We start from the raw sequence: 61,318 nt of genomic DNA on the forward strand, positions 1-61,318 counted from the left end.
TCAAATTTATCCGCCAAATGAATCGATATCCCCCGGGAAAATCGTAATTTCCAAATCGTAAGATAAGTTAATATCTGGAGCCTATCGGAACAAAATTCGTGACAGCAGTGTCGTCACTCATCGCGTCATTAAAATTCAAACATTGCCAGAGTAATCTGGCACGCAGCAAAAGTATTCCTATGGGGAATTTCAAATAAATTCTCGTCAGATGATATGGCTTCAAAGCCTTTTCATATCGGCAGTGCCTTTGACAGTATCGTGTTGCGTTTAAAAATACCGCAAGCTTTAACTATGTACGAGTTCAAGGAAATGTTTGTTGATTGCAATGTTACTTGATAACTCAATATTTACTCAATACTCAATTATTTAAAAAAATTGTCCAAATGATTTTAAGGATAAGTAAGTATATGCTACGGTCAATGTGATAAATGTGAAAATTATGAATAATCACCGGTTATTATGAATAATTACCTCATGGTTTGGTAAATGTGATTAATATGAGGTCATTTATGTGTGTATAAAACTAAATAGGCGGCTTAGGGGTGGCCGAAGGGCCACCCCCGCCGCACCTTAACCTATTTTTCACTTTAAATCAAAACATTATGTTATGGACATCATGGAAAAGTAATATTATGCAAAAACATTCCAAACTCATTATGCCAAATTATATTAATATTTGATATCAAAACGTTCAAAAATTTTGGCTGTACAAGAGCACGTACACAAGATGTTGTTCTCTTTTATGATATTTGTTAGTACTAAGGTTGAATTATTAAATAATCACTGTTAAATGTTATTAATTTATCACTTTTACCGCAACTGTCGGTAATTATTCATAATAACCGGTTATTGTTCATAATTTTCAATTTATCACATTAACCGTAACATATACATATTTTTCGGTCGGCATCAATATTCTCTATCCCTACAACAAATACTTTTGGTATAATTTATTTCACCCTTCTAGTATGAATCAAAAATTACTTGCCAACTTTTACGAAGCCCGTGTAGTTTTCCTGATTGTATCTGAAACAAAGACAGAAGTTTTAGTCTATTTCTTACGTAAGTCTTTACATTTGAGTTGTACTCCAGAATATTAAACTATACCAGAAATAGGACTACTTCTTTATTTCTAAATGTACGATTCTGAGAATTGGGGTTACGGACAAGGGCTGGTGCTCTATAATACGAGTAAATTACAAAATGTTAGTAATTAAATTATCCTGCTGACATTTCCAAATTTATTGCCAAAGTTTGACCAGATACAAGCTTAAGCAGATATTCTGGTACATGTTGCGACCACACGGGGCGCCTTTACAACTTTAATGAACTGGCCGAAAGCGGCCGCGCAGAATCGACTCTGTCCGATAATACAGTAATTTATTAGCCCATATTTCACGCAGCATGCCCCAATGGGGACCCTTATGACGATCCAGGAACGAGAAACTTTGCCGCAGTGTAGATACACGCAGCTGATACGGAGTCCATTTTGGCACTTGTGTTTGTACGCGAACGGTTGTTTATTTTAAGATGTTTTACTATTTTTTAAGGACACGTCATTCCAAATCCATATTACCAGTGAACACCGTTTATAAGTAGTGGTAAGAATGAAAATATAATATGTAATTTCAGCTATACAAACTTATCGTCTAGGTGGGGGTATTCCTCTATGCGGCAGAGTTATTAGTAACTTTTAGATTTTTTACGCAAGTACCTCCCTAGTAGTTTACGCAAGTAAATAAACTGAGTGGAACATCTGTATCTATATCCTAAGATGTGAATATCATGCATGTACTTCAGAATAGATTTTATCACATCACTCAACTAAGATTGATACAATCATCGCTCATCATGAAATGTGGACAGACATAAATAAGTCTCCAATGAAATGGAACCTTCTAATAAAGTGAACGTGTAAAAAAGTATGTTAACGTTTTTATTGCTAGGATGTTTTGCTTTGTGAGAGAATAGAGGTAGTAGGTATTAAATTGTAATAAATCGATAGTGGAAGTATCAATTAATGTAAGGGACATTTTGGCCAAAATGAGTTATATATACCAACGCATTCAGAATTTTCGGCTCTATCGATTGGTATACTTGAAATGTTGATATCTTTAAAAAAATGTCCCTTACCTTAAACATTTTTAGTCGTCTGAATACGACTTTTGGGGAAACAAATGATTTAAAGGACGTAAATTCCTTTTAATAATACAATTCAGCCCTTACCCTAAACTGTTGGTTTTAACTTTTAAACTCATTGAACCTTACTTCATTTAAAACTAGTGATATGCATTTAATGCCTCCCACTCCTACTACACTTATGAACACTAAGTTGTCTTGTTTCTATCTTTTTTCTGTTCATTTTTACGCAGTTGGGTTTTTGACCGAGGGGCTGAAGGCTCTTCAGAAGCTGTTCAATTCCGTCATCCTCGAAGGAAAAACGCCTACGGTATGGCACAGAAGTGTGGTGACACTCTTCTTCAAAAAAGGCGACAAAACCTTGTTGAAGAATTATAGACCCATCTCACTTCCGAGCCATGTCTACAAGCTGTTTTCGAGAGTCATTACGAATCGTCTCGCTCGTAAGCTCGATGACTTCCAGCCTCTCAATCTCTCAATCGCTTTAGTACACCACATACATACGCCACGGCAGATTATACAGAAGACCGAGGAGTATAGTCAGTCACTTTGCCTGGCGTTTGTGGACTATGAGAAAGCTTCGATCGAGACCTGGGCAGTACCTACTACAGTTTCTCCAACGGTGTCAAATTGACTACCTATATCGATACATCGAAATGTTGAAAGGCTTGTACGAAAACGCCACAATGTCGTTCCGTCTCCAGGATCAAGACTCGAAACCAGTTGCAGCAGCAGACAGGGGGAACTGAAAACTCCGAAACTGTTTCTGGACTGGAACGGATTCGGCATAAATATCAACGGTGAGTAAATAACCCACCTTCGATTCGCAAACGATATCATAGCCATGGCTGAGACCGTGGAAGATCTAGGCACAATGCACAATGGCCTGAGTCGAGCCTCTCAACAAGGGGGTCTTAAAATGAAACATGGACAAGACAAAATCATGTCAAATGTCCGTGTTGCACCCACTCCTCTAAAGGTTGGATACTCTACACTCGGCAGTTGTTGACACTTATATGTACCTAGTACAAACAGTCCAGTTAGGCTGGTTATAGTGTCACGCGGACCGTCCAGTGCGGATCCGCTTCACACAGCCGATCTGTAAACTTCGAGGAAGCGTTTTAGAGTAATGCGGTCCGCAGGAATCGCTCGCTCCCTATCAGTTCATACAGATTGGCTGTGCGGAGCGATCCGCACTGACGGTCTGCGTGACAATGCATCGTTATCGAGATATCGATCGATAAAGTCAAAAATTTTGGACACAAATTATTTCGGAATAATTAAATAATTAACGTCAGATACGTACAACATAACTTCGAAGGAAAGGTTGCAATCATATTCGACGGTTATCCGACTGATATGACACTCGCTGGAACGAAAACTTCGGAAAGAGTACGACGTTCGAGAAAAAACCAATCGCCGGAGTTCACATTCGATGAGACAACTACTCCAAAAGTTAGCCAGGAGAAGTTTCTCACAAGGGATCAAAACAAGAACCAACTAATACAAATGCTTTGCCGTTACTTAAAAAAAAGTAATTAAAAAGTAATTAAAAGTAATTAAATTTTACTTTTTACTTTTTAATTAATTATTTAATTATTTCGGAATTTTTCATATTTATTAAGACCCAAAGAAAAAAAAAGAAAAAAACAAAAATTGTGTCCAAAATTTTTGACTTTATCGATCGATATCTCGATAACGATGCATGATACGCTAAAAATGGTTCGGGCGTTATTGTAGAGCACAAAGAAAGCTACAAAAAGTGTCCTACAAAAATTTTCGAATCTCATCGGATAGCCGAGTTATTGCCGAAAAACAAATTTTAAGCGTTTTCCAAGATGGCGGCGAAAGCTCCTAGGAAAGCTTGGTCGACAATCTCAAGTTAAGCTTTTCTAGGTATCCCCTACAACATATTAAAAAATTAGAAGCGCAAATTCATTTTCTTTTATTTGCCTTTTTTTCGGACGAAATGACTGGACTAGGTATAGTTATTGGAAAAATATGTAACAAACGAAACGAAAAAGTTGAAAACGACAGGTAAATCCTATTTGGGGAATATGAATCAATGTTTTAAACCAATGTCGGTCGTTCCTAATCCAAATCACAAAAAGGGAAAACGCTGAGATATTCAGCGTTTTTCAAGAACATCGAAAAAGAAATAATGTAATTGAAAATTTACAATAATTGCTTATGGACGCGGAAGAATTGCAAATCTCGAGGTAGGTAATAAGAAAACATTTGAATATTGGTGATTGTTCGGTGATTGATCGTTATTTTTGTATGAGTATGGGAAAACCTAAATGGAAATTGAAATAATGGTAATACTCGTAGTACTTCTACGAGTATTATCATTATTATATTACTGAGAACTGTGAGAGAGTTTTAATATTGTCACAACTTAGCCTCACAGATTTTCATAAATAACTAGTATTAGTATTTTAAATGTCACTTTAAACAAGTAATAAAACTATCACCATACTATTCAAACAAGAAATAAAATCTATAATTACGCTATTAATTGAGTAGATAATCCAACGGTTGATAATCCAATGGGCAGGGCACATAGTACGCAGAACTGACGGCCGATGGGGCAGAAAGGTTCTGGAATGGAGGCCGCGTACCGGAAAACGCAGCGTGGGACGTCCACCTACAAGGTGGACCGACGACATCGTAAAGGTAGCAGGGAAGCGCTGGACGCAGGCCGCTACCAATCGATCAACATGGAAAGCATTGGGGGAGGCCTATGTTCAGCAGTGGACGTCCTGTGGCTGAAATGATGATGATGATGATGAATCCAACGGTTACAAATTTCAGAAAACCAAAGCCCCATAAATTCAAATAAAATGTTATCTGAACAGCAAATTAAAAGTCGAGTCCAACGCCATTTTGAAAGTATCATCAAGCAGGCAAATTGAGAGTATTCTCGTCTAATATTAAAGTGCGCAGCTTGGTCTGATGAGTGCAATAACAAGACAATTATGGCTCCTACTCGGAGACAACTTTACTTAATAGATGCCACACCTTTTATTAAATTGCTATTTACAGAAAATTGCTTTGATTTGACTGTTTGAAAGTGCGAAACGATCATCAGAGGAAGTTTCAAGGTCGCGCTTATAGCAAAAAAAAACTCAAGAAGGGCGCCTACGATGGTTCGGTCATGGTCAATGGTCATGAGACGCCCCGAAGACCATGTCCTAAAACAGGTTTTAGCACTGCCAAAAATAGTAAGAGTAGAGGAAGCCCACAGGCTGCAAGGTGGTCCAAGGTGGCCAAGCTTGCCCAAACAAATGTTTCGACAACCCAGGACAAACTATCCTGTGTGCCTACCATGAGTTGACGTTTGGTGAGCTCGCTAGCGAATACGTCAAAAAATTCTATGAAGATTTTATTTCTTGAAAGTAGCCGCTAGGGGCGCTGCACAATATGTCATACATTTAAATGTCATTTTTTTACGCAGTCGCTAGCGAGCACACCTAACGTAAACTCATGGTAGGCACACTGATCTAAAAGATAATAGATGAGAAAGAATTTTATACATAGAGGCAGCTTGGTGTATTTTGCAAGAAAGGATTTTTTCCTGGCGGCTTGGTGACTGGGATTGAACCGCCACCGGTGCAGACTGAGACGATGGTGAATTGTCTGCACGTGAAAAAGAGGTTGTCCGGCTTGCAGAAATTTATATAAGTACCGTTCCTTGTGTGAAATTAAAAAATTTAAATAAAACAGCTCCCTCTCAATTGACACAATTTATTTTTATCTCGGTAGCTTGAATACAGTGGACAATTACGATATTATAACTACTGTAATAGATAGTGCCAATCTCAAGGGATTCAGGGTCGTTAATTAGGTTCGGTTTGGTGAATATTATTGCCACTACAAATTTCTTAAAACTCAGCCTAAATATTTAAAGACTCTAATAGTTAAGATAACTGCGCGATGTCAGGTCGGAAAGACTCCTACTTGAAGGATGGAAAAGTGGGTACCTTGGAAGCCATGCGGTTATAAGCCGTTACCCTGAACGTTCCTCTCTTCTTCCGGGGTCCAACGGGTCTCGCACACTTTTAGGCGGAAAGACTCCTACTTGAAGGATGGAAAAGTGGGTACCTTGGAAGCCATGCGGTTACAAGCCGTTACCCTGAACGTTCCTCTCTTCTTCCGGGGTCCAACGGGTCTCGCACACTTTTAGGCTACAAGCAGCGTCCTCCACGGCCTCAAGCGCACAGTGCCAGATGAAACTCTTGCATCTCCTCGACAGGAAAGCGTTCACACTCTTGCAGAGACAGAGGTTTGATGACAAGGAGGAAATGTGAAGAGATCAGCAGTTCAGAAAGGAGTAATAATTATAGAAATCAATATGAAATATTGAAATATCTAAAATATGAAATGTAAAATCGTAAAATGTGAAATATCAAAATGTAAAATATGAAATTTATGAAATCCCGCATCTGAAACGAAAAATACAAGTGTCAACATCACATGTGGAACGTGGCATTAGGTTATGAAAAAAAACCGCAATGGGAAAGAAATACTTACGAAGACTGTTCGCTAATTTAAGCTTCACTCGCAGTCTTCAGCAACCCAATACCCTCATCCGAATANCGCATGAAATCCCACGTACTGGAATACGAAAAATATCAATCACGAAAAATAAATAAATTCTCCGACGGGAACTTACCTCATGTGTGATTATTTTTAAATTATATTAATAAATTATCGTGGATGCATTCTGCATCACACGATTTGAAACATAGGGAACTACATCCCAGAAAACAATAAAATTGCGGTTGCGCAAGATCGACCAAAATTCCAAAGTGATTTGACAGCTCAACTGACAGCCGCGATTCATAGAGATGTCGCGAGACGTTCCGTTTCGCCGCCCATTAAAAAAAGCAAATACTAATAAAAACCATGATGAAAACAATCTCCTGAACACTGAAAATATTCTATTAAAAAATAGAATAATCACAATAAAAACATTAGGAAATGTTTCATCAAAGTATATTTCAATTAACTGAGCAAAAAGCGCCATCTATTGCAAATTAATTCTAAATCACGCCAATAGATGTCGCTAGTGGTATCCAAAATCAGAATATTGAGAAGAAATATTAATTTGTGAAAAAACAGCAAAAATTGCAACGTTACAATTTAGAAAAAAGTATCGTTAAGTAGGTCTCAGCTTGGCTTTTTGAGAATACGTAGCGTAGATGTAAATACTATTTGATTGACGATATAGGGATATAATAAGTACATACACTGCATCTGGCCTTTAGACTAAGGGATATGACTTTTGTATAAATAATAAAAAATATGTTATTCTTTTGTACATTCTCCAAAGTATAGTCTGTACAACACAGAAAGGGGAGCCACTTTATGGCGATAGCGTGTCATTCGTTCATTTAAGGTGGATGTTACGTGTCACGTTCTTACAATGTTCTTCTAAAGGAATTTTGTATAATGTGGTGTCTATTAAACTTGTTTTTCTGTGGCCCAGCTGCCTGATGGCCAGCTTATGAACTGACTTTATGTAGCCCTGAAAGTTTTAACATTACATCAACCATCCTTCTTTGATGTTAATTGTTTATAATGAGGTTTTTTCTTGTTATGAAAATGTCTACGAGTAAATTGATTACCTACTAAAGAACTAATTACAGGTAGCAGAAACGATTAGTTAACTCTCAATATTAAATACAGTGCCTACATTTTGTAGTTATATTTCCCAAAGTAAGAACTTGAATATTTTTCAAACAAAGACAGTTAATTATCATTTTAGTATGATAATGCATAATTAAAGCTACATATCGGATAACACGTTCTCATCTTAGTGTGAATTACACTTATGACCTTGGCAAATAACGAAGAAGGGCAACGTGGCTTGAACGAAATGCAACTATGTCAAATACTTAAAAGTATCTCCAGTTCAATGTCATACTGGCTGTGTGCCAGATTATTAAGGCATTAATTAAAGATGTGGCTGAAGCAGATAATGACAAGTTCGTTAAGACCTCATTAACGAAACTGCAAAATAATGACAGGACAGTTGCGTGATCATTAGTGGTACCTACACATAGTTCAATATATTTGGTTTTCAAGCTCTCACAACAAGCCGGCGTGGTGACAGGAATCCATATTGATAACCTCAACATCCTATACAGAATACGGTAACATCATATACGTCGCGGTTCGATTGTTAATTTAGATAATTTCTGAAACGTCTCTCAAAAACATTTGCTCGAATATTTTTTGAGATTTTATGGAATTTTTGCGTTGTTCTAAATACTTGTAAATAACTATAAATGTAATCAGACTTTCTTTTGTAATATAAAGTAGCAATAAATAGTTTAGAGTTTGTCCATATTTGGCACATTTAGTATAAGCAAATTACATTACGTTGGTGCCGAAACTTTGGCTGCCGGACCGCCAGTTAAGATTAACAGACCAGACTAGACGCAACGATGTTAAGTTAAAGACCTCGTTTATTAAATTCAGATTAGCTTAGTTAATAAGGTAAGGTACAATGTGAAACATAATAATATTCTCGACGAAAAATAGTGATAGACAACTGGGACAAGTTGGTCGAACATAGGTAAGTATATTACATACTCATGCCTCAAGACATTTGCGTGCAGTATCAAAGATCGGAAGTGCTGAAGTAAATTTAAATAAGACAGTAAGTATCGGAAGACATTTATGGTGACATTGCTTCACATTTTAATCCCCTAGGAGCTAACAAGAAGATTATTGTATCTTATGAGTAGGTATAGTCGATACAACGAACACTTAAAAATAGTATGGAGTCAGTATTTATCAAAATTCTCATCGTCCCATTCACAGCTTCGAGCGACATCGGTCAGTTCAGACAAACACTAGTTTCCCGGCTTAACCGCCACACATACACGGGTAACCCGCGATTGATGCTTCCACCGCGGGGACAAATCGTCCGTCTCCCGTTCCGCATTTGATTTACCTATGAAGCGGAGACCGGATAACGGAGAAATCGCATCCAGTGCTATTGTTTATTTACGAAATGTATAGGAACTGACGTTTTCAAACGTCGACTTGCGAGTTCGTGGTTCTGCAATGCAGAATGGAGATAGAGTTGTCTTTTATTCTTTTTGTAACTGAAAAATGTGTTTACATGTAACATTGTTTGCCTTGTTTTATCGTTCTCGAAGCGTAAAGAAACTTGGTAAACATTGAGACCCGTATTATAAAACGATCCTTAAACTCGAGCCAAACTTTTTCCAATGATTTGTCTCAATAGTCGAAATAAACCAAACAGGAACTTTATGAATTTGTATGGAAAAATAGCGCGCTAAATTTGCTCGCAAGCCTGCTGTTTACCAGAACCGTTATTTTTACCGCATTTATAACAATCCTCAAAACACTCAATCTACCACTTCAATTAACAATAACTCCGCAAATATTTTGAGCACGTCAAAGCATTAGAGCGATAAAATAATTCATTCCCCTTCGCGAACTCATTTTCATTTTACTGAATTAGGCGTTGGGTAATTCCCAACTTGAAATCGCTTTATGAATTCTGAGTTTAATGAAAAAAACCTGGAAAGTCGGGATTGGACTAAGCATACGTTGAAGGGTTCCTTATTTAGACATGTGGGAATAACTTTAGGTTCTTGCATCAGTCTCATGCCATCATCATTGTAGTCAGGAAATGGTCCCCGTGGGGATAGTGAAAAGTAAAAAGATCGCTAAATGTTAGTGTGCAGTTCTTATAAAAGTGGTTAACGACTCTTGATCAATATTTGGAATACGTGCACTAAATAATGATAGGTAGTTTTAGATACATTCGTAGTTTTTGAAGGTTAATAATAAAAGGCAGGTACTCATTTGAGAACACCAGATCGAATCCACCAAAAGTTAAAAAACTTCATCAGGCATTCGAGCAGACCTAATAAAGGTTCCCTCTGCGCCATTTTTGGTCCGGAATCCTAAAAAAGAGCATTGGACACGCCACAGCACGCGCAAACTTTCTCTTTGGAAGTTAAAACCTTTTCATTAGTCCGACATTCAGGGCTGGAATAATTATGACGTGAGTTGAATACGGCTCGATAATTAGCGATGACACAAATGAGCGGATCGGTCTCACCACTTGGCTCGTAAGGCAATTATTTCCCACCACGCGTAATCTCATTCGTTCGCGCTACAAACCGCCAGGAGAGCGCCAACTTTTAAACTTAATGATGTAAACGCTTTGCGGACTCAGAATTTTTTTCATGAGGTAGGTATACGAATATTGTTATGGTATCCACAATACACTCACCTAGGTACCTAGTTACCTACTGAACTTCTCAAACGGAAAACATAACCCTCGTTCTAGCGTAGTCGGGTAAATACACATACATACTTTAACTGTAAATAATCCCAAAAATGTTAAACAAAAATGTTTGCAAAGGTAACGTATTTTATGCCTTTGCAAAATCGCGTTATAAATTAACGCATATTTTTATACGTAAGTGCGAAATACCATTTGTCTGTCTGAACATTTTATACGCCTAAATCGCTGGACCAATTTTAATTAATTTTGCTCGGGAAAAGACAGGTAACATTTATTAACGAACAGAAAAATTTAGGAGGTAAAACAAGGGATAAAAGTTTCCCTTACATGCAACGTAATTCTGTACCCCCAGTGAAAAGGGATCTAACTCGACTTAGATCAAAATTGACTTTATAACATAATGTGAATCTCTGAAAAATTAGCTATTTTTGTATCTAATCGGTATCTTTCTACCACGTATAGAAAAGAAAATAAGTTTGTGCCAAATGATACAAGTAAGGCTTTGTGAACCAATTTTGAGTTTTCTTTCGTGTAAATTGATACATGTCTACTTTTAACAAAGTGTACCGGAGGCTCCTTTCACTTTTTTATTGTGTCAAGAGGTATGACTCGTGTTACTACTTTTTACACGATTGAAGTTGTTCAGATTGAGTTTGTGATTAACAATATAAGATGACTCATATTAATATACACAAAAAAAACTATGTATTGTTGGTTGGTGAAAAAGAATGTAACTTAATTTATAGCACAAAAAGTAAAAGACAAAAGATTATTTATTTTGTGTATAATGATTCAATTAGACTAATACCATTAACCACAAAAGTTTCGTACATGTGTAAAATGTTATAAGTTACTTAGATCAAAAACATTTGAAAATCGCAACTAATAATTTGGTTAATTATTTGGTGTAAAATGATATAACTTAGCCCAAACGTCAGATTAAAGGAAAAAATAATGTCGTAGTTTATAAATCAAAGAATTTAAGTTAATAGTTTTAATAAATAATGGTGAACATCTACTAGTAAAACATATAATTGAATTCATAGTGCCTAACGTTGTCAATAAAAGTACTTAATAAGTGCATTATCGAATTTACAAGAGCTCCAACTACCAGAACTAGGAGTAAATAATTAGAATTCAGTCTCAAATTCTAGCCTTATTCCTTTACAATCGCCACTTATATCACTTTACACATAGTTATTTGGATACTTAGATCGCTGTTATGTTAGTTAGATCAGTTTACACATTTTTTTTCTCACCACAAAATTGGTGTATATTGATATAAGTAAAAAATTTTGGACGATTTACCCTAAATAACCTGAAATAATGATTCCTCATAGTGTAATTACTTATGTTTGTTTTACAACTTTTTCTAAAATTGAAGAAACAAAAAATTATCAACAAAAATGGCGGAAAATGTATCACTTTACACTTGTTAGCGTGTGGTCAATTCAGTGTGGTGTAAAATGATTTATGTCCCATTACATCACTTTACACGAATGTAAAGTTGTCGTGCATGGTGATATAACTGTGTTTTTATTTAATTACGAAAAAACCACATGCTATATTTCCCAAACTGGCACACTGCCTAATTATATCTAACATTACCTTTCACCTAAAAAATATTTCACCAAGTTATCTCTAATAGCGATGAAGCAGGATTTTTTTTAACTTCAAATGCGATTTCCCAAAAATCACCATTTTCGACTTAACTCCCTTTTCACTGGGGGTACAGAATTAATCTAAAGTTAAAGTTAAAAAATATGAAAATTGATATTTCGTCCATTTGCGACGACAGTGTGACATCTTCAATTAGATTAACACAGAAGATGTCACGTTGTCGTCGCAAATGGACGATTTATGCTTAGCAAAGCCGCAGGCTATGGGTAGTTTAAAGGACAGTAAAATTACCTTCCCGAAAATATCTGTTTGTAAATATTATAATGAAAATATTATCTTTACCCTTCCAAAACTGCTCTTTTGTTGTCGTCCTAAACTTTAAAGGACAAAAGCTACAATCAAATTAAATTCCCAAAATGCCTCCCTTTACTTCAAACGGCTCTGAGCGTGCACATCATTTGAAACCATCTTTCCATGGGATTGATAGTGATTACAGTGAAGAAAGGAGCGATTGTAATAGAGATCAATATAAATAAAAATATAAAAGTATAGTTAGTTATTCTTTCATCTTTTGCTGCCACATGCTACTGACACGTAACTTTCTTAAGATTTACACAGTATTATTTTGTGCAAAATGCCTATTTCTCCACAATGCACTGATCAATCTGGAGTTTAAGTATGAGTGGAGCAAACTGAAGTGAGCTATTCCTCGAAGAGCGCCTATATTATATTATACTTTTTATTCAGTAAACATAAAGTTTAAAATCTAGGTAAACAGTAAACATAGCTGCACTTCATTATCGGCACCTCAAAATGGATGTGCTTCCGGAAGAAGTAAATACTATACGACCTAAGTCATAGAAGAATAACAGCTTTTTTTGCATGCGACATTATTGTCATATACTTAACTTATAATATTGTTTATACTAGGACTAGGTCCTAGTATAAACAATATTAAATTTACTAGGACCTAGTTAATTGAAAACTCGCTCACTGCTGTCAACAAGCCCCACTCCAAAACCGCAGCGTTTCCTCTTTTACTATTCCCCAGGCAGCCTCAATTATACGACTTACATTCAAATTAATGTCATTTGTGAATACTGAATAGGCAATCGGCAGATGTTTTCGTAGACTCCATAAAGCTTATCTCAATTTCCAAATTGGTCTCTTGAAGTATTTATGTAACTTCAAATAACTTAAGTTGCCTTATTATTTCCTTGCCTTTGAGCTGCTAAATATGTGCGGTAATTAGTTTGACACAATTAACGTTATTGTGTATTAATTAGAAGTTTGTTAGGAAATAAAATATTAATAATTTACACGCGCCATGTCGTTCTTAGAATACCAAGCCATGTTTTGAATATTAATAGTTGTCAAAAGACAAACCAAGCATAAGTTTGTTTAAAATATACCTAACTAATAGGATGCTCTGATTTCTCTGAAGCATTAGTATACAGTAAATTCATACATAACATAAACGCGTACATGGGCCCTTGCCTGACTCCTACACTTTTCCTACGAATCAGTATTTTTATTTTTCTAACCTGAGAGCAAAACTTAACCGCATAATTATTAATTATTTATTATTTATTAATTATCAAGGTTCAGCCAAACCAACGCGTGCAGCCCGACTCCTGATCGCTTAGAGAGATCGATTAGATATTCGTATAAATACAGCGCATTTGTACCTTCTACATAAGTATCAAAATACCTACATACCTACTATCCTACAAATGTATAGCATACACCTTCACCCTAGCACGCTCTAAAAACCAACCCAACACGTCCTAATTACTCCCATTTCCAATTTAAAAGTACAAGCAGTTTGATTGATCCCCGGAACGGAAGAGTTGAATGACTTCGGGTACTTTTGCAACTCCAAATGAAGTACTTGATTTATAATGGACCCGACCCTCCTCACTGTTGGGACAAGAGCAATCTATAAGAAGAACTAAACATTTCTCACTGGACGTGTCGGTTGCTTAATGGAAACCGTTGAAAACCGTGGATTTTACCCTTTTACTATCCTTTTTAACGAAACAAATGAAGATTAAAAGAGCTTTTCGTGAAATGAGGCCTTTCTATTCAGTGTCGAATTCAGTCTTTTTATTGTATATGGCCCCAGGTTAGTAGTTGATTTTGTTCTCCCTAAATACTTATAATACCCGTACATTTTTGTTTTTAAAATTAAAGGTTGGTTGTAAAATATACTATTGTCCAGTTCTATTTACAGAAAGCTTGTTTTTATTTAAATTACAAAAGTTTCTGCGCCATCAAAGCTTTGCTGGCCGGTAAAAAGGTAAAAAAACAGCTCAAACCGAGCTATTTTGTGAACTACCAACTTCGAAGTCGACAGAGCAGTAAGTTCCAGGCAGGTATGTCCAAATAAAATATGCATTCCGAAAGAACACGAACGTCTCAAGAAAATAACCAGTGTGTTAGGACAAAAGCTTTTAGAGAGCTTGGGCGGTGCATATCTGCCAAGTTAGGAGGTAAACACATGTATTAGTAGTGACAATGCAGGAAAATATGGGTATAAATAAAGAAAGACGTAACTTACGCTTTACCCGACAGCTCCTTTGCGAAGTTGTTTCCACCTCTAGTAGATGTTAATTAATATTTTCACAGCGTACATTATAGAACTTACTAATTAAACCGCTAACTTTATGCAAACTATTATGAGTTTATTTTGGACTCAGAGCAAATAGATAACTTTCTTACCTACAACTTTGTGTATCAATTTACTGAATTGAATGAATATAACTTTTGTGTACATTTTTGTACACGTGAAAAGATTATTTTACTATGCAACAATTTATTTATATGTAGTTTACGGTAAAAACATTTTCTCACTTTTCGATAGCTCATAGGTAACATGCAGTCTATAACAGATCAATTTTTGATGCAAAATCATACCTTTTACCCCTATATAAAGTTGTTGTGCCATCGACGGTACAAAAACAAACTGATGCACAGAGACCCAAACTTATCACATCCCCAGAGTTGTTACAAAGACATCAAATAAACATCCGAAGATATGGATAGTGATACTTGACGATGAAAGAAAGATGAAAAAGGAAGACCCCTCCTTCTTGCCCCAAATTATCTGCCCGAAACGTGTGTAACACTCCTTACCCCGGTTCACTGAAGACGAGTGAGTACATTTTCATGAATCACATTTAAATGACACTCTCTAGCGATGAATGCCTTACACTTTGCCCCTACTCCGCATTGAAATATTTATTTGTCTGCCTTCGTATTCAAATGTTTGTGTCGCAATTCAAAATGTTTGTATCTTATACGTTCCACAGAGGCTCTTTACTTTTTCCTAAGTATATTTAAGGCTGTATCGGAAAGCTCTCGTCTGTGGTATCTGTACATTTTGGAGACACGTGGCTGTTTTCTTTTTCCTGAATATGTCTAAATAATCGTATCTAATATGATGAAAATTGTAATAATGTATTTGTGTCGCAATAATAATGAAAAAAGAAAAATAAATACTGAAGATCGACTCTACAAGAACACTTTAATTTAAACTAGAGGATGCCTGCGATTTTGTAAGCATAAATTTACAAATCTTAAGTTGTTTTTACATTGAGCGATTATGTATCTCGGCTACCCGTATAAGTATTATTGAAAAGATTTACGTGAAATCTTTCAAGTTATATTTTATCTGGGCTTTTATTAATTTTATTTTACACAAAAATTACAAGCTACAATAAATGTTTTTCACGAGTTTCATTTTACCCATTTTGAAACTGATATTCTATCAATAATAACGACTTTTTATGTACCTACATCCAAAATGCACAGTGAGACTTGTTTTTTATGCTGAACAAAGCCGGTAGGTATTTGACTGCAATCACACCTGATGTTAATAGAAAAAACAAGCATCTAATCACTATTCTAATAACGCTCTATGTCAAAAAAGGTAAATCAATAGCGCCATTCAAGTAGCATAACAAAACACCCTTCCATATGAATGTGAAGCAAACTCCGCGTAACACGGGCCATGTTATTGGAATCGTGCGCCTTTATTTGAATTTATTGCTGCAATGGCTCAATAGCATTGTATTAGCTTGCTGCTCCTCATTCCTGATAGAGTATTTGCGAAGCAACCCGCAGGCGTACATTGTACTCTGATTGGTTCTGGAGTTATCGCATGTGCTCGGTCGCCAAATGTGTTTCGAATGGATATACACTATGTTCCAGTTTGGAATGCTTGAATAGTTGGTGTGTGTCAAGTTCAAGAAAGTTTATCTCGTTATACAGTGATCCAAATTATGCTAATAGTATTAAATAGAGTCTATTTATTTAGTAGTAGCCATTTTAAAATTATGTAATGTTTTGCCTCAGCGTATATTATGACATTACATATTCCTTGCAAGAAAAGATTTTTTCCTGGCGGCTTGGTGACTGGAATTGAACCGCCACCGGTGCAGACGGAGAAGATGGTGAATTGTCTGCACGTGAAAAAGAGGTTGTCCGGCTTGCAGAAATTTATATAAGTTACCGTTCCTTGTGTTGTAATTAGAAATGTAAATAAAACAGCTCCCTCTCAATTGACACAATTTATTTTGTCTCGTAAGCTTGAATACAGTTGACAATTACGATATTATAACTACTGTAATAGATAGTGCCAATCNATCAATTTGTGAAAACAGCCAAAACTGCAACGCTACATCCTAATACCTTAAATGATAACTTCTCCATACAAACGATTTTCGCAATATGTAAAAATTATGTTCGTTCGTTCGTTTCAGCCAAATGACGTCCACGGCTGGACAAAGACAATAATTACGTAAAACAAATAATTGCCTTACTTACGTTGGTATTAATATTATTATTTTGGTAGACATTTGGTGACTATGAGATAACACAGTATTTACTTGCTTTACTGCAATACTCGTATACATTAGGGTAAGTCCAGGATAGATGCCCCACTTTTTGAAACAGCTCTGTAACTCAGTCAGTAAGTTTTTATCAACAATTTGACCTTAGCATCTGTAAACTTTGGTCTTTCGTCTATGATATTACTATAATTATTTTAGTTTAAGTTATACCGATTCTGAGTAAATACCATTTTAATTGACCTCTAAAAAGTGGGATAGACGCCTAATGTGGGGGATAGAAGACTCACTGTATGATTGCTTCAAAGGATAGAAGCCTGATGCGGGGATAGATGACTCGTTAATATAGTTTTTGAATTCTAAGGATCAAATGCATTTTGAAATCAAACAAGCCAAGTACCTTTTATTATTTAAGATTGTTTGTTATTAAATACATAGTACATCCACCCGAAAAACATAGCTCTCCTTCTAGCGCAGTCGGGTAAAAAGGTAATTCGATCAGAAGGGCATCGTATTTATTATTTACCTAAGGTTAGCCGTACTACATTCTTTTTTTCTTCTTACTTGCTACTTGTGACAAAAAGAGCAGGTTAGGATAGATGCCCCTAGGTGCATGGGACATGGTCCTAAGGGCATCTATACCCAAAAAAAATTAGGCAACTATCCTTTTAGCATAGGATAGGTGCCTTTTTTAATAAAAATATAATAACACTAAAAATCCAATTAAACATAGCTATCCCATCTAATTTATAAGGTAGTCTATCAAATTATATAAAATTTGCTTCATTTTACAGCTGACAAAAAAATTATCCATTAAAAGATACTAACCAATTTTATTTCGACGCTCGCTAAGGTTTGGCCGCGGAAGACTTTTGCTCTCACTGGCTAAACGAACGCACTCTTTGATGGTTTGCGAGGCGAAAAGTGGTACGGGGAGGTCCCTTTCTATTATAGGGTCATTCCATCGTTTCGGGTGTTACGTTCGTACACACATATTCAACAATTTCATGTATTTTGAAATAGTATTTTAATAATGTTAGTGCCTTAATCTGTCCGTTTTTAGTTGTTTTATCTTAATAATAAAGTTTGTACAGCTTAGGATGTAGGATAACGAAAATATGAGTCGAAAAGTGTGCGTTTCGGGCGTTACGAGATTTTGCCTCTATGTTCTGACTGTTGCTGCATTTACTCGAAATTTAGCGAATTTTCGTAAGGAATCATACCTAAAACTTACAGGACTTCTAAAGTATGACATTTACAAACCATGTAACATACAATCACTGTTAAATAAAACGTTTTACTATTTTTTTATAAATTTTTTCTTTGTTTCGGGTGTTACAATGGTTCTGTTTCGGGTGTTACGAGTACGAAAATTCAACTCGTTTTATCGATAAAATCGGTGTTTTATTAGTCTCTAGGTACTACAAAATAAGGAGTACAACAAATAAACACAAATAGAGCGAATTCTGGTTTGAAATTACGAAGCAGCTTTTTTTAAAAAATATACAAAGTTCAAGTTTAATTTTTCCTCAGAATATAGCTTTTTCTATTGTTTTTGGCTTGAAATAGCATTACTTTAATTTCTAATTACGATATTTATTGGAAATGTCAAACATCGACACTTTTTAGCAATACCTTAATTTTAGTGTTAAGTCGACATTTCAAAAAAGTCTTAAATTGAGAAATATGACTCCTTTTCCGATGCCAGCGCTAGTGGGAGGTCAAAGGACCCTCACAGTAATACTTTTTCACTTCTCCAAGCAATATACACACATTATCGACATATAAATAAAAATGTAATACCCGAAACGTTTCGGGTGTTACAGTTTTTAATCAAGAAAGAAACATACTAAATTAGTATCATGCTCAGATATTAGTTAGTATTTGAAATCATTACTACCATGACCTTACTTTTACCAAATATTGTTACCCTAATCCATGTGTAAGGTACAATAATAAAACAAATACCTGTTTTTCTGTTTCGGGTGTTACATCGCCGAAGTAACAAGAAAACACACTTAAAACTTGATGATTATCCATTTTTTTGGGACTATGACGCTATCTACCAATACTATGATAAATACCCTCGAATCATATAGTGGCAAAACGTTTCACAGATTGATAGTTTTTTTTAAATCGTATTACTAATAATTAGAGAGAAAATGATCATTCAGACAGTTGACTTAAGTATAGACTTTGAAGACTAATAACTTAAAAATTACTTGTGTCTTTCAGATTTTTTTTGTTGCACATTATAATTTGGAATGTTTACTTTCAAAATTCATCACATTTAATGCGAAAAGAACATATTTAGTTTTACACCCTCGGTAACATTTGTCATGGAATGACCCTATACGTACTATAACTTTAGGCTAAGTTGCTTGGAACATAGTGTACTTAAAATCGCGGCACCTATCCCACTGGGGCATGTATCCTGGAATTACCCTATACTACGAAAGATAAAAAAAAAACGTTACAGTACTTTCTGAGAAAATATTGAATGAAATGAACGTTTAGGTAAGGCAGCAAAGTGTAATTCTGTTCTGAAGAAACTCACTAGATACTTACGTATGTTTAGCGATTTCAACTTACTAGATATTTATGAGATTTGACTTTCCTAACATAAGTTTACACAATCCGATATTCCGATCATCGCTTCGAACTCTTGAGATGACAAATATATTCTTTGAAGTCGACTTTTGTCAAGGAAAATATGATTTATGGAACCTAACTCAAGATTGGAATAAAATGTACTTGTGCAGTCCACTGCAGGCACATTAGTTCAAACAACGACATAACATCTTCAGGGTTGTCTTGTAAGAAAGATGGTTTGAAAAATAAAAACAGTTGCAACCATTCAGGAGCGGAAATTGTCTTCATTTCCCACAATCCTCGCCGGCGCGTTCCTCTGTGATAAAAAGAAACCTTTGAGCAGTAGTTCTTTATGCCGAGTTCAAAGAACCCCGCTCAATTGCTACTCAGACGTTATGAAGTGTGAAAACGTAAGTCCCTTCGGTCGACACTTCATTTTTTAATTCGATTTAAGCGGGCGCAAACTATATTGCTTTTTAAAAGTGTAACTATTTGCATTTTTAAAGTCAGTAAAACAGCCAAGTCAAGTAATAAGAGTGAATGGGCACTTACAGGGCAGGTATGTACCATCCTAGACTGCATCGCAATTTATATGTAGTTGAATTTGTAATTGAATCTAGTTTGCTGTATATTTTTCAGTAGGTAGGTATAATAAGGACCTATCTGTAGAGTAAAATACAAAATTGTGAATATTCATCCAATGTAAGTAGATTAAAATGTTGTCCTGCTGACCAAGCAAACGCCCTGTTTGATGTGGTACTTCAATTGTTTTTGTCCAATCATTATTTATTTGTTTATTGTACCGCCAGTCGCTTGTTTTTCCGACGTTCATTTGTTTTAAAGCAGAAGATTAACTGGTGGTACCACAGAATAATAATAAGTACTACGTACAGAAGTTTTACTTCGCGAAGGTATTTAAACAAATGTATGCTCAATGTCATTAACAATATGGTGTAATTTAGCCTGTCTCAAGAGTCAAGCACCATTTTGTTGACAAACGTCAGTGATCGGCACTGCGCCGAAGCTATAGGGCTGACTTCGGTAAAATGATGTGACGTGAGGTGCCAAACTGCGGAAAATGGCGGAGAAAATACATGATTTAGCATGAATTATCATGAATAATATTGACTATTTATTTACCTCTCAGTGTCTTGAGGCAACTTAAAAAAGTACATTCTGTGTTTTTATTATTATTTAGGCAGTTAAATACTGCACAGTATTTAGTACACCATTTTCTTTATTTTCTTCCATCATACACAAGAATACGCGTGCGTGAGTCAATGTTCGCTCGCATGTGAAGCCTTGTCGAATAGTATCCTGTAGGTGGGCCATCGCGCGTGTTTTGTTTTTGATGTAAACTCGCGGAGATGAACAGGCCTGGTGGTACTTACTTTTAATGTACTTTCCAAAGCTCGGAGATACTGGCACGTGTTAAACTAGTTCAGTCACATAATACTTGGGGGTTGGTTGTTTAACTTCGGCATCCAAGCTGCAAACTTCTTTCAGCGGCTGAAACAAAAGAAAGTGAATTTCAATAATGCTAAGAGCAGAAGAGAAGAAAAAGAAGGTATTGTATCTTCACACATTCGTAAACTATCACATAAGAAAGGTAGAGTCAATTTAATTTGATAATACGCTTTCTTATAAGTACTGGCTGAGATTTCCATTTCTATTCTTGTAGTTCTAATTATACCAGTTACATCTAAACACTGTTCCTTCACGCTTCAAAGTTTCAAGACCGCTTTAACTATAACATAACAAACCTAGAATGTTCTCTCACTTCGTGTAAAGTGAACAATTCAAAACTTTATACTCGTCAAAACTAGTTGTGCGCAGTTCTGAAGCTGAGCTTGTAAAAGTAGCTCGAAGAAAAAGGTACGAGCAAGTTGCTACTTGCACAATCAGTGTTCTGTATATAGGTACGAAAGAACCGAAGAACTAACTGAAGTATGAAACCTACGAATTTAGAGTTAAGTTCGTGGAAATTGTCTTTTATGTTATACCCATACTACATAATATTTCAGCGATAGAAAGAGAGATGTCTATTGTTTCAGTTTTCAGACTTCTTGGCGGTAAAGTATAGGGTACCTACTTAATGTTTAGCACTATGTATTTATTGTGTATAGCCAATTACTACTATAAATGTGTAAAAAAAAATGAAACAAAACAGTGCAAAATCACTTCGACTTCTCTTATAAGTCCGCTTGAGGTCTTATTAAAATGACACATCTTTACTGAAACTTGAGCAGAGCGGAAGAATTTGTCTATCTACCATACCTAAAATAATATAATTCTTTTCACAATTATCTGAAGAAACTTGATTCTTAACACGTGCTTTACTTAAATGTGTAATTAAAAACTTAAACATGTGAAGTCATAAAAACGTTTTCATAGCTTCTTTACGGACCCCCAAAAACAGGGAGTTAGATAAATCAAGTGCGGACGCAATCAAATCGTCCTCTGTCGGAAAGAAAGATGTATCCCACGTGTGCGCTTCACGTCCAATCTACTACTTTATTATGCAAATAACTCAACGGATTTATGTTAAACGATCGTTCTGTTTGACACCTACTATTGCGCTGCCCGTATTTCATTTTTGAATAGTTTAGTAGCTGTTTCTGCTTCTGTAAAGTGCATTTAGTAGTATCTTAGTACTCGTTGGTACTTGGTAAACATTGTGATTACAATTGGTTAGAGGTTTTTAAAAGTGATCACTCACAGTGACTTGAAAAATTACGTACATCCACAGAACTCTCGATATTTTTAGTAAAAAAGATAGCGTCCACTGCAGGACAAAGATGTCTCCAAAAGATCCTTCAGTAGCTGGCTCTGCGCTGCTCGCATCCAAGAGCTTCCCTCAAAACTTTTAAAGTATTTTTTTTAATTAGTCTTTTCTATTTTTAATAGTCCATGCAAATAAGGGAATTTTGACTTTGAATTTGATTCACCAGGTCGTCACCGAGAATGGGGAATATTAACTTTATGATTATTATAAAAATATAACCAATTATCTTAGCCAATGGTGAACTTATCGGTCGTATCGATACAGCGATACGTGACAAAAAAGGAATGAAAAAATCCCGACAAAACTCGAATGGAGTCAAGTTCCACACATGCCTACATTTGCGATTTCGATTCACCACAGCGCATCGATTGTAACTCGATTGTGAACGACCTTTGACATCGGCCGATCGCATCGCCCGTTCAAAAGATGCGTGAAATTCAATCGCTACTATTTACTCTACTGGGTGTGAAGGAAAAATACGAAGGGAAATTTGTTCCAATTCTTATGTGACGTATACAAATTTCTAAATCTTTTCCAGTGTATTCATATAGGCGGCTTCTTTGTGATCCTTCTTAGAAGGGCGAGTTTGTCAAATTGTATGTACAAGATTGATACTTATTTACACTGTTAAATATTCAATAAAGTAGTGGTAAACATTTCCGTAGTTTATTTATGTATGTTATGTTTACCCGATTTGATTTGAAAAACTCAAAAAGTAACTAACAATTTTCAAAACTACAATTTGTGCATTTATTATTAGCTCTGATTTGTACTTCACAAGGCTCTATTATTTATTATTATTATTTCAACTATACCGAAATAAAAGTATTTTGGAAAAATAATTGGCTATTACTGTCCCATCCGCCTCTCTTTGCAAGCGCTAATTCCGCAATAAAAGATAGGCGCGTTCTATGGCACCGCTTAATTTCTTCCAGCGAGAACACAATGGGGCTGTGGTGGGAATGGAAAGCCGTTGAGAGCCGTTCGACCACATGGAACACACGTCTACTTAAAGGCTTGCTACACACTTAAACGGACCGGCATTAATCGGCACAGCAGGACGTCAACATCGAATATAATGTAGATGTACTGGAGACTAGAATCCGCTGCCAGTTGCTGTCTTTCCGTAGCACTATAATCCAGGCAACTTCAAGTTTAATATTAAATATTCACTTACAGGGCAGGTATGTACCATCCTAAAGTTAACACCAAGAAATAGTGTGATTGCGGTCAAATACGTGCCTTGTTCTGCATTAAAAAATATTCGGGATAAAACAACACTGTGTTTTCCCGCACATCCGAGTAATAGGTACTGAGTAATAGCAAAAATAAACGCTGCCAGCAAATACAGCCGAACCTATAATGCCGGCCTGCTTAAATGTGTAGCAACCCTAAACGATGCTTTATCGAGCAAGACCTAACTAATGATCAGTTGCTGGATTCAGACTCAAATGAAATTAAATGCCCCTTGTTTCGTAGTAACAGTGAATTCGGCACATATTATCAAAGGCTTGCAATAACTCAACTAAGTGCCTAATGCAAATTGATAAAGGAGAGTGCTTGGGGCAACTACCGGTGAAAACACTTGTGTTACTAACCACAGTACATTGTACTTACTTAAATCTATTAGGATTATTGTATGAGCATTCATAATAATTTTAATATCGCAAGGAACAGTCAGAAATTAAGTGGCTTTTTGCTTTGTCTCTGTATGTTTGTTAATACAAATTAATTTAATTTCAGCACTCGCATTAAAAGCCTCTTGGTCACATTAACATCAGCGGTGGTTGGTTTGATATTTCGTTATTTATTTACTGCATAAATGGCAAACGCGCTGAACTGTGTAAAGTAACTCAAACCAGTAGATACCTACTAGACATCATTATGTAATCAATAAAGAGGACCGCGAATCAGACTATACCTACATTTTTGTTGCAAAATAGCACTAATTACAATTACCATAACGTTTAGTTTGATTACGCCGTCGTCTGTACAATATTAAAGGTAGGTACAGGATCCGTTTGTGCTTCGAGCTCGTAATTTGTGTCCTGCTGTAATCGTTCCAGTAAACCGTAGTTTCACAAAACATCACGCGACAAGGCTACAGATAGGTAGGTACGTTCAAAAGTGGACCTAAGGGTGAATTCGACCAAACATGAGTAAATATTAATCTCAGAATAAATCGTCAGCTATGCGACATTTTGACATATTTCCATACTGAAACTGTCAATGTGCCAGTTATACCAGGAGTTATTCTCGGATAAAAGCTTGGTCGAATTGGGCCTGTTTTAAAAAAATAAACTCAGTATGAGTTTGTGTTTGTCTCACGATCATTTTGTTAAAGTTTAGAATGGCATTCCTAACAAGAACGTTACGTTCCACGTGTACCAAACCCAAATCCGAAATACACCACCTGCTACAAATCCGACTAGGAACGTAAATATGTGAATCTGTAGACGTATGTGAGGATTAATACCAGATTAACGCAACTCCACGTATGTCTGTGTACATTTTGTGTACTTGTAACTGTTCAAACCGAGCTCAAGCCTTAATTGGGGCCTGACCTTTACTTGTACTCGACTAAAATAAATACCTTAAGCTCTGTCGAGTTAATCTCTTGTAGCATTATCTAACATTGATGATGTAATAAAATATACTCGTAGGTTAATGCATTATGGCACAAAAAATAAGGCGTTGGAATCTTCGTTCGTTTCAGCCAAATGACGTCCACTGCTGGACTAAGGCCGCCCCCAAGGTTTTCGTCGGAATCTATTACGAGTATAATTATCACGCGTCTACCCTAGTAGGCTGACAATAAACTTTACGTTACCTTTTAAAGGGCATCGGACACGTAGGTTTACCTTATCTCATGATAAAAGTGCAGAAACTCCAACCGGTAACGCTGTAAGGATATAAAAAAGACCATCTTCAGTGACAGCGGGAATAGTTCCCAGTAATTGCCATCGATTTACGACGTCACACCCTCCCACTTCAATGGAGATTGTCGAAATTCGCCCAAAAGATTTCAAACCAAACCGATATACGAGTACCTACCTGTGTGGAACAAACCATGTCTTTTATCTTTCTAGAGACTTTTTGAACCATCAAAGGCATATGACAACTCTTTCGGATCGACTCCAACGTGTTGTCATGAAGAATTTCGTTTCGGAGACAATCAGGTTGATGCCGTGACGAAATTCTGAGAGCTATAACACAGATTTCTTGATTCTTTAATGTTATGATATACCTACATCTGAGAATGTGCCCAGAACCTGCAGATCTATTGAGTTCGACTCCGTCGCCCGTATTCACAAACGATACTTGCTTAAGTGAAGCAGGAAATCGAACGCAAAGCGTTGAATAGAGCTCTGTGATTGGTTCATGTGTCACCGTGTGCGTCCACGCGCACTGTGAGACCTCATAGTCATGTTTGTGAATACAGGCACAAGACACTTATTTAAATCTTGCGAATGCATACATATAGCTTAATTCCAATACTAACCTTTGTATACCAAGCAGTTACGTAGTATTTTGAGTGACCACAAAGAGAAAATCGCAAGAGAACCCATTAATTATTGCAATAATACGACAAACTTTTGAATGCTCTTAGCCGTGCCTATTATGTATGGGGCCGGGACGATGGCCGTTTCCACTCTCGCCAAAGTGCCACTAACGTGTCAGACCCGGGACCAAAAGTGGAATAATTAAAGTTGCCAATGTGAAATAATGATATTGAGTGACACCGGGTCAAGCGGCCATGTCTGGCGCATATTAACCGGGTAACTTTGAAGGTCAGACTACCCAGATCCCGTAAATGTAGTGCGATTAGCTGAATAATGTCTAGTTAGAAACCGGAATATTAAAGCGTTTAGTTACAGAGTTAAAACGATTTATGCAATCTTATACAAATAAACATTTTTTTAATGATTACATTTTTATAAATAGCATAGTTACAAATCTTTAAATTCCTAAAAAACCACTTACCAGTCTTAAATAAATACGATTTTGCTTTTAAGGTGCCTTAACATGTCTCATTATTTTTCTCCTACTATCGCTTCGAGACAATTTTTTGGCAAGCACTGAAAAGAAGCGCAGCCACAAACCCGGTCACCACTGTCTGATGTTTTAAAAATAAATAAAAATATCAGTGGGACTAGTGGGAAAATTGTTGTCTCGGGTTGTTGAACTGCACTCTATGTAAAGCCTTTATTTGTCGCTAAGTTTGTCACCTAGGTTGTGATTTATTTCTTACAAAAACGAGAAATAAGACTAAAACTGTAGGAAAGTTTCGTCAAACCGTAAGCTACAATGATGAAAATGTTTACATTTATGAATGAATAAGGCTATAAAGCGAGTACTTATTGGTTCCGAGTATTTACCTGGTCGCGTGGACCATTTCCTAGAATATTTATATTGGGTAATTGAACACACTTTAATCTGAAGTGAGAAATTTACGGGTACTTCTCATTTACACTCAAATTTGATGGTCACACAACAATAGTTCATAAACGGTATAAGTTAGAACAATAACTTTGAAATCAGGTGATAACATATCTATTTAGCTACATACAAAATAAATTTTATCGTAATAGAAGCAAAAATAATACGAAAACATCACATGAAACGATACAAAACGGGGTCATTTTTCGCGTTCTCATCGTGTCACACCTTCGGTTGCAATGAAACATTTGGTTACTGCATTCACAATTTTCATTCAATTTGTGTGTAGCATATACTAAAATCATCGTAATTAAATATACTTTCCACACAATAGTCAAAAAAATATCTTCTTATAATTATTTCGAATTGAGGAAGGAAAATACGTTGGTCACACGATTTTAGGTACCTAAAATTTTGAGTAGGGGAAGCCCGGGCAATAAGCATAATGTGGGTAAGAAGAATAATCGATTTTACTAAAAACCTACAACACGTGGCGCTACTGGACGTTTGCGGGTCTGTAAAACAGCAACACAGCCATGCCATGATAGTTCCACCAAAACAATACGTGCGTGAACTTTTTGTCAATTCGAAATCAAAAGTTTTTGGCTGTTTTCTTACGATTTTTGGCAAGGTATGTGTGTTGATTTCTTGTATTACGTATTAATTGTTGACTTATAGACTCTGTTTAGTTGATTGCATGTTAAATTAAGTTTAATTTGTGTGTGTTGCTTTTTTTCACCGGTAGAAATTTAACGGGTGGGTACACAACTTTTAAATATTGGTGCTTTGGGCAAGACGGATATGGGCAAAACGGATAGGTAAAGAGAAAAAAATACGTAACTTTTTGTGATTATCCATAGACATTCCGTCGCTTGCTTGATCAATATTTTCTACCTCTAAAATTTAAACAATTTAATTGAAACTTAGGCCATTGAAAACTCAACATGTTAGACTTATTTGTGTAGTATTCGACTTGAACCGTTAAACTCAAATTTAGGGATAATGAATAAAAAACTAAAATTTTCGTCACCTTCGTGGCATCACCTTCGTGGTGTTTTATACACGAAGGTGATTTTAGGCCACGAAAGTGATTTCTTGCTTTGGTTTATTTTAAAATATAATGACTGGTGTTTAGATTTAACAATATTTTAATAACGAATAAATTATACGTGTTAAGTTATAGTTCAGTACATCAATAAAAAAATAAGGGCCTCGTATTTTTTTGTCTGTATGACTGTATGTATGTATGTCTGTATATGTGACTGTGTATCTGTTTGTAAGATAAATTTAATCTGAAGTTTGAGTTAAAAGTTGTACAACAAAAATACGAGGCCATCTGGCCTCAATAAATAAACATATTTTTTGTTGAGGGACTGATAAGTTAAGAGTTCTTTTTTATTGAGGTACTGATAATCCTTTTTTTTTGCTTCTTTAGCATTTCAGAATGCCACCAGTATCACCCTTAAAACCAATTGCGTAGAATCTTGTAACTTAGTAGGTGACGTTATCGGTAAAATTTTATCTTGTATTTAAGTACCTACCTATTTATATTATGTTATTGCCATTTATCTATGAAATTAAGACAAAATGTATGTTTTATAAATACTTAAGAGTCATTTACAGTAGTAAAGTTTGAAAAAAATATTGCTGTGAAGTACAGAATCACTTTCGTGGCATCAAAAAATTCAAAACGTTAAAGTTTCCAAACCAGACTCACCATTTGACTGATTTACTGAGAATACACTCTTCACATCAAGCGCTACAATTTTTGTTTACAAAAAGTTGAAATAAGTTAAAAATAAAATTTGCCACGAAGGTGACGATGAGAACCGTGGCGGTGAGAAATACCCTTACATCAAACCGTTATTAATTTTGTATTTATTGTGTGCTTTTCATATTAACACGCGCCATTTAGCACTCATTTAATTAAAAATATTCTAGTATTTTACAAACAAATTAAATTACATCTTTTTGGTGAAATAAATATCGTAGACATGAAAACGCAATGATCTTTTAAAAGTGATGAGGATTAAAAAGTCAATGGTCTCTAAATTGCCAGCGAACTGAATATCGTTTTCAAAGCCTATAAAATCAGGGACCTTTAAATCCCTAGTGTACAGTTCTGGGGAATGACCTCTTCAATCGTGAGGATAATTTTAAACAAGCGTGCCTAAATTGAGATATCTTAATTCTAATTTATTGTTGAAAAGGGCAGTTTAATAATTGGATATAGTTTATAACGCTCGGTTTAAGTTAATTATGGTGGTAGAGGTCACCTGAAATCAGCAGTTGTTGTGAAAATCCTTAGGAGAGGTGTAGCAGTGGATGTCCTTAGGCTGAAACGAACGATGGTGGTACTGCTGGAAACTGATTTATTTGCTCACGCACTAAGCAGATATTATTGATTTGCGGCAAATAAAGGAATAAAAATAGTAAGACACGGGTCTTAACGCGACGTTTATTAATGAGTTACATTATGTACTCACGGCTTGACGTTTCGGCTGCGATGCTGCAGCCGTGGTCACAAGCACATAATGTATACAGGGTGACTGGAACTGAACCCGCCATAGCTAATACGCGTATAGAGGAGGTCATATGCTAATTATTGAACCTTACTTTCTATAACTAAAGNTTTTTTTTTAATGACATTTTTATTGTAGAATTTGTTTAAGTTTCTTAGTTTATTCTTTACAATTCCAAAGATGATTACCTAAGATACAAATTATTAATTAATAGACTGTTGTTAATTGCATATTTATGTGGTTTTTTTGCCACTTTTCTTAAGTTATTCGTGCTGCCCGGGCTTCCCCTAATCATACAAGATTGCCGTTAAACCGAACACTATCAACCAATCACTGTGTTCTATTCGGTTAACGTCAGTCGCGCTCCTGCCATTGCGGAGGTGAGATAAGTCGATCGTCGCTCCGCGAAAAAAATACGTAACTTTTTGTGATTATCCAAAGACATTCCGTCGCTTGCTTGATCAATATTTTCTACCTCTAAAATTTAAACAATTTAATTGAAACTTAGGCCATTGAAAACTCAACATGTTAGACTTATTTGTGTAGTATTCGACTTGAACCGTTAAACTCAAATTTAGGGATAATGAATAAAAAACTAAAATTTTCGTCACCTTCGTGGCATCACCTTCGTGGTGTTTTATACACGAAGGTGATTTTAGGCCACGAAAGTGATTTCTTGCTTTGGTTTATTTTAAAATATAATGTGATCCAAATAATGATTGAATAGCTAGTTACGAGCCGCCAAAGTCTAACAAAAGTACAAACCACTATAAAAAAATCTACTTCGAATTCCATTGAAACAAAAATTAATGGTGATAATGGATTGCCAATGATCTTAAAAATATCTCTAGCTTCTCTTCTTTCCAATGACATATCACACGTTGTAATTAGATATTGAAATTTGTCAAAAATTCAAAGTTTATGGAAGAAAATGGAGTAATAATACAAAAATTATCCATACAAAGTTTACTTTGAATTTTTTTAAACTCTTTTCATCATAATTTGGTTATTGTTTTTAAATTCATTTTTCAAAAAACACACAAAAATAGTTATGAAAAGGAGTATAGCAGAAAATATGAGATGTTTGAAGAAACTTTGTATGGATAATTTTCGTATTATTACTCCATTTTCTTCCATAAACTTTGAATTTTTAATCAATTTTAATATCTAATTACTACGTGTGATATATCATTGGAAAGAAGAGAAGGTAGAGATATTTTTAAGATCATTGGCAATCCATTATCACCATTAGTTTTTTTTTAAATCGAATTCGAACTTGAATTTTTTATCGTGGTTTGTACTTTTGTTGAACTTTGACGGCTCGTAACTAGTTATTGAATCATTATCTAGATCTGAAATTTATTTTATTTGACTAAAGGTTTATACGATATTAGTATCAAATAAAAAAATCGGTTAAAATCATGCGAGAAATGAAATGAAATAAGCAGTTTTTAGGTCAAATTTCGGAAAAATCTGAAAAAAGTATAAAAATTGACATATTTCCTAAACTATAAAACTTTAGTCATAGAAAGTAGGGTTAAATAATTAGCAAATGACCTCCTCTATACGCGTATTAGCTATGGCGGGTTCAGTTCCAGTCACCCTGTATAATGACTCATTAATAAAAGTCGCGTTAAGACCCGTGTCATACTATTTTAATTTAAATGGAACGCGAAAGTTTAAAATCTTATAAATAAAGGAATATTCCTTTTAAATCTTCCAGTTAAACTAAATACCTACCTATTATGGCAGCGACCCAGAATCTGCAGTCCAACACAGAAACCTGGATTTATCACCACCTGTTCCATACAATCATCAGGTCATTTAGTCTCCACTGCAGGAGCATGACTTTGCCTATTGCACCAGAGGCAAATAGAGGCTTTGGCCTACACTTCCCACGCTGGCCAGACGGGTTGGGGATACCTACCTGGCATGGCATTTCTCGTGACTACAATATACAAAAGACGTAAATGCAGTAAACCCACAAAACGGTTTATCCTTGCAAGCCTACTGTCTATCCCTGTCCTTGCGCCCTATATTTTAGAAGGACCCTACGGAAATTACTTTACCCAATTTTGTTGCCATCGATTTGGTCTCGAAAATACTCTTTTCCAATTCTCAGGAGTGTCTATCTGCATTGATATTTTATCTCCTTGATCTAAAAAAAGATTCTGCCTTTTATTTACATTTAAAAGGATCGTGTTCGTGGTCGGTTTAAAAAACATTTACCTAAAATGTTGCCCAAATAACTTTAGAGTAGAACAAATTTAGTTAACTAAAGGTTCTGTGTGATTAACCTCTTTAATTTTTGTGTGATTCACTATTTTTTATGGCTGTAAATATTAATTGACATAAAATTTTCATCCACAGAATTTCAAGCATTTTACTTTTGCGTCAAAGTTAACCAGTTATTAGGTCTCATTGCTTTTGCGTTTTTATTTGTCGGTAAGTAAATAAGGTGTAGACAAATTAATCGATGGAACTGCTAGTTTCACCAGTAGTTTCTCAAATCAATCAATAGCATTATTGGCAGCGGCCTGCATCCAGCGCTTTCCTGCAACTTTTATAGTCCACATTATTGTCAGCAAACTGTTGCATAATATTTTTGACTAAATGTACAACAGCTCATCAGACTTATTTTAAGAATAGCTTGATATGCAAACTTTGGTACATTTGCGTAAATGACAAATTAAGAAATAATCTAAACTTATCAAAAAAATTATAAAATTTTCTGAGAGATTTAATACCTATATTTTCAGCTAAGCCTATCCAGCCCGTGCTTATTACCAGACCATTTTTCAACGTTTCTTTTTGGCAATCCAACCCTTACACTCTGTATAGCTTTTAAACTCTACTCTTTATGCTTGGAAATGTAGTTTGTGTTCTTGGTCCTACTGTATTTACTCTTTGTTTTTGCCGTCCTGTAAATGGAGATGTAACCGCAAAAGTAAATGGGCTTTGTGCAAACTCCTTTGGGTAATTCAAACGAATTTATTTGCCTGGAAAAATTATTTCGATTCCAAAATCGCTATAGTGAGGGAATTTAAAAGGCATGTATTTAAATGATCTTTTTAAATTAGCAAAAACGGCAAATAAAAAAATCTAAATAGTCATCTATTTTAATGATTGATCCTCTTTCTTTGAGACATAAAATAAATGAAATCGATCGATATTTTAACCTCTTTTGAACTACGCAAAAAAATTTTGAGATGTAAAAATTATATCTGATCGTTTCTTGTTGGTCCTCAAAAATAAAAGAAATGAGCACCAAATATTCAATATTGTGATACTTTTTTAAATAATTCGATTTGTATAAATTATTTTTTGTCTGTATCAAATAATCTTCAAAATAATTATGTTATGGTACTTATTTTTATTAAGTTGTAGTCAAAGAATGGAAACTATTTAAAGGCACTTGACACGTTCACACTGCGTTATCGGGTTGAATTGACCTTAGGTGCTGGATGCGTTGGTGCGGGATGGATATATTCGGTCTTTTCAGTAGTACGAAAGATAAATATTGTTTTGCAATTGTTTCGTCAAACACAGTAAATATTTGGAAAAAAAAAACTTATCAGGTCCTTACGACCCGATGTCGCTCTAAAAGTAAACAAATATCGTTTAGTGCTTTTATCGTGTCTAATCGACCCGTTGACAGATGACTTTAATATGGTCACTGATCACGGTTGAGATCGGTATACTAAGAGAAAATCAACCTTGCGATTTGAAAAAAAAAATAAAGAGGTAAAAATTATGATGTCGGGTTCAGGGATGTCAGAAGTAAGAAATTATTTTACATAGCGCCTCTAATCCCAAACTAAGCAATGCTTGTAATTTAAACAAACATGGCAATGTACCAGTCTGCTTGCTTATTGGCCGCTAAGCCCTTGGCCAACTCAGTAACCAATGACGGACGATTGTCACTCAACCACAAAGTACCGCGTAAATTAAAAGATAATTTTTAATTAAAAATATTAACCAATAATATTTTTAGTTAGATCAAATATATTTTAAAGTTAAGTTATACTTAGATCGAAATTTATTTATTAGGTGATCAATATTAAAAGGCAAACTTGATATAAAAATCATCAAATTAACAAAATTAAAGATCAATAACTAAAAAAGAGGATCAAATATTATTTTTGTTTACCAAATATTAAAACAGTATGTTAAACATAAATATTATGTTACCTTAAATGAAGATCATTCATAATTTATCCGCAGATCAACTAATATAGACCCAATAATTAATATAAAGATAAAATATAATAAAATACATCATTTATTTTTAAAAGTACACAAAAAAGATCAATTAGTTTTTAGAGGATCAAATAATATTGTCCCAATTTAAAATACGAGTTACTCGAGATTGTAGTGCCAAGATAAGCATTATTTATTTCTTAGTTTCAGTTCCTATTTTAGCTAATACTTAGGCTATAAACACAGAGAAATTAAAAAACTTAATTAAAGACTTTCTATTGTATAACTTTCTGTATACTTCAATAAAATCACTTCCTACCTAACCTCGTTTGTATATGGCTACATTCCTGCATAGTTGCTTACTTAGCAACTACTGTTTATATTTTTGTACATAATTTATTATGTGCTAGGGTGATAATATTTTTTTACGGACACTTCATAGTCATTGGCATAGGAGTTGGCACAGCTCGATCTCTTACTTTTTTCTTCTAACCAACCAGTATCCTTCAAAATCGAAACAATTCGAGAAAAAAATAAACAAAAGGCGATCGCAATAGTAATAGCTAAGCCCAGTCGCATTCGAAAGTCCACGAGTGTTCCAGGAAAAAGAGATTAATAGAAACCGATTCTCGATTCGACAGTTCCCAAATAGGCCCCCAGAGGATAAGGCAAATGGATGCGGGTTCGGACAAAACGTTACTGTCCAACGTGGCGGTGAATCCACTCTCAGGTTTTCAAATCCGAATTTGCCATTCGAGATTATTGAATTAAGGGAAATGGTTTGCAACTGCAAACCTTTACTTGGAAGTCAGTAAAATAAATCATTACAAAATGACAAGTGTATTGTTCTTAACTCGAATTTACACCGAAAGGTTACCTATGTATGATAAATCAATTATCAAAATAATATGTTTAAGCTGATATTGAAGCAGGTCTTGGGCAACCTTATTCTATGTACCTAGACTACTGACAAATTATAACCCAGCTAGCATTTTATGATCAATAACTCGATCTCAGTTACTCTCCGTGATCATGGCGCTTGAAACAGTGCCGAAATATCGGAGGCTCGTAATTAAGGTACATGGTAGTAATCCCGTCAATAATAATTATTCTGTTAGTGACCATGAAAGTTTATGGCTGGGTTGCACCATCTTACTTTAACTTTGACAAACGTCAAAAATCTGTCAAACTCCATTCAAAAACCACCGGTTATCGTTAAAGTTACGATCAAAGTTAGGTGGTGCAACTCACCCTAAAACAATAACTTCATATTTGCCTTTAGGCAGATTGCTTACTTTGTAAGTTACCTAAGTTGATGATAAAGGTCAACCATGTAACTGACATTAACCTTTACGAAAATTAAACAAATAAAATAAAATTAAGTCAGTGAATCCTCTACACCCAAGGCAGTGGGCGAAAAGTCCTTTACATTCCGCCCACATCAATTCAGGATTACTTTCATCGTCTAAGATTACCACAAAGAAAGAAAATTAATAAATAAGTCGCTTAGCGCGACATTTTTTATGTAGTGATGCTGACTGTACTACATAAAAAAATAATTTGCCCCATAAGGGCCACCTTTTTTTTACTGTATTTTGACGTTCATAAGTTCATAAGTGGATGCGGGCAGCGCAGGACCGTTCATTGTGGAAAACCTTGGGGGAGGCCTTTGTCCAGCAGTGGACGTCATTTGGCTGAAAAAAGAAAAAGAAGTGCCACCAACCAGTGGTCAAATTTGAATAAAATATTTTTGATTTGATTTGATTTGATTTGATTTGATTGTGTGACACTCAAAGTAGCCAATAAGTTCGCAACACGTTTTTGTTACTTGGAATAAGGTTGTATTGTCAACTTTTCGGGTATCACGAACTATTTGGCGCTGACTGTACATGAGTAGTTAGGATCTTGACGTTTCGGCTGTGTGTTGTCTACAAGCAAAGACCGGACCGGTGTCTCGCGGCGTCGTCTGTTCATCATCATCATCATCATCATTTCAGCCAAAGGACGTCCACTGCTGAACATATGCCTCCCCCAATGATTTCCAAAATGGCTGGTTGGTGGCGGCCTGCATCCAGCGCCTTCCTGCTACCTTTATGAGGTCGTCGGTCCACCTTGTGGGTGGACGTTGCGCTACGCTGCGCTTTCCGGTACGTGGCCTCCACTCCAGAACCTTGCTGCCCCATCGGTTGTCAGTTCTGCGTACTATGTGCCCTGCCCATTGCCACTTCAGCTTGCTAATCCGTTGGGCTATGTCAGCGTCGTCTGTGATGGCGAAGATAATAGACCAAAAATATCGCATTGAGACCGCTAATTTTGGCTGTATTTTTTTATTTTAATTGTTTAGAAACACAAAAGCTTAAAATGTTATTGAAACTGCTCAGATTTTATTTCCAAGGAACTGAAAAGAGTAACGCTTGTAACCAACTTGATACTGAAGTTGGTCGCGGATTGTACCCTGGAAACACTGTAAGCCGCTTATACTCAGACCTGAGGAAACTGTACTGCAGTTTCACAAAATCTCTCTTTACACGTCCACGTTTTGAAGATCAAATGTAAAGCTCAGAAAATAACACAATGAAAATACTCGTTGTTACTGAAGTTACACTGGAAAGACAATTTTCCGACCTTGTTATAGGAAGTATTTTACTTGTAACATAGATTTTTGATCGTGTCAGCTGTGCTTCTCAACGACGACAAAGAGTGCTTAAATCCCAACTAATCCCAACTAATATTATAAATGCGAAAGTAACTCTGTCTGTCTGTCTGTCTGTCTGTCTGTCTGTCTGTCTGTCTGTCTGTCTGTCTGTCTGTCTGTCTGTCTGTCTGTCTGTCTGTCTGTCTCGCTTTCCCGCTTAAACCTCGCAACCGATTTTGATGAAATTTGGCATAGAGATAGTTTGAGTCCCGGGAAAGAACATAGGATAGTTTTTATCCCGGTTTTTGAAACAGGGACGCGCGCGATAAAGTTTTTCTGTGACAGACAAAATTCCACGCGGGCGAAGCCGCGGGCGGAAAGCTAGTAAACAATAAACATAAGGTCATCTTCAAGAATTCATCAAGAAGTCTGCAAATATTCTAAAGAAGTGCCGGCCCAGCGACATGAGCCGTCGACTTTAGTATAGGCGGGTACCACGACCACTCTGCCCAGAGCCTAGCGACGAAGAAGAAGGATAAAATGACACCCTGTATAGTAAGTATGAATGACTATTATTATAATCTAACATGTGATCAGTCGACGGAATCTAATTACATCAGCCGCGCTAAGATGCGCGTCGTGATATACTTATCGACGTCAAAATGTATGGGCAAAATCGATAAAATGGCGTGATAATCGCTTATCGCGGCGCGCATTTTAGGCCTACATGTGAACACAAGTAAATAAATAAGTAATTGTGTGGTAAAGTCTATTGGCGCGAAATACACAGGCAAGGGTAGAAGACCCTTGCCTGTGTATTGAAGTTGTTTTTAAAATAGAACAAACGTACTTACATTAATGAATAATTTTAATGAGTGGGTTTAAAAGGTTGAAAGCGCACAAAAGACAAGCAATCCCAGTATTATTAGCTCTATTCAGTGAATGGAAATGCCAGATGAAAGCACGGTTTAACAACAACCACCGATGTTATGATAATAAGATTATTATTATTTATTTTATTCAACTCCTTTATTTAGAAGGAATCAAACCTTACTCGTATTATAAGATCGTACAAGTCCGCTTTTATTTTTCGAAATAATGATTTTTCATCAAATATATCGCAAACTATTATGTACGAGTAACAACAATTATTTACTTTTAGTTTGAACTCACTAAAAACCCTGTGCCTCTCAAAAAACATCGATAATTCTGGCACTTTTATCAGTTTTTGGAAAAAAAAGTCTTTATGAAAAAAAAAGGGAGAAAATTATTTTCTAAATAAAACACTATCAGGGAAGATTACCATAAATACCATATTTAACCACACATCAGTAGACCCAAACGGCATGTTCGGTTCGTTTTTAGTCTCCCGTCAAACATTAAGGCTGAGTTGCACCATCTAAGTTTAACCATAACTATAACGATTTTTTTTACTATCCCGCGGATTTATTGCTGCAGTGATTCTACAAATATGTCAAGTGTTTAAGGAGACACATACATTAGTCCGCTTCAGAATTTTAGGTAATGGTGTATTTTGTATGGAGTTTGGCAGATTTTTGACGTTTGCTAAAGTTAAAGTAAAGTGGTGCAATCCAGCCTAACAGACACATGTTTTAAAATTCACAAAGTGCTTCGTCAATTCCCGGCAAGGCGAACGAAATTGCGGCTAAAAATATTAGTTCTAGGTGAATAATATATCGCCCAGTACATACAGTCGACATCACTTCAGACTATACTTTTTAAAAAACAAAATCACCTGTATTACAACTGGCATAAGAGACACAGTGTACAAGCTTGACATACCGTTATATTATGTATTTTAACTGGCGTAGGTCGACTGTTTACTGTTTCCGAACGTCAAACAAACTCAATGAGTTTGCGAGCATCAATCGCAAATTCATTCATATTAAATACTTGAATGGAGCTTATTTTCTCCGAGAGTATGTAAATTAACACGGCCTGTTGAACATTAATGTCATAAAAACTTAATTAATTACAGACAGATTAATTGTGTAATCTATTATGTTTACAAAACAGCAATGTGTTAATTACCTAAGTAAGTAAATTAAGTAAACCTTTCTGCTACGTATAGGCTTTGATCCTAAGCTTCGCCATCAATGAAACCCAACCAGTGAAGTTTGAATAGTCCCGTGGGATAACTACTCGTAGTTGTCTTTATTTATATAAGAAATCTCATAAAAATAATAGAATTCTAAGTTTTAGTTTAGTTTTGAAGAAGACCTGACATATGGCCTGTTAACTATTGGCTAGCAACATCTGCTATAGCAAAATCACAGCAAAGCACCGAAGTTTATTTTTCGCGACAAGATCAGTAAAATAATCTACTCAGAAAGCAAATACTTCACCTGTTCACAATCCTTCTTAATCCAATACACACACATACAAAGTTTCTCTCTTCTAATTAAAAAGAAAAGATCCTAAGTCGTTCATGAATTCTCATGATGAGGACGTAATACTCTCTCGAGGTGCGAGCACGCTTAACGAAATTGCAAAGGTTGCACATTAACAAGAAATATAGAGAGGAGATGTCGTTGTTTTACAAGTAATTAGATTGTTTTTGGGAAATTCGAATCGGATATAAGCCACTCAGCTCGTGTGAAGGGAATAGACAATTTTCGTGAGAGCCGATTCCTTGCGATGTTGAGATAAGTCCGCACCTGTATTACGTGACGCGAACGTTTCCGAATCTCGGCCATGTTTGACCAAGTTCGTCCGTATTGCGAAGAAACTGGCAAAGTTGACGACGATTATCGCTTGGCTGTTCGCGATGTTAGTCACGTAATAGCTCCTTTGGGCACTTACCGTCGGGCAATCTGCGAACCCCGCAACGTTGGCAAATTGTTTAGAATTATAACACCAAGCGGAGTTTAGGAATAACGGAGATAAACGTAATTAAGCCGCCTGCAGATTTATCGTAATCGCCGCTTACATTGTGTTAAGCCTCATTAATCGTAAATGATTTCCATTTTGTAATTTTAGTTAAAATGCTAACAAGTCTGCAGATTTAAAAATTTACCGGGCAAAGTTTTTCTTTGATCTGCGAATAAACGGCGTTGCACTTTGATGAATCGCGTGGACCCCGAGATATTTTTGCTGTGCTATTTTTTCACCAATTATTTCACGTAAGCTGCTTTTATTGCAGTTATTCATATTTTACACTGAAAAATATAATTTTGAATGTCTTTTTTCACATGAATTCAAATGCTATAGTATTATTTTGCATAACATAAATTGTACTGTTAACGACAAACATTTCCAATACACTAATTCCGTTCCATTCGAACACAAAGGGTCAGCAAAATACGACTATTTAAATTAGCTGAAACAAAACGATGCAATACGCTTATTGGCGAATTTGCCGACTGGCAACACTAGCACGCATGTGTTGCCACCGCTAAATAATTTATGCTCCGTAGATTTTTACATCGCTGATAAGCGTGCTGAAATTGCGGACCGGGTGTGACATATTGACAATCACAGCAATTAATTTATCAGCCCCAATGATATCATTTCACCCGACCTATTAAATGATATTAGTGGTAATTAATTCAAACCTGACTCCCAGTGGTTATTAGGTTACAGTATTCAGTGATTTTACGGATTATTTTAATAAATCTTATTACGACTGCCTCATCTATTATAGGCTTTTGACACAATCATTATTTTTTATTTCTCATCTGAAGAGTAAAATAAATTAAAGCTACCTATTAGAGAACTGGTTATTGGATTGTTTAATGGTTGTTACAAAAGTTGGCATAAATATAAATAATTATGAGGGGGCCAAAAGTAGCTCCAAAATTCCAAATGGTTCGTTCTGTTACTTGAATTTGGCTTAACACGCTGCCGTGTATCTAGATAATTGTATTTATAGGAACTCATAAATATGTAATTATTGGTTCGTTTATAACTGTATACTTCTGTTGGTTTTGTTTTTGAATAAACATTTATTTTCCAATTACCTTGGCGTTTTTCTCTCGTTATGTCATTACAAATTTCAAATTAATTACATTTCAGTCAAACCTTCATTATTTTCCCTTTAAAAAAATTCACCGTTTGATTAAATTGTACCCGGTTAGATTAGAATGAACGATTTTTAAATGGATTTTGCCAGGAAAATGATAAAAAAATATTCAGCACAATCACAAAAAAAACTGGCTTCGTTCAAAACGATCCTATCATAAAGGGGAGAATTATAAAAAGCACTTGGCTAAGTGCGGAAATGAAGACTTCAAAAAACAACTTCCACAAACGTTATTTCCAATATTTTCCTTAAACAGAATCTCACTTCTGGAGTCGGTATCGAGAAGACCACTCTGAATAAGTATATATTTTATTCCTTATAATACGAGTACCTTAATATTTTCTATTTGATGATGGATCTCGTCAGTCTTTTCTTTTCTTTGTCATAGATAATTATAAATTTTCATCACCTTATTTTCTAAACTAAAGATGTCCACGTATCATTTCCTACGTTATTTCTTATCATTATCGGTTTTTATGTAGAGTACATAACGTTTTTCTGGGACTAAAAACAAGATCCTTATTCTCTAAGGATTGAAGGGCATGTTTCTGATTGACAGGCTATTTGTCAAATGCCAGGCCTATACACATAGCTGACTCTTTAAAGCCGGAGATCATGACTTTCTCTGCAGAATACAAATAATATAAACATAAGTAATATCTATTTGCATGGGTCTAGACATTTTCTAAATATGAAGATGTATACTTTCATTTACCTACACATATTCATTGTCTGAATCTACGCAGAGAGCACACGTTACTAAAAAGGAAAGCTTACTAAGTTTTCTAGGTTTAAGATTCAATGGTGCTATGTAGAATCCAACATGAATGTAGTTTTATTTTAAAAATAAATCTTTATTTTTTATATAATATATAATTGACGATTAAACAATGTCACTAACATTGGAGTTTCCTTCCCTGTCACCGTCCAGTACCTTTTCAAAAGACCCTCGTTCGTTTGTAAAGATACATTCCTGGTCCGGTCTTTGATCTTTACTGACGTCGAGTGCTCATACTGCATTCCATTAGTAAAATCCATCAGTTGAATGAAACCAATATTCGTTGCCTGCGCAGTACAGGTAACTTCGTTAACCATTCACCACTGTGGTTTTGTATGAGATAAATAGACATGTATAATTTCAATTAATTGTACAGATGCTCTAAGCATTATCTTATTAATTTAAATGCAACGGAATTATTATAAATCCTGATCATATTTATCTCGCTTTAAAAGCACCAGAATTTGTTCCATGAATTTCATTCCTGAATGTTCTACAAGTAACTTCACAAAAGCTGTAATAAGAATTCATAACTACTTCATGAGCATTCTCTCCAAATAGTTTTCTCGGCTGATTTGTTAATTTAGCAAAGTCTATTTGCTTAGCCCTCAAAAAGCCATGAACAAAGTGCAAGTGAAGTGCCGGTGGTTATAAAGGGAACAAAGGAGCTCTTTGTTGTTTACCGCTCACAATATAATGCCGCTTTTCATGTCAAACAGCCTGCGTTTAAAAATAAATGGCGGACCGTAGCGAATCATTTTCATTTTAAAATTACACCTCGCTGTAATCCTTCTTTCTAAGCTTTCATACTATTATACAGACAATCCCAAAATAACAATGTTCTAATTATAAGCACGATCTTTATTAAAATAATACGACAATATGGTTGGTGTCTCACTTGCTCAATCGAAATCTGAGGAACGTGGGTTCGAACCCCGCCACCGCTGGACTATTGTGGTGAACTGGTGAACAGCATATATTTAGCATAGGTTTCACAAGAGGTTAACGGAATGACTACCTATTGCAATACAAATTAATTTTCATCTAACAAAACCCTGACTTGAGTTATACATCATTGAATCCACGACCTGTCGCTTGCTGAGCAACTGTATCTCTCAACATCAGGTGCGATTGCAGACAAATACTTGTCTTGTTCTGCATAAAAAAACTGTTAGAATATCTTCACAGTTCTATTTATGAGCATTTAAATCATAATTTTGGCCAACAACTCATTGCTATACTGATTTAAAGGAAAATGTATTTTGAGATGGGAAATCTAAAAAACATGAAAAAATATTAAACCACTCGTTCCGGAAAATCTTTTGACATTCAAAATTGAGAATGATGATAAAAAAAGTAGGTAATAATAACGTCAGTAATTTTATTAAAATTCCAGGAGGGGAGGAAAATTTAATTTTGGTTACGTGTTTAATATCGCGATATTGTTAGAGATGTTTATCTAAATTCCAAGGTGGCTCAATAACTCACACTTATGGGAACGAATGGCCAATTTGTGGAGAATGAATGGCTCGATCCGAAGATAACTTGACACTGCACACTCAGACGGGCGTGCGCTAGTTTTATACCGAGGTAGAAGGTAGGCTCTTTAAGACTTTTGAACGACTTATTTTTAACAATTTCATGAACAATTTAATTTATGATTAAGTAACTTTATTTGGCCAAACGATGGTGACAGTCTTTTACAGAATTTACTAGGTACTTATGATGACAATAAAATTTATTATTGCCTTTCAAAAAAGCTACAAAATTCCAGCTAAGCCAGCTAAGCTACTTATTCATAATTATTCTTATAGTCACCAAAATATGATGAGTAGGTAGGTAACCAAATTGATAAGTTTTGACACTCACCTCATCTCGATATTATAACAAGAGTATTTTGGTAGGTACTGCCAATTTTCCCATAGCCTCCGCAGGCCGCTTCACTTAAAGTAAGATGGCCCATTGGAGGTCACAATAATGCGACAATAAAAATGATAGTCTCCTCCTTTATTGCGCTTTGCCAAATGTAGTTACGTAACAAAACCTTATTTCATGAGTATTATTTATCTAAATGACGTCACAACTTAACTCTATCTATTGAATTATATCGGGAGATACAACACTCGTAAATAAGAACTTTCATTTCGCGAAAACAGTTATGTATGATGTCTACAAATAAGTACGTAATGCATTATCTACTACAACTTTGTATATTCATGAAGAAGGCTTAAAGTTTACCTCTTAGGCTGAGTTGCACCACCAAACTTTGATCGTAACTAAGGATAACGATAACCGGTGATTTTTGTATGGAGTTTGTCGAATCCCATAAAAATACACCGTTTATTGTTATACCTAGTTACTGTTAAAGTAAGATGGTGCAATCCAGCCTTAATATTCATTTTGCTATAGCTCATGTTCTAGGAGTAATATGAAAAATGTTAGTACGTGCATAACTAGATACTTGATTGAATGATTTTCAACATCCAATAAAAAGACACAACAACATACAAATTCTAACTAAAAAGTGACAACACTTTGACAAATCTTCATTTTCTAGTTTTGAAATCCGTGCGCATGACCTCTTGAATTTGTCCCAGCACCATTTGGAACTGCGTGGACACCCTGTAGTTGGCTTGGAACTTCTCACATAGTTCCACGAAGACCGGGTGTAAGTATCTCAGGATTGCGTGGTCGAGTGTAGGGAACATGTGGTGGAGTGCGTGGTCACCGAACAAAGTGACCACAGCGAATACACTGCCGTTAACGTCCTTTCTGTCTAAGAGAGCTTCGACTTGATGTTCTCCCCAATCTGGTGTCTCACTCCTGTAAAGATTATAATATTCGTACAGTCACATTTTTGTTGCAAAATAACACCTATTACAGATAAATAAAGGTGACAAAGTGTTTACGTGCGGAGTTTGTAACTCAGTGACGAGCGGGTTCTGTTCTATAGAATGTGAAGAGCACAGAGAAAACTACAATAACTAACTGTCGATCTTAAGTGATAGTAACAGTCACAAATGTTACAACAGAAAATTATAGTCTAACGAGTGAAATGAAATGACAGAGACTTAATATTTTTAAGGGCAGCTTAATAACTAGCTAATTGATTACTTCTCTAAAACCTACACCGGGTCTATGTAATAGCACAGAATAATAACACTATGCAACAAATTAAAAAAAAATCACTGGGTTCACAGTATGTAATTATGATTCACCACCTTAATACTGTTTGAAATATTGAAAAAAAATTGTTGTATCACATCAAGTTTATTAGTGAAACGCATTTATTGATTTTATTTAAAATTGTACGAAATATGGACATAGATTGTTATTCTACATTAAAAAAACATTTTTTTCAACAACATTTTTTTTAACGATTGCCTTTCCTCTTGTGGTCAGTAGTGTCAGTATCCCTCTGGAGGCTCCAACAGTAATCTGCAAGCATCGCTGGCTGCCATCTACCTTGGTAACGCTTCTCATACTCTGCTATTTCTTGATGAAATCTTTCTCCGTGTTCATCACTTACTGAACCCATGTTATCCGGAAAGAAACTTAAATGGGAGTGTAAGAAATGAATTTTCAATGACATATTGCATCCTAGTTTGTGATACGTATCCAGCATCCTGTTAATTTTTTCATGAAAATCTGGTGATTTGTGATTGCCTTTTAGGAGTAAATTGACCACAAACGTAACAAAATAAGTCAGGAGAATTAACACAAACACGCGGCATTTTGTAGATTTATGAGTAATCTAAATGTTCTGATGACTTTTGTACACATCAATGATAAAATTTTATAACTACCCTCAACCAAATGTTGCGGAACGTAAATAAAGTAAGATTTCTATTATTTATGTTTTGGGACGTGATACAAAGTTATGAATTTGTTTTCTGTTGTTTACTAAGTATACCTAATACGAATCATCACTCGGGGTATCAGTGATTTTTTTGGTGTTGCATAGTGTAATAGATCCAAATATCCCTAAAGTTGAGGCTTTTGACCAGCCTTCGGACTAGTTTTATGCTGTTTCTACTTTTATTGTTCCAGATAATAAATTCCATTACCTTGGTTGGTCCCCATCTTTAATAGCGTCAGGGTGGTGATGAGCAGCATTGACTCCGATGCTGTAGAATATCAGGCTTCCAGTGCAGACTATCCAGGACCAAGTGTACAGGACATGGGGAACAGAAGTACCGCTGACTACCCACATACAGACAGGCAGGAGCAAGCCAAGGCCGTCGTGCCAGCGGTAGTGCTTTTTGAAGAAGCCTTTTCGAAGAAACACTGAGAAAAACCTGAAATGTGTAAACAATATTCAGCAGCAGAACTAATGATATTGATACTAATGAACTAAGTACATCCTAATTCTGACTTGGCAACTGATTTTTGTGTCTCATATACCTACCAAGGCAATCAAGAGAAAATACATTAAAATTTTAAATTTAACTAAAACTTAGACCTTCATCATGTTTAAGAAGTTTCCAGACCAGATAGTCTTTGGGCGAATTAAAATGCAAAATACTTATTTCAAGTCACATAAAATTCAGTTTTGTTTTACTAAAATTATTATGATTAGATTCACAAAACAGCCCACTACTTGATGTTGTTATTGTTGTTGTTGTTGTAGCGTTAACAGTGTACAAACATATTTAAATCATATTCCTAGAACGAAAGCCTGGGCCTTTATAAACAGGCTAACTAAAACAATCGATTTCGTCGAAGGCAACTCATTCAGTTAGTCATATTTGTTACTATATTTTCTGGTTACTCGCTTGTTAGCCAACTGGTTTTTAAGTAGATATACAATAGACCAAAGCTTCAGCCATCGCCAACGCGATCTGCACGCGTTGATTTGGCTGAAGCTTAAAGGCTAAGGGCCAGTTTCACTTTTTCTTCAGATAGTTCTCATCCAAGTGCTTGTATTTTAACTATTTTATTTTTATTATTGTATTTATTTGTTTTGGAAAACCAAGGTTTTAATAATCACAAGCTAAGCAACAGGCTAACCACTTATTAGGTAACGGATAATAAATAGGCTATCAGTAAACTATCAGCGAGTGGTGAAATAGACCCAAGACCCTATTTTCTATTTTTAAGTAATTGCAAAATTAATTTTCTTAGGCTGATTTTTGTTTGTAGTTTGACAGATTTTTAACGTTGTTAAAGTTAAGTAAAATGGCGCAACCCAGCCTTGATAATTAATCTTACATCAAACTAATGTATTATGCTTTTGCACAATTAAAATATCACGTTACCTTTTAAAGAAGCTCAAAAAGAACACAAAGGGGAAAAATAGTAATTCGGTTATAAAGCCCAATTTGCCGTACAAAGGCTTATCCTTCCTTGGGTTGTAGAATAAAACCGGTTCCAGGGAGCTGATCTCCAAATCCATTAGAGTGTTTGTATAGAGATGGTGCGATATTACGTGGGACACTCTGAAATCTCTGAAAATAAGGCAATTATTTGACAAACATAATAATACTTATATTACCGTTTTCTTTGGAAGTTTCCATAAACAGAAATCTAATAATCTTTTCTCCTAAAATTGATTCTTTACATACTTAACTCGTACATGACATTTATTGTCCTCAGTCAATACTGACTATTTAATTAATAGGAATGTAATTAGTATTTGTTATTGAAAAAACTCGCAGGAATATAACAGTTACGGTCTATCTATTGTTTCATATACCTTAATATTTAGTGGGTAAAACAGCTTCAGAACATTTCCCAGAAATATTGGTACAAGGAATTACAAGGTACATGTATTTCAACTAACAAAACTGAACTATATAGATTGTAATACAATAACTATAAGGTAAGGTAGTAATAATTCAACCTTACTGCCTTACTAGGTACTTGTACCCAGAGAGTGGTTGCATGCATTGTTGGACCTAGTTCTAAGTTTCGACTGTCTGATTTAAACACTATTTCCATTAATGCTATAATTTACGTACACAAATATTATTTTTCAAACCTTGCTCTAGATTAGATTCTAAAATAAATAACAAAAAACATCATAAATACCTGTACGACCACATGCTCATGTTGAACAAATACATCCTCCAATTCGTTCTCCTATGAATATAGTTATGACACGCTACTGTCAGGAGCGCAAGATTTACAGATGCGAAAATGTACCAAACATGGGCTGCATAGTAATTTTTCACCCACGCTGCCATTGCAGAGCTGCATAATAGCGATACAAATAATGCATCTGTTATTCTGTCCGCAGCTTTGGATACATCTTTGGGAATATTCTTCAGTTCTTCGAACACTGCTCGCTTCAAAGTCTTGTAGAAGCCATCTTCCTTGAATGTGAAGGGAGAGTTTCTTGGAGCAGTTGCGTCTCGGATGTAAAATTTGTCCAGGAGTTGAGCTGTAGTCGGGTTTAAGTGATGCGCTTCGAATGCTTCTGTTATATCTGTACCCTATAAAACATATGTCATTGAGTTAATGGGTATTTCTCAAAAAAAAATGTACATTTTGAAAAAAAAAAAGTGTGCTTTGAAACAGTTCAAAAGTTTTATATTTATAAATCATCACACAAAAAAAACACACACAATTTTGAAGGATGAATATATCTTTAAGATAACGAAGAATTATAGCTATAATCCTACTTATTACCAAATATTTAGATATTTTAAAAATAGTCCTTTTTTACCTTTCATACAAAAACCTGTTTGCCACCCTAGCTTTTTCATGTATTTTTGTTTCATAAAATGCGATACGTAACTAAATTATTGTAAATTTCTTTGTATTATCGTTCTACAGTAATCGCAGTTTCTGTATCAAATTGATTTTCTATGGGGTGTCATAATGAATTGGCAATTTAAAGCAAAAAAAAAAAATGAGTCGCTCTCATTTACTATTTCGTTATTTACTCTTTAGTTACGATTTATTTCTACTTTCCCATGGTTTCTGAACAATTCCGTATTTATTTTACACGGACAACAATAGCTGCACTCTGAATGGCTGTTGGCCTGACGTCTCCGCCATAACATCTATCGCGAAAATTAGTGAAAACGTGTGTGTTTTGTGGGATTACTTTTTCGTAACAGGCAGTAAAATCAGCGATTTTATATAGAACGGTAAGTCTTCATTTAACCATTTTTTGTAATACGTGTGGTACGAACATTTAGTAAGCTTTTATATTTGCTGTAACAAATTTTATCAAAAAAATACTTGTTTCTGATCTCATTTTGTCTAATATTTCGTTACGTTTTTTACGAATTTCGTTACGTTACGAAAAAGTACAACATAATGCTGAGTGTATACTGTTATTACCTGACTAAGCATAGTAATATTCACTACTTAATTTATTTCAAAAAATATAGAGCGTTAATAACAAAAGGATTGGATACTATCTGCTTTACAGAAGTGCCACCAGCAAAAAATTATCAAATCATTTAGATTACGTTTTTATGTGATTACTTCTTTTGTTTTTTTAGGAATGCCGCCAAAAACCAATGCCGAAAGGCAAAAAGCTTACAGAGAACGACTCAAAATGGATAAACATGATGGAACAAAAATAATTTTATTAAAATAGTATGAATGATTACTCCCTTATTTTATTTCTAACCCCTTAAAGCCCTTAATATTACCCCGTATTTGGGTGCATACTTACAAATATTTCGAATTGAATAAATGAAGAGCATTCACAATATTTCGCCAATGTATAACAAGCCTTATGGCCTTACTATTTCGTTACTACCGTTTCGTTACGTACATTTTTTTTGAGAAATACTCTAATAATTATGAGGAGGTCGAGAAAACTTATAATGAAGAACGCCACTAATCATGAAGATTAGTTGAATAATTTATTTATTCTTTTAGCATGTAGTATCCACACTTCTTTGCCGACCTTGATTTTATTTATCGTGTATTTTTTACATTACGGTGCAGTATCAAAAAGAGAGTTTAATTAATGCCTTAGTTCAATAAAGTTCACCTTATGCTAATTAACGTGAACTTAAAGATTAAATGACTAAAAAAGAAACACGATAAACAAAAACTATGTAGGTATTACAACATTTCAGAAAAGGCAATGACTAGTAAAGCCGATAACCCTTGGGGAAAATCCACTGCTCATTTGCAATGCCTTTGATGGTCGGCTTCTAACACTTTCTGGAGTAATATTTATTTCAAAATTGATATCTTTGAGATTTAATATTATTAAAGCAAGAATAATTTAAAGCACTGCATTTTGGACGGTAATTATGTTTATAATATTAAAAATACAACCTCAGCATATTATTTTTACTGTATTTTATTAATTACTTACTGGCCTAGGCCTAGGGAATGGCCTATGTTCAGCAGTGGACGTCCAATGGATGAAATGATGACGATGATGATGAGTATGACAATTAAAAAATAAACTACAAAATTCACATACTTAATAGAAAATTATTAAGGAATAAGCTTAGTCAAAACTGTCATAATTTACATCATCATCATCATTTCAGTCACTGGCCGTCAACTGCTGACCATTATGCCTCTCCCAATGATTTCCGTACTGTCCGGTTGGTAGCGGCCTGCATCCACGTAACTTATCAATAGATTAAATGGATTAGGACCAGTTTCAGAACATATAAATAATAGCATGAAAATGCCACTTACCTGAGTAAGCTCCAACCACTCTTCGCCCCCCGGGTGTCGTTTCATAAAGCTAGTAAAATCGTATAATTTATCGTAAACTCGCCATAACCCTTCGGCGCCATCGTCCATGGCTTTTCCAGCCAGCCACGTAACAGGGTCCTTCGAAATATCATCTCTTAGAGAAGGATACTTCAGCTGAGGAAAGGTCACGTGTGTTTTCTTCTCTTCTGCCCTTTTTTGGGCCAATTCCACCCATTCCGACTCTTTGGGAGCCATCCTAAAAATTTAAGAGCAAAACTTAGACTATCTTACGAGTACTTCTACGCTATCAAAGAAACATACTAAGAGATTGTATATAATTGACCAATAGTTAATCATGCTTATCTTTGTGCATTGTAAACAAGTTGATGAGATTAAAAGTTAGGGGTGGTTCTCACTCTTTTAATTATCAGGGCAGTTAAACTATTTTCTGTTTTACGTTAATTAGTGTCGGTATTGTAACGTCAATGTACAAATGACACAGTAGGTACCGCCTTCAGGTAAATACTCGTATACTACCCGTTCGCGCTAAGTTTGCCGGTCCGTGGAATGCGCGTCCCCTCCTCCAACCGCGATGAAACGCAATTTGTTAGTGATTAAACGCAATTAAGTGTTTTATTTTACGCAAATACACAATTTTTATCAATATTAATAAATAAAAAATATTTTCAATAAAGTTTGCTAAAGTTATAGACGCATTCCTTCGAGTGACGTCATATCGCCAGCGGCAAACTTTCGCGAACGGATAGCCTACCAATTTTTTTCTTGAATGTATTATTTTATCTTAATTTTTCATCGGTATTCTTCTTTCCACCGAGTAGATTTTATATTCAAATTCCTTTTATTTTCTTCTCATTTTATTTTATTATTATTATCTCTTTATTCATTTTCCTTCTTATTTTTATTTTTTTTTACAATGTAAATTATAAAAAAACTAAAAATACATTATTATTATTATTATTTGTACGCTTTGGAGCTCACGGGTCAAAAGTGGCCCGGTCCTTTATAAGGCTTGCGTGGGGATACAGATCCAACACGTAGAGGCCGTTTTAAGCGCAAAATAATCGACAAAAGTGAAAGTGGTGCACATGCTGGATCTAGTCTCTGACTATATCATGGGATGTAGCCAGAGACCATCCCCAGCCTGTGCACAGGAGCTATTGCAGTTATTGGTGAATGGAATAGGGTTATGGATGAAGGATCGAGGGAATGGTTACTGGGCTATGGATGGAGACTACGGGTCACCTGCCTGGTTCATAGTCTCGGACTGAAAAAATGGCAGGCGGTGACTAGCCAGCGACTAAATGGGCCCCCCCTGGCGTCATGAGTCGTATAGACCGGACTGAGGGGCAACATTGGCGTCTGCCAGCTCAGGGGTGTAGAGAGGTGTGCTGCGCTTTCTCCGAGGTTACTCGCGGCGTTATGCCCTTTAACACTTCCACCCCTGGAGCATATAGCTCTAGCGACTCCACTCTGGCCGGCCGGTTAAGGCAAGCCAGAGGTGAAAGTCCTGCAGACCCTCTCGGATTCCACTTCGGCAAGCCGAAGACGAGGGTCTTGACCGACTCTCGGGAGCACTCGGATTAACAACTGGCCCCGTGGTGTCGCTACTCACCAACAGCTCGCCACAAAGCTGCCCTGCGGGGCTTATTATTATTATTATTAAGGGTATTTCAAACTCACCTTTGACTGTTGGCTTGCCAGTTGATGCTCTTGAGATCATCGTGTTCTGATAATCATGAGTTCACACGTGGAGTGTCATTAATAAGTGGGATTATGGATTTATATTTTCATCTCAACATTTTTAAACATCCCTACTTATATTGAACCCTCATTTTTATTTTTTTTATAAATAATGTGAACTAGGCCTAAGCTATCACGCAACAAACGTCATGAACAGATATGCACTTTGACATGATAACCTTTTGTGTCAATAGTTTAAATTTACATACTGTTATTCATTTAGTTGTATTAGCTATTATTTCTAAAAGTACCTACCCAGTTAAGTATGATGAAGGAGCCAGGAACAGAAAAAACCTACATGACGAAACATCACTTGAAAACGACTGATTTAGAAGACATAGTACATACTTTGTGAAAAGTGAAAGACAGCCATTACATAATTCACTAACTTTGACTTTAAACAAACAACTTAATCTCCAATCTGCAAAGATAATTATAAAACTAAGGAGCACTTTTATTGTTTATTATTTTTAGGAGCCAGTTTATCAAACGTCAAAGGTTGAATGGAATATCACATTTTAATCAAGTTGTATTTATTACATTATCAGTTTCTGTCAAATAAAATACATTGGCACTTCTAATAGACGCAAATACCTAGTTGTTGTAAGGACATTTAGTGGGGAAGACGTTTTGCTTATTATTGATGTCCAGGAGTAAATAAAAATGGCTCCAAAAACTACAGAGTACTTAGAAATAGCTCATCAGAGAGCAGCAGAAAAAAAAACACACGTCAGTTTTCCGCAACTGAAATATCCTTCTCTCCGTGATGACGGGTTACGGGACCCCATACAGTGGCTGTCAGGAAAAGCCATGGATGATGGAGCTGATGGCATGTGGAGGATACACAACGCGATATACGACTTTGAAACCTTCGTTGACAGTCATCCTGGTGGTGCAGAATGGTTGGAACTTACGAAGGTAGAGTTTTAACCCTTCTTATTTAAACGCGTTTCACGAGGGAAAATTTTTATGCTATTTCTGCTTTTCACGACTGATTTTGTCATCATAAAAAAATGATTTTGAACATTTTATTAAGTTGAATAAATCTAAATTCATTCGTCGTTCAGCCACTGGTGACCACTTCGAAGCATAAAACGCTCATACTAAAGTGAGATTATCCTTTGAAATGCGTCTATAATATAGCAGTGTAATAAATGGTTTTATGTTTTCTTATTTATCGAAATTCTTTTTAAAATAGGGAACGGATATTACAGAAGCATTTGAGTGTCATCACTTGAACCCAGTAGTAGAAAAAATGCTGGAAAAATATTACGTGAAGGAAGCCACAACTCCCAGAAATTCTCCTTTCACTTTCCATGAAGATGGTTTCTACAAGAGCTTAAAAAGGGCAGCGAGAGAAGAATTAAAGAAAGTTCCCAAGAATCTACCAAAATACAGTGACATGATTATAGATGGACTCTTCTTTACTTGTTTGGTTACTGCAGCGTTGTCAGTTTGGTCAAAAACATACTGGGTTGTTAGGGCATCGTACTTTGTGGCATCTTTAACTTTGGCTTGGTCTGTAGTGGCTTCACATAGCTACATTCATAAGAAGACGAACTGGAGGATGTACATTTTTAACCTTGGATTATGGTCCTACAGGTAAGATTATCTGACATAATTCTAGTAGTGCTATGTAGAGTTCGACTATCTCAACTGAAAGAACCTGAGATTGATTCCACATCCACAGGCTTAATCAACCTTTTCTAATAATTAATAGTTTAGTTTTCACACAATTTGCAATCATATTTATTCATCTCAAAAATATACATATATTTGTCGAAGACATACAATAAGAGAAGAGATCAAAAATACCTACAGAGTTTTTATTTTAACACACTTTTCAGGGACTTCCGAGTATCGCACGCTCTTTCCCATCACCTTTATCCCAACACGCTGATGGATTTGGAGATAAGCGCATTTGAGCCATTTGTATTCTGGAACCCCAGGAGGGACAAGCCTTTCTACGCTTATTTATCATTCTTCATTGAATGCCTCTTGTTCCCGTTCATGTTTATGATGAACTTTGTAAAAAGGTATGTAGCATTATAATTATTAAACATCTCATTGTCTGTAAAGTTATTCACGGTCTTTTTGTTTTTAACTGTGATGACCTTAACTTCTTATTGCAGGTTCCTTTTAAACTTCATTCAGAAAGACTTCTTCAAGAAGCACTACCGCTGGCACGATGGTATCGGCTTGCTCTTACCAATCTGGATGTGGGTCATCAGTGGCTGCACTTTCTATGAAGCCATTGTGGGTTGGTTGTGGATCAACTGCACTGGCAGCTTCATCTTCTTCCTCATTGGATCCAACGCTGCTCACCACCATCCAAAGATATTCAAGGACGGTGATGAAGTCAGGTAGAGTTTTTGTTAAATTCTTATTTGTATCAGTGAACATAGTAGGTATTTTAGAAGCAGAAGCTTTTTAATTTTCAGTATTTTCATGTTGACCGACTTCACATTTTGTCTCCGGAGTAGCTAAACAAACGTGACTTGGTCTTTGCTACAGCGTTTATTTGAACATCGCTTCTCCGTTTTGTGAAGTGATTATTACAACTGTCACAAATAATTTAATTAGGGAGGCAATGCTTATGATGTCTTTTAATTTTCAGGACGGAGACACCAGACTGGGGAATGCACGAGTTGGAAGCAGTCATGGATCGCACTGACATCAATGGAAACATCTTCAAAGTCATGACCTTTTTCGGAGACCATGCTCTTCACCATCTGTTCCCTACTTTGAACCACGACGTCCTGCCATACTTGTACCCTGTATTCTTGGAACACTGTGAAAAGTACAAAGCTAATTTTAGAATGACGTCGTCTTATGACCTTTTTATCGGTCAGCTTAAAATGGCTGTTAAGAAAGATGTCTCACTTTTAAACGAATAAAATTTGATTGATGCTTTATCACTAAACATTATTTAAATTAAGAATCTAAGGTTACTGTTATAATTAAGAAATAAATGCTTTTGCACACATCATAGGGTATCCTAAATAAATAACTCTATAACTTTTTTTTTATTTTATCCTACTAATATTATAAGGTTAAATATTTTGTAAGCATGGATGGTTATGTTTAATCGCCTAATCCACAAAACCAATTAGTATATAAAAGGAGAACCGTATGAACAAAAATCCTGAATCGATTTTTAAATGGGTATCAGTTGTTTTATTATAATGCTCACTTTATCCCACCGAATGCTCATAGTCTAATAAATTAATGGGGTATAGAAGTTATATAATGTAGACTGACAAAGTTTTTAATAATTTTCTTTGTGATTGTGGCTTGTTGTGTATACCTATAAATAAATAAATAAAAACCAATATCACTCTATAAGGGTATTAAAATGCAGTATATTTATTGCATAAAAGCGTGCATTATTGCCGTTTGCTAACAATATTACATGGAATATTCATAAGACCCCCACCGCCAACGCAGTAGGTATGCAATTAATCTGCTGGTTCCTCGAATCCTTAGCGAAGTAATTAACATCTCCATGTCATTATTTGGAGAAGACATAGATACAGTGGCGCAATATAGACAGAGTAGCGAATCCTTTTGATGCTAATCAAGCGTGCATGCGAGCTATATGCTTAAGTATAGTAGGTTCACAGAGTTTAGCACGATTGTGCCGTTCATACCATTGCTATCGAAAAACGAATGTATGATACTACCACTATTACTATTAATACTAAAAATAGATGCACATCTTCTACGACCTAAAGTAATAATATAGTACGCAAACTACCGGCATAAAATCAATGCTATTTTTATTATTTTCCCTCAAATCAAGTTGCTTACCTCATACATAACATAGCCGCCATACAGGCAGTGGCAAGCCACTACTTGCTTTGATTCTATAAGTGAGTCTATAGACAAAGCATTATATTATATTAATAGTAAAAGCAAAGTAATATTATCTATAGACAAAGCAAAATCACTCAGGTAACAATATGTCAGTCTTTAGATTAAGTTTAGGAGCACTGGTCACTACCAGAGAATTTCAATATTCCCATTTAGCTACAAAAGCCAGTCTGCACCATGAACCATGACAGGTTTCGTAATCAATTAAGCTATCAGTCTAAACTTCAATCTGCCTGTCTTGTAGATTGTAATAGCAGTATTAGATTAAGATTTTCTATTGAAACAGATTCTCGGGTGATGTTAAATTAGCAATCAAGTCTTCAATGATACTTATTTGGTTTCATCTTCTCTGGTTATTAACATACACACAACAGTTAGGTACCTGAATGGAATAGAACTCTATTCATAATTAATAAATAATCTGTAATCACCAATAATAATAATAAAATTAAACAACACTTTTATTGTTTATTAGCTGTCCCGACGTTGTTCTGTCTTATGAAAGTTAATATAGCCCTTAAGTTTAATTGTTTTAGCCAAATGACGTCTACTGCAGGACAAAGGCCTCCCCCTAGAATAGGCTAGTTTCCAAAAAAAATTTTTTTACTCCGTCATGTTTAATATCAAAAAATATTGGACACATATATTTTTATTTGTCAATCTAACAAATAATTACATAGTTATGGGGCGTTGAAGTTCCGCACGACGTCACAACGTGCGGCACTTTTATGCAAGCATTGACGTCACGGGCCTCTTCTTATGAACTTTGGCGTGCTTTATCTCTTTAAATTTTCATTAGTTTGAAAAAGTGAAAAATACGTGTAGAGTATTTTTTGATTAGTTAACTGACGGACTAATTAAAACTCTTGCTTTTTGACCCAGGAAACATCCCTATTTTCACAACGACCGGTTCTGCGCCTCCCGTATCCAGGCACCTCCCGCTAGTTAACAAAAATTCCTATATTTTTTTGAAATAAGAACCTTCTTCTGACAATTACAAACACAACAAGAAAAGAATTAGAGAAATCGGTCCAGCCGTTCACGCGTGATGCCGTAACCAAGAAAAACATTTATCTAACGTCAAAGTTTGAATGAAATATCTCATACTAGCTGTACCCGCTAGTTTTACGTTACTGCTCCGTTATTGGCTGTAGGGTGATCTTATAGCTTAAACCCATCCCCGATAAATGGGCTATCCAACACAAAAATATTTTTTTTAAACCGGACCAGTAGGTAGTTAACGTTCAAGCAAACAAACTCTTCAGCTTTATAATATTGGCCGTTTGGTGTAGTGGTTCAGAACGGACTACTATGCCGAGGTCCCGGGTTCGATTCCCGGCCGGGCAGAAATTGAAATGATGAATTTTAATCTGTGACGGGTCTGGGTGTTACTATTTAAAAAAAAAAAGTATATAAGTAGTATATCCGTTAAGCTAGCACCCATAACACAAGCATATTAATTGCTTACTTTGGGGCTAGATGGCGCTGTGTAAGATTGTCCAAAGATAATATTTATTATTTATTATTAATATTGGTAATTAATCAAGCTCTGTCTTATTACATTATCTGTTTTGGTTAAATAACATTTATCAGCTCTTGAAATAGACACAAACACATAGTTGTTGTAAGGACATTTAGTGGGAAAGACGTTTTGCTTATTATATTAATGTCAATGAATAAATAATAAATAAAAATGGCTCCAAAAACTACAGAGTACTTAGAAATAGCTCATCAAAGAGCAACAGAGAAAAAAACGCACGTCAGTTTTCCGCAGCTGAAATATCCTTCTCTCCGTGATGACGGGTTACGGGACCCCATACAGTGGCTGTCAGGAAAAGCCATGGATGATGGAGCTGATGGCATGTGGAGGATACACAACGCGATATACGACTTTGAAACCTTTATTGACAGTCATCCTGGTGGTGCAGAATGGTTGGAACTTACGAAGGTAGAGTTTTAACTTAACCCCTTTTTACACGTACCTATCTCAAAGGGAAAATATTAATACAATGTCTGCTGGGCACGATTGTTTTTGTCTGAATAATTTAATGTTTAGTTGATTTGAGTATATCAATAAGATTATTTAATTCTAAATTCATTCGTCGTTCAACCACTGTGACCATTTTGAGATATAAAACGTTTATATTTAGTGTGAGATTATCCTTTAAAAAGCTTATTCTATAATATAGCACAGCAGAAAAATGGTTTTAAAATTCTTGTAAGTAATATAGATAATTATGATTTTTTATTATAGGGAACGGATATCACAGAAGCATTTGAGTGTCATCATTTGAACCCAGTAGTAGAAAAAATGCTGGAAAAATATTACGTGAAGGAAGCCACAACTCCCAGAAATTCTCCTTTCACTTTCCATGAAGATGGTTTCTACAAGAGCTTAAAAAGAGCAGCGAGAGAAGAATTAAAGAAAGTTCCTAAGAATCTACCAAAGTACAGTGACATGATTATAGATGGACTCTTCTTTGCCTGTTTGGTTACTGCAGCGTTGTCAGTATGGTCAAAAACATATTGGGTTGTTATGGCATCGTACCTTGTGTCATCTTTGACTCTGGCTTGGTCTGTAGTGGCTTCACACAGCTATATTCACAAGAAGACGAACTGGAGGATGTACATTTTTAACCTTGGATTATGGTGCTACAGGTAAGAGGTTATCTGACTTAATCCTTGTAGTACCACCGTATATCTGATTTAAGATTCGACTATCTCAAACAAAGAAAGACTTCTTTCCGAGAGGAGTTTTTTTGATAATTGACAGCAAACAAAGGATATCCGTTTTTTGACGCTCCGTCGTCCGGTGAAAACAGCCTAAGGCAATAAGACTGACTGCCGATCGTGCTGTGTAAAGTTTTCCAGATTGATTGACATTATCATTTATATCACAAAGATGTGGAATTACATATTGTAGTTCAATAAATTTGTAAATATTTAGACTGCACTATTGGCAGTCAGTCATGTTGAAAAATATCTATTTCTCGACGAGTTATGTGCACGTACAGTTAAAAAGAGAGATTCTACAGTGAATTTATTTTAATATCTTTTTTAGGGATTTTCGAGTATCGCACGCCCTTTCTCACCATCTTTATACTAACACCTTGATGGATTTGGAGATAAGTTCATTTGAACCATTTGTATTCTGGAACCCCAGGAGGGACAAGCCTTTCTACGTTTATTTATCATTCTTCATTGAATGCCTCTTGTTCCCGTTCACCTTTATCTTGAATTTTATAAAAAGGTATGTAGCATTTTAATTATAAAATATCTCATTGTTTGTAGCTATTCACGGTCTTTTATGTTTAATTGTAGAAACAGATAATTAATTCGAGTTTTCCTTGTCATCTGAATATTTGTATGAGCTTATAAAAACTTTCAGGCTTCAAATGTAAAAGTTGTTGGACAATAATTATATCAATATTCAATATCTAATAGTTTTTCACGTTTTGATATCCTTTATTTACATCCTTCAAAGGAATATTGTATCTAAAAAATTTAATAAACTCTTTAGGTAACTCAGTCAACTATTGAAAGTTATATACATATGCTTAATACCTGATTCTTAATTCTTATTGCAGGTGTCTTTTGAACTTCATTCGGAAAGATTACTTCAAGAAGCACTACCGCTGGCACGACAGCATCGGCTTACTCTTACCAGTCTGGATGTGGGTAGTTAGTGGCTGCACTTTCTATGAAGCTTTTGTTGGTTGGATATGGATCAACTGTACTGGAAGCTTCATTTTCAGTCACATTGGATCTAACGCTGCTCACCATCATCCAAAGATATTCAAGGACGGTGATGAAGTCAGGTAGTTTTTGTTAACTTCTTATTTGTTAGTAGATATTAATTTTAGAAGCAGAAGCGTTAGTTTTCAGTCTTTTCATGTGGAACGGTTTCACATAATTGTTTTCGGAGTAGCTAAACAAACGTGACAATTGGACTTTACTACAGCGTTTATTTGAACATCGCTTCTCCGTTTTGTGAAGTGATTATTACAACTGTCACAACTTTTACTTTACCTAGGGAGGCAATGCTTATAGATGTCTTTTATTATTTCCAGGACTGAGACACCAGATTGGGGAATGCACGAGCTAGAAGCAGTCATGGATCGCACTGACATCAATGGAAATATCTTCAAGGTCATGACCTTCTTTGGAGACCATGCACTTCACCATCTGTTCCCTACTTTGGACCACGACGTCCTTCCATACTTGTACCCTGTGTTCTTGGAACACTGTAAAAAGTTCAAAGCTAATTTTAGACTGACGTCATCTTATGATCTTTTCATCGGTCAGCTTAAAATGACTGTTAAGAAGGATTTCACGCTTTTGAATGAATAAGATTTGATTTCTTTATCACTACTTAATGAGGTTCTTAAACTATAAATAATAATAGATTTATAGAATAAGAAAATGAATAAGATAATTTCAGTAAAAGTATACTTACAGTACAGTACACTGCCTTAAACTATTACATTCGTAACTAGTTAACATTATTCTGTAAATGAGTACTAAAATCTATACTAATATTATAAAGCTGAAGAGTTTGTTTGTTTGTTTGTTTACTTGAACGCGCTAATCTCAGGAATTGCCGGTCCGATTTGAAAAATTATTTCAGTGTTAGATAGCCCATTTATTGAGGAAGGCTATAAGCTATATACCATCACGCTACGAGTAATAGCACAGAATAATAATAAGTACTACGTACAGAAGTTTTACTTCGCGAAGGTATTTAAAAAAATGTATGCTCAATGTCATTAACAATATGGTGTAATTTGGCCTGTCTCAAGAGTCAAGCACCATTTTGTTGACAAACGTCAGTGATCGGCACTGCACCGAAGCTATAGGGCTGACTTCGGTAAAATGATGTGACGTGAGGTGCCAAACTGCGGAAAATGGCGGAGGAAATACATGATTTAGCATGAATTATCATTAATAATATTAACTACTTATTTACCTCTCAGTGTCTTGAGGCAACTTAAAAAAGTACATTCTGTGTTTTTATTATTATTTAGGCAGTTAAATACTGCACAGCATTTAGTACACAATTTTCTTTATTTTCTTCCATCATACACAAGAATACGCGTGCGTGAGTCAATGTTCGCTCGTATGTGAGGCCTTGTCGAATAGTATCCTGTAGGTGGGCCATCGTGCGTGTTTTGTTTTCGATGTACAAACTCGTGGAGATGAACAGGCCTGGTAATAGGTGCAAAGCAAAAATGAAAAATGTTGCGAAAACGGGTTTTCACGCGTAGGAAGTCACGGGCACAGCTAGTGTTGTAATATGGGGTAATGCTAGTATGAAAAATAGGTCACTGTCCTTTGGTAAGATATGATTTTACACACATGATAATATCCTAAATAAACGGCTCATAATGTATTTGTTTCTTTATTTTATCCTATTAATATTCATAATAAGTAAAATGTGTGAGACTGGATGGGTGTTTGATATGTTATACAGTAGGATAGTCCAGGAAAGAATGTAATTTTTTTATCCCGCTTAGATTTTCTGTGACGGAATGAAATTAACATGGGCGAAGCCGTGGGAAAATAGTTGTAGTAATTGTAACATTATCTTTTAATTTTGTTTTAGCTAAGATAAGCGTAAGTACTGACAACAATAATATAATATTTACATTTCTATAAGATATCGTTATCTCACAGGCTCGGGGTCGGTCAAGCGGCTTGAACCTAACATCAATCAGTAGATAGACTGTATTTATATTAGCAATGTACAAATATAATTAGAATTTATTAACGTTGTTTTTATAAATTAACACGGGGATTAACCCAATTAAATATGCAATCTTCTTATTATAATTTGTGCTTAAGTTATAACCTTCCCGCTAATTCAAATGCATTTGTCNACTCACTGGCACATCTGCATGGCAAATCTGCGGTCTATGTCCAATCTTTGAATCGGTAGGTAACCCCAAAATCCTGGGGGGTACCAGGGGGTGTCATAGGACTTGTGACGGGGGGGGTGATGGGCGATCGCCCCGGGTGCCGACCCATGCTACGCCGCCACTGTGTAGATACTTAAAGCACGGATAAGCGGGAGATTCGTTACAATAGGAAAAATGCTTCAGATTTTGAGGTTATTAGCATAACAGAAGTACATTTCCATTTTCATAAATCTGTAGAGAGGTCAACT

The 61,318-nt window shown here is 35.5% G+C and overlaps 3 protein-coding genes across 3 annotated transcripts; 2 read left to right on the plus strand and 1 right to left on the minus strand.

The window, feature by feature from the left end:
* Positions 1-42,891: 42,891 nt before the first annotated feature.
* On the minus strand, positions 42,892-49,832 carry LOC114351480 (cytochrome b5-related protein-like). Its single transcript, XM_028302719.1, has 5 exons — positions 49,522-49,832; positions 46,930-47,333; positions 46,158-46,346; positions 44,967-45,197; positions 42,892-43,722 (listed from the first exon to the last, which is right to left on the minus strand). Exons 1-5 carry the CDS (start codon positions 49,774-49,776, stop codon positions 43,446-43,448), a joined length of 1,356 nt encoding a protein of 451 aa, XP_028158520.1. The 5' UTR covers positions 49,777-49,832; the 3' UTR covers positions 42,892-43,445.
* Positions 49,833-51,870: 2,038 nt separating this feature from the next.
* On the plus strand, positions 51,871-54,296 carry LOC114351485 (cytochrome b5-related protein-like). The gene is made up of 5 exons (XM_028302726.1): positions 51,871-52,200; positions 52,481-52,884; positions 53,130-53,318; positions 53,415-53,645; positions 53,900-54,296. The coding sequence occupies exons 1-5, from the start codon at positions 51,946-51,948 to the stop codon at positions 54,177-54,179; spliced, it is 1,359 nt and encodes a 452-aa protein (XP_028158527.1). The 5' UTR covers positions 51,871-51,945; the 3' UTR covers positions 54,180-54,296.
* Positions 54,297-56,757: 2,461 nt separating this feature from the next.
* LOC114351486 (cytochrome b5-related protein-like) lies at positions 56,758-59,740 on the plus strand. Its single transcript, XM_028302727.1, has 5 exons — positions 56,758-57,103; positions 57,410-57,813; positions 58,217-58,405; positions 58,743-58,973; positions 59,226-59,740. The coding sequence occupies exons 1-5, from the start codon at positions 56,849-56,851 to the stop codon at positions 59,503-59,505; spliced, it is 1,359 nt and encodes a 452-aa protein (XP_028158528.1). The 5' UTR covers positions 56,758-56,848; the 3' UTR covers positions 59,506-59,740.
* Positions 59,741-61,318: the final 1,578 nt, after the last annotated feature.

Source organism: Ostrinia furnacalis, unplaced genomic scaffold (genome assembly GCF_004193835.3).
Source record: "Ostrinia furnacalis isolate ACB-3 unplaced genomic scaffold, ASM419383v2 OfSCF1146, whole genome shotgun sequence".
NCBI classification, from domain to species: domain Eukaryota; kingdom Metazoa; phylum Arthropoda; class Insecta; order Lepidoptera; family Crambidae; genus Ostrinia; species Ostrinia furnacalis.

Excerpts from the sequence above, each read along its gene's own strand:
- LOC114351480 (XM_028302719.1), bottom strand. The coding sequence starts at position 49,776 with ATGGCTCCCAAAGAGTCGGAATGGGTGGAATTGGCCCAAAAAAGGGCA. Across the intron at positions 45,198-46,157 it reads TTTTTGAGCTTCTTTAAAAG|GTTTTTCTCAGTGTTTCTTC; the intron begins GTAACGTGATAT and ends TACACATTTCAG. Across the intron at positions 43,723-44,966 it reads AAAGATGGGGACCAACCAAG|GAGTGAGACACCAGATTGGG; the intron begins GTAATGGAATTT and ends TAATCTTTACAG.
- LOC114351485 (XM_028302726.1), top strand. The coding sequence starts at position 51,946 with ATGGCTCCAAAAACTACAGAGTACTTAGAAATAGCTCATCAGAGAGCA. Across the intron at positions 52,201-52,480 it reads AATGGTTGGAACTTACGAAG|GGAACGGATATTACAGAAGC; the intron begins GTAGAGTTTTAA and ends TTTTTAAAATAG. Across the intron at positions 53,319-53,414 it reads ATGATGAACTTTGTAAAAAG|GTTCCTTTTAAACTTCATTC; the intron begins GTATGTAGCATT and ends TTCTTATTGCAG.
- LOC114351486 (XM_028302727.1), top strand. The coding sequence starts at position 56,849 with ATGGCTCCAAAAACTACAGAGTACTTAGAAATAGCTCATCAAAGAGCA. Across the intron at positions 58,406-58,742 it reads ATCTTGAATTTTATAAAAAG|GTGTCTTTTGAACTTCATTC; the intron begins GTATGTAGCATT and ends TTCTTATTGCAG. Across the intron at positions 58,974-59,225 it reads AAGGACGGTGATGAAGTCAG|GACTGAGACACCAGATTGGG; the intron begins GTAGTTTTTGTT and ends TATTATTTCCAG.